This window comes from Loxodonta africana, chromosome 24, assembly GCF_030014295.1.
Source record: "Loxodonta africana isolate mLoxAfr1 chromosome 24, mLoxAfr1.hap2, whole genome shotgun sequence".
In the NCBI taxonomy this organism is placed as follows: Eukaryota; Metazoa; Chordata; class Mammalia; order Proboscidea; family Elephantidae; genus Loxodonta; species Loxodonta africana.
In genome coordinates, this window is record NC_087365.1 from 3,077,919 (window position 1) to 3,150,007 (window position 72,089).

The 72,089-nt window shown below is 44.1% G+C and overlaps 1 long non-coding RNA gene across 1 annotated transcript; it reads left to right on the plus strand.

Moving 5' to 3' along the window:
- The first annotated feature begins 8,897 nt into the window (after positions 1–8,897).
- LOC111751102 (uncharacterized) lies at positions 8,898–40,450 on the plus strand. Its single transcript, XR_002786148.2, has 3 exons — positions 8,898–10,511; positions 38,189–38,302; positions 39,840–40,450. It is a non-coding gene; the product is annotated as an uncharacterized LOC111751102 (long non-coding RNA).
- The last annotated feature ends 31,639 nt before the right edge of the window (positions 40,451–72,089 follow it).

Genomic DNA, 72,089 nt, shown 5'->3' on the forward strand with positions numbered 1-72,089 from the left:
CCTTACAGAGGGACCTGGAGCAGGTGGCGGGGTTTGAGCATTGCGACCAGCATGTAGCAGCTCTCTGTTAGAATCCAGAACAACCCCCAGCTCAGAGGTACCAGGTGTGGTCCTGTTTCCTCAGTGATTCAGGACATCAGACTTGGCATACAAGGACTTTCTCTCCCAAGACAAGTGAGTATAAGGAGGAAAATCAAAACGGCGTTTTCTAAGGACTAGATGCTTTAGCAAGGAGTCCTGGTTGCGCAATGATTAAGCATTTGTCTGCTAACTGAAAGGTTGGCGGTTTGAACCCACCAGCTGTTCTGTGGTAGAAAAAACCAGGTGATCTATCTGCTCCAGTAAAGATTACAGCCTAGGAAACCCTATGGGGACAGTTCTGCTTTGCCATATAGGGTTGCTATGAGTCAGAATCAACTTGACGGCCTACAACAACAGGTGATTTACCACCATCCCATCTGTCAATTTGTCATACTGTGGTGGCTTGCATGTTACTGGAAGCTGTTTCCTTGGTATTTCGAAGACCAGCAGGGTTACCCATGGTGGGCAGATTTCAGTGGTGCTTCCAGACTAAGACAGATTAGGAAGAAAGGCCTGGGGATCTACTTCCAAAAATCAGCCAATGAAAACCTTATGGATCACAACAGAATATTGTTTGACTCGTTTGCTTTGGACACATCATCAGGAGGGATCAGCTTCTGGAGGAGGACATCAAGTTTAGTGGAGTTGAGGGTCAGCGAGAACGTGAGAGGCCCTTAGCGAGATGGATCGGCTCAATAGCCATCCACAGTGTCCACAACAATGGACTTGAATATGTCAGTAATTATGAGAATGATGTAGGCCTGGGCAGTGCTTCGTTCTGTTGTATATGGGTTGCCATGGGCCACAGCTTGGAGAGTCTAATAGTTTAATGCAACCCTGACTCCAAGGCCTCATCTTTCCCTCCACGGTTTTTCCAAAGAGACCCTGATGCAGGGCTATGTGTAGGGGTCTGTCTGCAGCAAGAGAGCTGTGAGGCTGAGTCAGTTGGTAATATTGTCGAGGGGACCTTAACCTTTGGATGCTAGGCCAGGAGGCTTTTCCTTCCTGTGGTCCCCTGGTGGGGAGGTGGGTCTGAGCCTGGGGTTGCTGCTTTCTTTCTTTTCGTCTCCTTTTGAGCAGTGTCTTCAGTGCAGCGATAGGGAGGAGGCCCAGGTCACTTGTCTTTGACCTAACCGAAACTCCTTTTGGAACACGTGTGTATGCTAAGCTGGTGGATTCCTGTCATGAGCAGGGCTGGTGCTGCGCCCCTACGCCCTCCACCCTTTGATGATTCTGGGCTCCTGGCTCCAGCTCCTTTAGGCACCACGGCCTGTACCTGCGGCTCTTCTTCCATGGTGCCCTGAGTTCCTGGAGCAGCTCTGCCTGGCAGCCAGCGCCAGATGTTGTCAGGGTACATCTGTCCTGGGCCACCCCACCTGCGGCCTCAGGCATTGACTGATTATGGGGATAGGTGAGGCCAGCACCTTTGCCCTGAGGCAGGAAGCCCTTTGAGATTGAACTTACCTTCCAGAACCCCTGGGAACCAGGCAGGAGCCAAGGTCTGCCTGGCTTTCCCTGAACTTACTCCGTGCTTGGCACCTTCTTCCCTGCCCAGCTCCCTATTCCTGACGCGTTTTCCCTGAGAGTCCGCCCTTAATGAATCACTGCCCACCCATCCTGTCTTCTAGGGCTGCTCTGGAGAGCCCAACCAAAGAAAAGCATCTCTTGACTTGTGCCACACGGCCCCCTAAGTTTTAGTCTTGACTGCATTCTGATGGAAGAAACGAGGTGCGTGCGAGCCTGCGAGGGGGGGAGACTAATAATACGGCGTCCCTTTAAAATGACATTCTTCAGTTGCTCGTTTGGCATTTGTTTCTTGGGGTGCGGGGAAACCAATCTCTTAAGAGTAAAAGCTGACCCCTGAAACATTCACTGTCAACGCCTTGTTACACCCAGCGACGCGTTTCCCCTGATTCTGTATTTCCTGTTCTCTCTTCATTTTTCTTCACAGTTTCCCAAACCAAACAGCCTCCTGGGAGGCAGATTCAAGGAATTAAATTTAGCTGGTAAAATGAATCACTATTTTCTGATAAATAGCACTAGCCAGGCTTAATCCAAAGTTAGAATCTGGTGATGGTGACAACTGATTTTTTGTGTGACTGTGGCTCTAAAGGAAAATATGGGAAAAGGTGGTTTTCTTCTGAGTGAGGATGCTGTGTGTGAGAGGGGAGGGGCTGGCTGGCTGCCATTTGCTCCAATGGCGCTGGACACCCATCGACCAGTGGCTGCCCTGGAATGAAGCTTCATCAGACCTTTGGTGTCATGTTGTCCCTGGCCACTGGCCATCATCGCAGCACCATTCTACCACACTGGGTGGTCTCCTGTCTCTGTACACCCTGGGGACCACTGCATTTCACCTCACCTCGCCTCATTTCACCGCTTCCTGGGGACCACTTCACCTTACCTCAGTGCACCCTGGGGACCACCACACTTAGCCTCACCTCACCACTCCCTGGGAACCACCACATTTCACCTCAACTCACCACTCCCTGGGGACCACTTCACCTCACCTCAGTATACCCTGGGGGCTACCACACTTCACCTCACCTCACCTCACTTCACTGCTTCCTGGGGACCACTTCACCTTACCTCAGTGCACCCTGGGGACCACCACACTTAGCCTCACCTCACCACTCCCTGGGCACCACCACATTTCACCTCACCTCAACTCACCACTCCCTGGGGACCACTTCACCTCACCTCAGTATACCCGGGGGGCTACCACACTTCACCTCACCTCACTGCTTCCTGGGGACCCACTGCACTTCACCTTACCTCACTGCTCCTGGGAACCATTGCATTTTACCTCACCTCACTGCTCCCTGGGGACCACTTCACCTCACCTCACTGTTCCCTGGGGACCCACTGCACTTTGCTTGTTCATTCTAATATGATCAAACCCGGGAGAAGCTGCCTTTTTCCTGGATTACTTAGTTCCAGGACTGTTTTCCCACTTAGGGGATGCAGGGTGGACAGAAGCACATTTCGCCATTTCTGCTTTATCCCGCCTAGTGCTGTGTGCTTGTTAGCATTATTTGGGTGCTGGCTCATCCTCTCCAGATGAGCAGCTAACAGGCCCCTTGTTTAAAGAAGGGGGCCTTGTGTAGTCTTTCTTGCATTTTGTTGTCCATCAGATTGGCAATCTACTGACATCTCTTTGGACACCGATTATCTTAAAAACCTCTGAATTTGTTTTCCCTTTGTAAACATTTCAGAGTGATTTGAAGGCAGTGACCACGCTGAGTCACCCCTCATTCTGCCATTAGGGAAGTATTGGTGCCTGCTGAGACATAGACCCTTGGGTCAGGCTTGCACCAGGGTGGGCATTTGTTTATTTTTTCCCCCTCCCTACTCCAAATAGTGCTGTCAACCAAGGTAGCTTGCTCTTCCCCTACCAGAAGACTTGTGACCAGAGCTGGCCAATCAGAGAATCCTCCCTGACACTATGACTCTGCTGTAAGCATGTGACCCAGGCAGGGCCAACCAGGGTTCTGTTGAGAGGGTCCATTTGGAGACAGAGGGCATCTCATTGACGCCTGGATCCACATGGTCCTGCAGTCAACATGGTGAGCTTGTCATTGGAAGAGCCAGTACCTTTTCCCATTTTTCCTTAAATTTGCACTGAACATCTGTTATCTGTATCTGAAAGAATCCTAACTAATATCCATTTTTATAGAAGAAATAAAATTTTCTTGTACAATGATAAGGCATAACAATCTCCACATGGCTGACTTTTCATACATACTTAGGTCCCATTTCAGAGACAGACCTAGAGATAGCAAAGACAGATATACATAAATGTGGCTGGTTAAAAGTTAGTTGTTGTTAACAACTATTTAATCACTGATTTGCTTACTCATGTGATAATTAAATATAAGTAGTGTGGGTCTACATGTGCAGGAAACTGTGCTGAGTGTTGTGGGCCCTTTCACCAGCAGGGTGGTAGAGCCTTTTTAAAAATAATTTATTTTTGTTGTTGAGAATACACACAGTAGAATATACACTAATTCAACAATTTCTACATGTACAATTCAGTGACATTGATAACATTCTTCCAGTTCTGCAAATATTCTCACCCTCCTTTTCTGAGTTGTTCCTCCCCATTAACATAAAATCACTGCCCCCTAAGTTTCCTATATAATATTTTGAGTTTCTGTTGCCAATTTGATCCCATATAAGTAGATCTTAAACGAGCACAATGCTCAAGGTAGACGTTCTTTACTAATTAAGCTAACTATTGTTTGGTTTTAAGAAGACGTCAGGGGATATTTTTGGTTAAGTTTTTAAAGATTATCTAAGGGCAGTAGTTTTAGGGGTTCATCCAGCCTCCAGAGCTCCAGAAAGTAAGGATTCCATCAAAATTTGAAATTCTGGTCTGCATTTTCCCCCTTTTGATTGGGGGGAATCTTTGATCAAAATGTTCAGTAGTTGTACCCAGGACCAACCAGTTCTTCTGGTCTCCTGGCAAAGGAGGCCATTGTTCATAGAGGATATTAGCCACATATTTCATTTCTTCCTCCTATCCTGACTCTACTTCTTCCTCTGTTGGTCCAGCAAAGAGATACCAATTGTTGTACTTTGGATGACCATTTGCAAACTTTTAAGACTCCAGGCACTATGCAGTGAACTAGGAGGTAGAACAGAAGCACTAAACACAATATTAGACCAATTAACTGGGATGTCCCGTGAAACCATGACCATAAACCTCCAAACCAAAGAACCAAATCCTGTGAAATATTTGGTTGTACATAAGCCTCAGCACCCCTACGTGTCTGTCAGTTTGTCGTACTGTGGGGTTTGCGTGTTGCTGTGATGCTGGAAGCTATGCCACCGGTATTCAGATACCAGAAGGGTCACCCATGGAGGACAAGTTTCAGCTGAGCTTCCAGACTAAGACAGACTAGGGAGAAGGACCCAGCAGCCTACTTCTGAAAAGCATTAGCCAGTGAAAACCTTATGAATAGCAGTGGAACATTGTCTGATATAGTGCTGGAAGATGAGCCCCCCAGGTTGGAAGGCACTCAAAAGATGACTGGGGAAGAGTTGCCTCCTCAAAGTAGAGTCAACCTTAATGACGTGGATGGAGTAAAGCTTTTGGGACCTTCAGTTGCTGGTGTGCCATGACTCAAAATGAGAAGAAACAGCTGAAAACATCCATTAGTAATCGGAACCTGGAATGTACGAAGTATGAATCTAGGAAAATTGGAAATCATCAAAAATGAAATGGAACACATAAACATTGATATCCTAGGCATTAGTGAGCTGAAATAGACTGCTATTGGCCGTTTTGAATCAGACAATCATATAGTCTACTATGCTGGGAATGACGACTTGAAGAGGAATGGTGTTGCATTCATCATCAAAAAGAATGTTTCAAGATCTATCCTGAAGTGCAACGCTGTCAGTGGTAGGATAATATACATACGCCTTCAAGGAACACCAGTTAATACGACTATTATTCAAATTTACACACCAACCACTAGGGCCAAAGATGAAGAAATTGAAGATTTTTATCAGCTTCTGCAGTCTGAAATTGATCAAACATGCAATCAAGATGCATTGATAATTACTGGCAAAATGCAAAAGTTGGAAACAAAGAAGAAGGATCAGTAGTTGGAAAATATGGCCTTGGTGATAGAAACAATGCTGGAGATCGAATGATAGAATTTTGGAAGACCAACGACTTCTTCATTGCAAATACCTTCTTTCACCAACATAAATGGTGACTATACACGTATTATTTTGCCAGATGGAACACACAGAAATCAAATTGACTACATCTCTGGAAAGAGACGATGGAAAAGCTCAATATCATTAGTCAGAACAAGGCCAGGGGCTGACTGTGGAACAGACCATCAATGCTCGTATGCATGTTCAAGCTGAAACTGAAGAAAATCAGAGCAAGTCCACGAGAGCCAAAATATGACCTTGAGTGTATCCCACCTGAATTTAGAGACCATCTGAAGAATAGATTTGACGCATTGAACACTAGTAATCGAAGACCAGATGAGTTGTGGAATGATGTCAAGGACATACATGAAGAAAGCAAGAGGTCATTGAAAAGACAGGAAAGAAAGAAAAGACCAAGGTGGATGTCAGAGGAGCCTCTGAAACTTGCTCTCGAACATCGAGCAGCAAAACAAAAGGAAGAATTGTTGAAGTAAAAGAGCTGAACAGAAGATTTCAAAGGACGGCTCGAGAAGACAAAGTAAAGTATTATAATGACATGAAAAAAGCTGGAGATAGAAAACCAAAAAAGAACATGCTTGGCGTTTCTCAAGCTGAAAGAACTGAAGAAAAAATTCAGGCCTTGAGTTGCAATAGTGAAGGATTCTATGGGGAAAATATTAAATGGCGCAGGAAGCATCAAAAGAAGATGGAAGGAATACACAGAGTTATTATACCAAAAAGAATTAGTCAATGTTCAACCATTTCAAGAGGTGGCATATGATCAGGAAGTCCAAGCTGCTCTGAAGGCATTGGTGAAAAACAAGGCTCCAGGAATTGACGGAATACCAACTGAGATGTTTCAACAAACAGATGCAGTGCTGGAGGTGCTCACTCGTCTATGCCAAGAAATATGGAAGACAGTTTCCTGGCCAACAGACTGGAAGAGATCCATATTTATGCCTATTCCCAAGAAAGGCTATCCAACCGAATGTGGAAATGATAGAACAATATCATTAATAATACACTCAAGCAAAATTTTGCTTAAGATCATTCAAAAACGGCTGCAGCAGTATATTGGCAGGGAAATGCCAGAAATTCAGGCCAGTTTCAGAAGAGGATGTGGAACCAGGTATATCATTGCTGATGTCAGATGGATCCTGGCTGAAAGCAGAGAATACCAGAAGGATGTTTACCTGTGTTTTATTGACTGTGCAAAGGCGTTCGACTGTGTGAATCATAACAAATTATGGATAACATTGGGAAGAATGGGAATTCCAGAGCCCTTAACTGTGCTCATGAGGAACCTTTACATAGATCAAGAGGCAGTTGTTCAAACAGAACAAGGAGATACTGATTGGTTTCAAATCAGGAAAGGTATGTGCCAGGGTTGTATTCTTTCAGCATACCTATTCAATCTGTATGCTGAGCAAATTATACGAGAAGCTGAACTATATGAAGAAGGATGGGGCATCAGAATTGGAGGAAGACTCATTAACAACCTGCGTTATACAGATGACACAACCTTGCTTGCTGAAAGTGAAGAGGGCTTGAAGCACTTATTAATGAAGATCAAAGACCACAGCCTTTGGTATGGATTGCATCTCAACATAAATAAAAATCCTCACAAGTGGACCAATGAGCAACAATGTGACAAATGGAGAAAAGATTGAAGTTGTCAAGGGTTTCGTTTTACTTGGATCCACAATCAACAGCCATGGAAGCAGCAGTCAAGAAATCAAAAGACTAATTGCATTGGGTAAATCTGCTGCAAAGGACCTCTTTAAAGTGTTGAAGAGCAAATATGTCACCTTGAAGACTAAGGTGCGCCTGACCCAAGCCGTGGTATTTTCAGTTGCATCGTATGCATGTGAAAGCTGGACAGAGAATAAGGAAGACCAAAGAAGAATTGACGCCTTTGAATTGTGGTGTTGGCAAAGAATATTGAATATACCGTGGACTGCCAAAAGAACGAACAAATCTGTCTTGGAAGAAGTGCGGCCAGAATGCTCCTTAGAGGCAAGGATGGTGAGACTACATCTTACATACTTTGGACATGTTTTCAGGAGGGATCAGTCCCTGGAGAAGGACATCATGCTTTGCAGAATACAGGGTCAGTGGAAAAGAGGACGACACTCAATGAGGTGGATTGACACGATGTCTTCAACAATGAGCTGAAGCAGAACAAGGATTGTGAGGATGGCTCAGGACTGGGCAGTGTTTTTTTTTCTGTTGTGCATAGGGTCTCTATGAGTTGGAACCGATTTGATGGCACCTAACAAACAACAACAACAAGCCTCAGCAGCTACTCTTTTTTTTTTTGGTTATTGTTTTAGTTATGTAGTGCTACTATAACATATATACTACAGGTGGATGGCTTTAACAAAGAGAAATTTATTTCCTCACAGTGAAGTGGGCTGAAAGTCCAAATTCAGGGTGTCAGTTCCAAGAAAAGGTTTTCTCTCTCCGTGGGCCTTCTCATCGATCTTCCCCGATACTAGGAGCTTCTCCATGCAGGAATCCTGGGTCCAAAGGACAGGCTCTACTCTGCTCCCAGCACTACTTTCTTGTTATGAGGTCCCCCTGCCTCTGGTGCTCCCTCTTTCTTTTATATCCCAAAAGAAATGGACTGAAGACACAAACCAATCTTGTAGAATGAGTCCTGCCTTATCAACAGAACTGCCACCCATCCCCCCTCATTAACATCATAGAGGTAGGATTTACAACACACAGGAAAATCATGTCAATCATTAAATGGAGGATGACCACACAATACTGGGAATCATGGCCCAAACAGATTGATACACCCATTTTGGCGGGGACACAATTCAATCCATGACAATATCTATCACGTGCGTAACTTTTATCAATTCAGCTTTTTACAGATGTACGCCTTATTGACAGCAATTACATTGGCTGTGCAGACCTACCTCTAACCAATGTGCACACCTACCTCTAATCAATGTGATTTTTCTGTCGCTGTGAACCGAAAATCAGTATTCCTTAAGCAATAGCGCCCCCCACCCAGTCTTTATCACCCTTGGTAATAGTTAATATACTTTGGTCTGCATACATTTGTCTGTTCTTGTCTTTTTATATAAGTGATGTCATACGTTTGTCCTTTTGTGATTGCCTTATTTCATTCAGCATAATGTCTTCAAGCTCCATCCATACTGTAGCATGCATGAAAACTTAGGGTGGCATAGTCTAGGATGGGAGCTGAGGAGAACACTGGTTACAACAGAGTAAGGCCAGGCCAGGATCTCATTGCATTTGAGAAGTCTTCAAAGGGGACTAAAAAGTGAAAGCTCTCATCCTGACTCTACCTGCATGGTGACTTTTAGTAGGGGAGGAGTGGAAACCACTGATACTTGGGGAGTGAGGAGTGGCAGGGACGTGACTTGCTGGGAACATTGGTCCGTTGTGATAACTCTCTTGGCTCTTGCCCTATGCCAGGCATATGTGTTAACTCATTAAATCCTTACATCCACACTGTGAGGTAGGGACTACTCTTGTCCCCACATTACAGATGAGGGAATAGAGGCCTAGGAAACTTAAATATCTTGCCCATGTCCCACAGCTAATGAGTTGTAGACCTGGGATTTGAACCAGGCAGTCTGGCTCTTGAGGCTGTGCTCATAATAACAACCCTGTGTGTGTCATATGGCAAAGGGGAAGAGAAGCAGAGTTGCCCACAGGGATGGAGTTCACCAGCCCAGTCTGAGGATGTAATGAGGTTGATTGTTCTACTTTCTACGGTGACTCTGAACCATGCTGAACACACAGTGTCTTCAACTGATGCCGAAACCACAGACGCACCAGGTGCTGTCGGTATAAGGCAGGTCACCCTGATGAAGGAGCCATCGGGAGCCCTGGATCACCAGTGGGGAATGGATCTGGCAAACGCTGATTCCTGTGCAAGGAGGATGGCCTTCTGGGAGCAACACAGATGTCATTCTTGGAGTTCTTCAGAGATAATCCTGATAGGAAAAGGTTTGAGGGCCACAGACCAGGGTGCTTCATGGAGGCACCAGCATGGGATTCCAATAGATGTTGATAAGTGGAGAAGACGAGAAGGGGCTCCTTGGCTAAGGACACCCTGTGAGCAAAGTCACAAAGGATATATGTGAGCCCCTTTGGCTCAACCCAGCTTTGGTCCTGGCTGCCTTGGGGCCCCTTTCCTCCTGTCTGTGAGGCCCAGTGAGAGAAACTGATTTGTTTTTGTATGAGTGGGGTATTCTCTTCCATGTGCCCTACAGCACCAGACTGCTAGTTCCACAAAAATTCGGTGACGTTATGGAGGTGGCAAGGGTTGCCTGGTTGAGAAGCTGTTACATGTGAGCCAAGTTCCTGGCCACCTGCCACCCTAACTTTCTTAAATACCTCCTCTCTGGAAGACTTATCTCCTCAGATGGAGTTCAGGCAAGTCACTCAGCCTCTCTTGTTCCGGCGTCTGTGAAAGGCATTGGTGCCCTGCTGGTGTGGAAGGGCTGCACACAGACTCAGTGGGAAAGTCCTGCCAAGCCCGTTGGGAATGTGCAGATTTCCAGTTCCTTCTCCAGAGCCCGTCAACAGTCTTGTCTTTTTCTTTTCAGCTGAAACAGGCAAAGGCATTTAAATTGAACGCGAGGTGTTTTAAAAGCCATGGCTGGCTGAGGCTCAACATGTAAGCACAACAGTTCGAGTGTGGGGTTTGGACCTGCACTGCCGCTCGCCACCACCTGATGCTCAGGACTTCTCACCTTCTGTAAATTTGGAGGCTGGTGAGTACTGGCTCCTACGCCTGGGTTGCTGTCAGGGCTAGATGAGATCAAGCACTCATCTGGTGGTTGTACCCGACAACATCCCGTAAATGCTCAGTCTTTAAAGGAAATGAACCAGGGTATTACTCGTTCTGTTTCTGTCTTAGCTTCAGTTTAGGCCCCCAAAGTAGAGAATAGAGTTGTGGGTGCCAAGCACTGGAGGTGCCCAGGCCCTGGGCAAGACTAGTGATCGTGCCCTGGTGCTGCATCATTGGTACCCTCACCACAAGCTATGGGAGGCGAGCACTGCAGAGGCCAGGGGAGGGTGGGACCTGGGGGAGGGATGTGGGGTCTGGGTTCCTCACCACAGGGAGGGGGGCAATGTTTATCCCTCACCTCCAGCCAAGTAGAAAGGTGTCGGGGGGGTCCCTGTGAAAGTTCCTGCTGGAGTTTGGAGGAGTAGAAGGGGCTGGCATGTGACACTTTTATGGGGGTTTCAGGTGGGGCTGATGGTGGGACAGGAGGAAGAGACAGTGGTTGGAGGGACTGCACTATTGTCCCTGGGCCAGCACAGGGGTGTATGCTTTCCTGTGGGCCCCTGCCCAGAGGGGAGAGGAGGGCTGTCAGGTGTGAGCCCTGCCCAGAGAGCCTGGGGGTGGGTGAGTGGATCATCTGAGGTGGAGAGAGGGAGGGGAGAAAGGAGAGTGGGAGGGATGGGCAGGCCACCCAGAGGAGGGTGGGCACAGCTGAAGCCCTGGAGCTCTGGTCTTACACCTCAGCTCCATGCTATGCTGAGGGCTGCGACCCTCACCCCCTTCCCACCCCTGCAACTGACCAACATCCACTGGGGCTGAGCCAATCCATTAACCCCTCACTCCCACCTGACTGCCCAGAGACAGTGCTAAGTGCCCTCCTCATGCCACCCAGCAGTCCCTGGGCCACAATCAGCAGGGAGGAAGAGTCCTGAAAAATAAAGGCTGACTGCAGGTGTCAGAGGAGCAATGGGTGGGGCCTCTAATGACCTGGAAATGACCAGAAAAGCTCTGTTGGAGATTTCCTCCAGAGGCTGGAAGACACCCACTTACACAGAGCTTTTAGCAGGGCCTCTTACTTTTTAAACAATTGTGTCATGTCATTTGGTCAGGCTGTAAACCCTTTTCAGAATAATACTTGCAGGTACATAAAACAGAACACTGAGATGACAGAGGAAACCAATTGTATGAAAAACGATTATCAAAATATTTAAAAAATACGAATTTGTGACTAGGTTATATGTGTACTTAAATAACACATGGGGTAGAAGATCAGCAGCAGGTCTAACAACTACTACGCTGTCTACGTATTGATGTACTGATGAGTAAAGACGATATTTGCAGATACCTGAAACGACCGAATACAATATGCGCTATCCATGGTTTCTCCTGGTGCCAAGTCACAAGTCCTGCTAGTGCTGCTGTAGCTTGTTGCCTCCACTCACTCATTGTTCTCCCATACATTTGTGGGCCACCCGTGAATTCAGCCCACAGTCTCTTTGGAGGTCCCTGGAGGGCAGGCAAAGAGAGTCTAAAGAGGCAGAGAGAAAAAAACATGCAGTTCTGTTATCATCACACAGTAAGGAGCCTTGCTCATGCTAAAGGGTAAATTTCCCTAGGCTTTATAATCAATGCTTCGATCTTTCAGAAAAAAAAAAAATAGCTTTGAAACATTAAAAGATAACCCAGTTAGGTGGGTCACTTTTCCAGTTCTGCATAGCACTTAAGAATATTTCTATGCAAGTCAGCAGTTATGGGTAGGTGTATCCTAGCTTGAGCTGAAGCAAGAGTTTAAAAACTGTGTGTATGTATATGTATGTGTGTTTGTTGTGTGTGTGTTTTGGACAACCTAGCATAGGAAGAGGAGTACTTGGGGACCTGGATCCAGAGGGACAAAGCCATGCCTGTGATCTGGCTTCTTAGGCCTCATAGAAGGACCTGGACTGATGTGGATTCAAATAGGGCTTTGGGGTCGGTGTCTAGGGAAACCGGGCTGAAGGGTCACAGCAAGGAAGAATCCAATTTTATAGGCCAGGGTGGATGTTCAAGGCACAAAGCTGGCAGGATGTGCTGCCCAGGCAGGGAGTGAGAAATAGGGAGCAGAACTCCAGCCTCTGGTTCAGATCAGGGTCCACACAGGAGCCATTAGAACTGCCCCTACCTAGGAAAATAGTAAAGCAAAAGCAATACCGTATTCCTGGAGAGATTGCAGAAGTTACTGCCACCATCAAGGACTTGAAGGATGCAGGGGTGGTGATTCCCACCACATCCCATTCAACTCATCTGTTTGGCCTGTGAAAGAAGCAGGTGAATCTAGGAGAATGACAGTGGATTATTGAAAACTTAACCAGGTGGTGACTCCAGTTGCAGTTGCTGTTCCAGATGTGATTTCATTGCTTGAGCAAATTAATACATTTCCTGGTAGCTGGTATGCAGCTATTGATCTGGCCAGTGCCTTTTTCCCTGATTCTGGTTTCAAAGGACCATCATGAGCAGTTTGCCTTCAGCTGGTAAGTCCAGCAATACATTTTCAGTGTCCTTCTTCTGTGGTATATCAACTCTCCAGCCATATGTCATATATCAGTCCACAGAGAACTTGATCTTCTTTCCCTTCCACAAGACATCACACTGGTCCATTGGATTGATGACATTTTGCTGATTGGAGTTAGTAAGGAAGAAGTGTCCGCGACTGTGCACTTATTGGTAAAATACGTGTGTGCTGGAGGGTGGGAAATTAATCCAATAAAAATTCAGGCACCTTCCACCTCAGTGAAATTTCTAAGAGTCCAGTGATGTGGGGCATGTTGAGATATTTCTTCTGAAGTGAAGGATAAGTTGTTACACCTGTCGCCTTCTACAACTAAAAAGAGGCACAAAGCCTGGTGGGACTCTTTGGATTTGGGAGGCAACATGTCTCTCTTGGGATGTGCTACTCCAGCCTGTTTATCAAGTTAAATAATGGGATGATGTGTTCTTTGGAAACCAGTCATCCTCTTTCCTCAGCCACTCCTGTAAGTGCCTAATGGGCTCATGAACAAAGTGGCCATGGTGGCTGGGATGAGGTTATGCATGGGCTCATCAACGTGGTCTCCCACTCACCAAGGCTGACTTGCCTACAGCCACTGCTGAGTGCCCAGTCTGCTGGCAGTAGAGACCAACACAGAGACCCTGATAATGGCACCGTTCTTCAAAGTGATCAGCCAGCAACCTGGTGGCAAGTTAATTACATTGGACTGCATCTGTCATGTAAAGGACAGAATTTTGTTGTTAGTGGAATAGACACTTTGGATACGGATTTGTCTTCCCTGCACGCGATGGCTCTGCTAAAACTACCATCCATGGATTCATAGAATGCCTTATCCACCGTCATGGTATCCCATGCAGGGTTGGCTCGGATCAGGGGACTCACTTCACAGCAAATAAAGTGTGGCATGGGCCCGTACTCATGGATTTCACTGTTCTTATCATGTTCCCCATCATCCTGAAGGAGCTGTCTTGGTAGAATGATGGAATGGCTTTCTAAAGACACAATTATGGCACCAGCTATGTGGGAACACTTTGCAGAGTTGGTCAGTGTTCTCCAGGAGGCTTTATATGCTGGAAACCAGTGCTGTTTCTCCCATAGCCAGGATTCACAGTTCCAGGAATTGGGTGGAGATGGGAGAGGCACTACTCACTATTACCCCTAGTGACCCACTCAAAAATTTTTGCTTCCTGTCCTTGTGACCTTATGTTCTGCAGTTCCAGAGGTCTCAGTTTCAAAGGGAGGAATGCTCCCACCTAGAGACAAAGCAATGATTCCACTGAACTGGAAATTAAGAATGCCACCCTGCTGCTTTGGGTTCATCAGGCCTCTAGATCAACAGGCAAAGAAGGGAGTTACCATATTGGCTGGTGTGATTGACTCTGACTACCAAGGGGAAATCCAGCTGATGTTGCATAATGGAAGTAAGGAAGAGTGCGCCTGGAATCCCTTAGAACATCTGTTAGTACTACCATGCCCTGTGAATAAAGTCAGTGGAATACTACAGTGACCCAATTCTGACATGACTGCTAATGGCCCAGACCCTTCAGGAATGAGTGTTTGCGTCACCCCACAAGGCCAAGAACCACAAGCAGCGGAGATGCTTGCTGAAAGCAAATAGAATACGGAACGTGTTGTGGAAGAAGGTAGTTTTAAATACCAGTTACTACCATGTGACTGATTGCAGAAATAAGGACTGTAATTGTTATGAGTATTTCTTCCTCATGTGTGTGCATGAAATGTTTTTGCTTTCTTCACTTATAAAATATAAGATGTAAATAGGGCTAGTACATTTTTGGTTGTAAGCATGTTAGTCGTATCATGTTAGGCACAGGTATGACTTTGTAAGTTGTCTTTATTTAGAGATTGTACATGGTTTCCGCTGCTATTCATAAGGTTTTCACTGGCTAATGCTTTTCAGAAGTAGGCTGCCAGGTCCTTCTTCCTAGTCTATCTTAGTCTGGAAGCTCAGCTGAAACCTGTCCTCCATGGGTGACCCTGCTGGTATCTGAATACCATTGGCATAGCTTCCAGCATCATAGCAACATGTAAGCCCCCACAGTACGACAAACTGACAGACACGTGCTGAAAGTGAAGAGGACTTGAAGCACTTACTAATGAAGATCAAAGACCACAGCCTTCAGTATGGATTACACCTCAACATAAAGAAAACAAAAATCCTCACAACTGGACCAATGAGCAACATCATGATAAATGGAGAAAAGATTGAAGTTGTCAAGGATTTCATTTTACTTGGATCCACAATCAACACCAATGGAAGCAGCAGTCAAGAAATCAAAAGACGCATTGCATTGGGCAAATCTGCTGCAAAGGACCTCTTCAAAGTGCTAAAGAGCAAAGATGTCACCCTGAAGACTAAGGTGCCCCTGACCCAGACCATGGCATTTTCAAACACATCATATGCATGTGAAAGCAGGACAGTGAATGAAGAAGACTGAAGAAGAGTTGATGCCTTCAAATTGTGGTGTTGGCAAAGAATATTGAATATACCATGGACTGCCAAAAGAATGAACAAATCTGTCTTGAAAGAAGTGCGGCCAGAATGCTCCTTAGAGGCAAGGATAGCGAGACTGCGTCTTACATACTTTGGGCTTGTTATCAGGAGGGATCAGTCCCTGGAGAAGGACATCATGCTTAGCAGAGTACAGGGTCAGCAGAAAAGAGGAAGACCCTCAACGAGGTGGATTGACACAGTGGCTGCAACAATGAGCTCAAGCATAACAACGACTGTAAGGATGGAGCAGGACCAGGCAGCGTTTCGTTCTGTTGTGCGTAGGGTCGCTATGAGTCGGAACCGACTCGACGGCACCTAACAACAACAACACATGGTTTAAGGAGATGTATACAGGTGCCAAGTTGCCAAGGAGTGGACTGTGATGGTTAAGGTTGAGTGTCAGCTTGGCTGGGCCATGATTCTCAGCGGTGTGGGCATTACGTAATGATGAAGCTTGGCTGTTATGTAATGATGTCATTTGGCAGTTACATAATGATGTAGTCATCCTTCACGATGTGATCGGCAGATCAGTTGTAATAGGAATTTCCTTGGGGGTGTGGCCTGCATCCAAAACATACGTGGACATTTTGGCAAAGCTTCCTAGTTTGCTGTAAATCCCGCATCCGGCTTATCATTTTTTAACCTCTGGTTCTTAGGAATTGAGCCATCAGCCTACCATATTGCCTGCTCATCTTGGGATTCGTCAGTCTGCACAGACTGTGAGCCATTGACCTGCTGTCTGAGCTGCCAATTTTGAATTTGTCAGCTCCTGTAGCTACGGGAGTCAGGAGATGCCTCCAGCCTGATGCCTGACCCATGGACTTGGGACTTGCCAGACTCTACAACTGCCTTTGCCATTTCCTGAGATAGATCTCTCTATATACACGTCATTGGTTTTGCTTCTCTAGGGAACCCAGCCTAAGACATCCTTCCACTCCGTAATTCCTGAAGTCACCTCCTGATAATCTCCTTGCCCCCAAATGATTGCCTCAGCATCTGTTCTGGGAGAACCCAGCCTAAGGCATTTTTTCTTTAGAATTTCATAACACAAGTTTTGTGTTTTTGTTATGGTTTCCTTTTCATTGTATGATGTTGCCTCCATGAGAAAAGTAACAACTTGACCATAGTTCTCTGGGTGTCAAAAACCTGCACACTTAGGATGTCTAAATTTAAAAGCATCCACTAACGTTTTCTTATTTTTCCAGTATAAGTCCTCAGAGATAAAATCCAAAAGTGAAGATCCAAATCCATTCTTTCTTCCTCTCTTTTTCAAAGGCTATGGAGTTGTTTTCTACTGCTTTATTCAGATCTATTTTAGTGCAGAATGGGTGGGAAGATACTAGCATTTGAGTAGGGACTAAGAAGATGGGCCTGTTTCTTTCCTGAGGTTCCTTGAAGACCCATAAATCCTGATTTTTTTTTTACAGTTTAAGTAATTTCATGGGCCATCTGTTTACATGGGCCGTCCATTAGTTGAAGAAGCCAGGAAACCCGTTATTGATCCAAACACTCACCCCTTTGGAAAGAGACAAGTGTTTCTCCATTGAAGGTGCTACCCACTGGGCTGATGGTGGAGAGGGTCCTTTGCTGCTGTAGCCCCATTTTCTGATGAAATGAGAGTTCTCCAAGGTTCTTGTGATCAGTTCAAATAAAACGGGAATCTTTATTGAGAAAATGGAAAATGTCATTTTGGGAAAATTGCATTTTATTTCCATTTTAATCATATGCTTCTTTGTATATTCCTCCTACAAACAAAACCATTTTGCCATTTGCCAAAGGGTTAGACCTATTTCAACAACATGGCAAACATTGGGAGTTTCGTCTACAGTTTGAGTTTACTTGATTGCCAGTCAAGTTTTGAAAGATTCTCTTTTAGTTTGAGGGTAATTAGAGTAAAAGATAATGAAATCAGAATGGGAGGTGTGATGGTTAAGATTGTGTGGCAACTTGGCTGGGCTGTGATTCTCAGTGTTTTGGCAGTTGTATAATATTGTGATTTCTTTCCTGTTGAAATTTGATATGTGATCACTCCCACGATGTAATCTGCTCAGTGGCACTGGTGGGGGTGGGGCCTGTGGTGGCTCACTACCTCCTCAGCCTTAGTCTCTCTGCCCTCCACCACCTACTTCCTTCCTGCCTGCCTTGCCAAGGTTTTTGGTTTGTTGTGGGTCTAGCAGCTGCCTCTTGCCTGACCTCTGGTTCTTGGGACTTGAGCTAGCAGCTTACCTGTCAATACAGGGATTCATCGATCTTCACAGCCTTTGAGCAAGAGTCCTGCTCCCTGACCTGCCGATCTTGGGTTCACCAGCCCCTGCAGCTTCGTGAATCAGGAGAAACCTTGCAGTCTTGCCAGCTGACCTTGGGATTCCTTCACCTCCACAGCCTGTGAGTGGGAGCCCTGCTTTCTGATCTGGTGATCTTGGGTTCACCAGCTTCTGCAGCTCCACGAATTGGGAGAGGCCTCTATCCTGATCCACAGACTTGGGACGTTCCAACCTCTACAATTGCGTGAGCTGTTTGCTTGACATAAATCTCTCTCTATGTATGTTTATACGCTTTACTGGTTTTGTTTCTCTAGAGAACCCAGCTAAGACAGGTGGCATTAGTAAATTGCATTTGAATTGTCACAGCTCATTTTTGTTTTAAATTTATCTTTCAGATTACTTTTTGTTTGTGGAGTTTTGCCACCTGCTTTTGAGATTTTTCTCAACTCTGACAAAAACAAATTAAAACCAAACCAAACAAAATGTTGCACTGTTTAATTGTAAGCTGAATTTGGCAGAGAGATTGTTCATTTAATTAATTAATTAATTCAAGAACTTTTCTTAAGCTCAATAAAGTGCCGGGGCACTGGAGATTCAGAGAATATAGGCACCAAAGTTTCAAATGGAGAAATAAAATGTTTACTTTAATTTCTTTGGGGGGAGTTACGATTTAAATATATGTTACAGATCAAAAACACCAGCATCCTTTACCCAGCTTTGCATTTCATTTAATACAGTGTTGAGATTTTTGTTTTCTATCTAGAGACTAATATTACATTGGCTATCTGTTCTAAGCAAAAGTAGGAAAGGTGCATAAAGTGCCTGTTTGAATATCAGAACTATGCATTTATCCCCGAGTCACTTACTTGGGAACCTTTAATGCCCTGAACAAGACTAAAAGAATGAGCAAAAAAGGTCTCTGATTTACCAGAATAGGTGCCTCAATTTTGTTGAACTGATCTATTTTATTCTCGAAGAGCCCATCCAGTCCTACTGACTATTGCTTTACGTACAGTTGTTATAGACCTAATGCTGTGGTTCCCTGTTCTGCAGCAGTCCTTGTTGCAAGTAAACAGAAAAGAGAGGCTATTAGAGGAGGGTATACACACAGCAACCTGTCTTGCTGGATCTGGGGAAGGATGCACGTTTGCCTGTGGGTTCAGGCATATCTGAAGCTGGGGAGGGTTGGCCTGAGCTGGGAACTAGGAGGGCTTCTGTCAAGAGCAGAGGCTGAATTTGGAGACAAACCAGATATAGACCCACCTTGATAACAGGGATAACACCAGCAGTGAGAGCCCGGAAACCAAACATGGCCAAACTGAGATTCAGGATTCAGTCTAGCTAGAGCTGGGATGGAAATCTGGAGGAACCAAATGGATCTTAGCAGGGGAGCAACCCTACAAGCAACAGGTGCCATGACAGGCCTGCTGGAATCTGCTGGAAACACAAGAGCTTCCTCCATCAGCTTCCCTCCCTATTCATTCCAAGTGATGAACTTACATTCTCTAGTGCTGAGTCTTAAAGACACCAACATTTGGGTTTTGTAGGTTTTCCTAATAACCCCATAGAATAGATGGCCTTAAAAGCCACCTGTTACTGCTCTGCATGGCTGTGGTCAAGGTACTAAGGATATGTTGTCGTTAGCTGCTGTCGAGTTGGCCCCTGACTCATGGTAATCCCATGCACAGTGGAAATAAACGCTGCCAAGTCCTACACCATCCCCATGATCGGGTGCAGTCTGAACTGTTGTGATCCATAGGATTTTCATTGTCTGATTTTAGGAAGTAGATTTGCCAGGCCTTTTTTCCTAGTCCACCTTAGCCTGGAAGCTCCACGGAATCGTGTTCAGCATCATAGCAACCTGCAAGCCTCCACTGGCAGGTGGGTAGTGACTGTGAATGAGCTGCATGGTCTGGGAATCAAACCCGGGTCTCCGCCATGGAAGGTGAGAATTCTACCACTGAACCACCAGTGCCTCCACTGAGGATAAAGCAAGGAATAAAACATATATCCTCCGTCCTTCTGAAGCTTAATGAATGGATGGATGGAATAAATATACTGCTGATCACTACTTTAAATTTGTTATGGGACTCGATTATAAATACCTAATTAATCAACAAGTTATTATAGTGAGAACTAGAAAAAAACAGGCTGGCAGCATCGTTTGCCTGGTGAGTCCTCCCTCTCTCAGCTGTCCCCAAGTCCTCTGAAGGAGCAGTCGCTCTTGCATCCCACAGAACCCTCAATGCCAGGTCCACATGGGTCTCCTCTCCTTGAGACATTCCTCTGTGTTCTAGGGTTTTTCTTCCCTTATGTTTCTAGTGCTCTTCTTCTGCCTCAAAACTTGTGCCCTTCATCTCATTCCCTCAGGATTTTCTAGGGAATGACTGCTCTGGGTAGTCCCTGAGTGGTAAAAATGGTTTAGTGCTTGGCCACTAACTGAAAAGGTGGCAGTTCGAATCCACCCAGAGATGCCTTGGAAGAAAGGTCTGCTGATCTACTTCCCCAAAATCAGCCATTGAAAACCCTATGCAGCACAGTTCTACTCTGACATACACGGGGTCACCGTGAGCCTGAGTCAGCTCGATGGCAACTGGAACTTATCTGTTGAATCATCTAATCAACAGTTATGGTAGGCAATGGAGCAGTCACAATATGATAGAAAGAGCCAGAGTTGTAACTTCAGCCCTTCTGTTTACTGGTTATGTGACCCTGGTGAGACATGAAACCCACCTGAGCCTCAGCCTCCTAATTCGTAAAGGAAGGTTATAGTGGTTCTGTGGGGTGGGAGAGGGTTACTTCTGTGTGGTTGGAACTCAGAGTAAATTCCATTTTCCATTCTTTCTCTTCATTATTTTTGTTGCTTTGTTGACAGTGGTCATCTCCTACTTTAACCCATAGAAGAGACACTGATTGTGGGAATGTCTGAAGTGAGAGGCCAACGGTGGGAATGGGAGCCAATAGAACTGCTGGGTGCCCTGCACATTACAGCCCAAAGACAACTAGTTTTCTGGGTTACATGTAGGGACGACCTTCAATGCCAAAACATGTGGAGTGTCGGAGGCAAAATCAATAGAGCCATCTGGACCCTGGTGAAGACTCAACACCTTGTATCAGAGTAGGGTCATGGAGCTGTTGTGGGCTCTGTGATGGATCAGCCAAGGAGAGGATGTTCGAGTCTCTGGTGTATACTGGGTCTTCTAGTGCTGTGTTTCTCAGACTCAGATGTTATACAAATCTCTTTGAGAGGAAAAAATCATTGTTTCTGGTGTCTATTAAAATTATTTTATTATCATTTGTCTAAATTTGTACAAACCTCCAAGTAGATATAAAGTCCTGTTGCTTAGACAACTATGAAAACCATAATTTATAATTTCAGTGTACATATAAACCCAATACAATTACACTTCACAGCATTCAGTTTCTTGTGATGGGTATGATTTGACGCTACCGTACTGTCCCTCAGAACAAGAATCTGGCCACTGCTGTCACCAAAGGTCCTGTGAGTCTCGCAGTGGACTGTGGTGTCCTTGGGCTTCTCTTGGTGTCATCTAGTCATGTACAGATTAGTTCAGCTCCTCTGTTGTGTTGGCTGCCGGCCATGATGAAGGTCAGACTTGCACTGAGGTAACTAGAGGTAGAGAGCCATTCTCAAACCCCGGCCTGGGACAGCACAGGCCCTGAGGAGACCATCCAGAATATGTGCACATGTTCTAAAATGTTTAATGTAGTTGAAAACACAAACTACTCACTTCTCACAAGGAACTTACAACATCTCAGTTTGAGAAACACTGCTCGAGGCCAGGGATTCTCAAATTTTCTTCACGTTGAAATCATGTAGGGAGCTTTTAAAACTCCTCATGCCCAGGCCACACCTAGACCAATGAAGTCAGGCCCAGGCAGCAGTGTCTTTAAAACTTCTCAGGTGATTCTCATGTGCAGCCAGGTTGCCAACCGCTGATGGAGAGCCTCCCTCAGGTGTGTTCTGGGGACCAGCAGCCTCAGCATAGCCTGGGAGCCTGTTAGAAATGCAGAACCTCACACCTCCTATGCCAGGCCTGCTGAATCAGAATCTGCATTTTAACGGGATCTCCAGGTGATGTGTAAAAAAAAAAAACAAAAACCTGTTTCCGTTACGTTGATTCCAACTCATAGTGACCCTATAGGACAGAGTAGAACTGCCCTATAGAGTTTCCAAGTAGCACCTGGTGGATTTGAACTGCCGACCTTTTGGTTAGCAGCTGTAGCACTTGATCACTATGCCACCAGGGTTTCCAGGTGATGTGTAGGTACATTAAACTTTGAGGAACGCAGCTCTGCAGAATATAAGTGACAGAGGGTACTGAACTAGTGGTGTGCTGGAGACAGCTTCTGCCTTCTCATAGTCAATTATTAAATTCTCAAGAATTTTGCAAGCCAGTGGACTTCATATAGGTGGCTTGAATTGGCATGCTGGGAGTGTTTAAGCCACAGATACAGGCAAAATCAGGCCTTTTCTTTTCCCCTGTATAGCTGGTTGTTGAACATTTACCAGCACACTGTTGGCAATGACTTTTTTTTCCAGCCTCACTAAGGTGTTAGGAAACCCTGGTGGTGTAGTGGTTAAGTGCCACAGGTGCTAACCAAAGGGTCGGCAGTTCGAATCCGCCAGGCGCTCCTTGGAAACTCTACAGGGCAGTTCTACTCTGTCCTATAGGGTTGCTATGAGTCGGAATCGACTTGAAGGCACTGGGTTTGGTTTTTGGATTTAAGGTGTTATGACGCTCTCTGAATTTAAGAAGAGGAGGTAGAAAAGGAGGGGGTGGGGGAGAGGCCCCCATTGCATTTCTAGAATATTCTTCGCTCAAGGCAGTTTCTGTCATTATCCCATTTATTCTCTCCATTTCCTCAAGAGAAAGGAAAGGAAAATTGCTATAAATCAGGAGAAAATTGCAAAGTGAAATAGGCACTGTAGGAACGGCCTTCATTACCTTAGATTGGTTCTCCAGGAGCTTTTATCGCTGACCCAGACAGAATTAGTGGCTGCAAGAAAGATTACACGTGCTCTCCAGCCGTTAGGGTGTGTGAGAATCTTGTAGCTTCCCAGAGTGTGGGTTTCGTGAGGCTGGGGTCCAGGGAACCCTGACACAATCTTTAAAAGTATAATTTTAAAAGGGTTAATAAACATGCCTCACATTCAAACCTAAGGGGAGCACGTGTCAAGAATTTGTTGAACTCATTACTGAAGGAGCCAGCAGGGTGGTGACTGATTCGAGGAGCCTTTAAGGACAGAGGGTTTTTATATAGTTAGTTGGGCACAGTGTGTGGAAATAAGACAAAACTGGTTATTCTCCTACAGATCAATAAAACTGGTGCCTTCTCTGAGGGACGGCAACCATTTGCATCTCTTCTGGACAAAATCTGCAGGTTAACATGCAACTGCACAGGCTCTGTGCCCTGATCAATAGCAAAGAGCAACCCAAACAAGGGAGCACCTGCCTAGAGAGTTGGCCAACCCTAGTAGGGCCTGGCTGACCATGCTCCAGGATGACATTGACGAGATGTTTCTTTGCCACCTCGTTTCCAAGTCTGGGTAATTTTTCTTAGCATATGAGGCTCACACTTGTAAAGCCACTGCTGTGTGGAAAAATGTTAAAATCTCTCACTTTGCCTCGGTGTTTGGGAATTCATGTGGAATATTCATAAAGTCTTCTGTTTCTGAATCTAGGTCATATTTATCTTTCCTTTTTAGGTTTCCTTCCAAAATCTGTGTATTTTGGGGATAGAACTTCCTGTCTATGGGAACATGTACGGGAAAAAATTATGTCAGATGTATGATGAAGTTTTGCTCTTTCTCACAGATGTTCACTAATCATTATCTCATACTTTTTTTAGGAAGAGAACATTGTCTCTTCCTTTTTTTTTACCTAATAGCTGCTCCTAGAATTTTGACATCTGCAGTATAGGTGACAGAAAAATTATCTTTCTGATAGATTAAGAAAAGTCAAGGTTGGGTTAAGTAGATAAGAGCTGACACATTCTGTGAGATGCTCTTAGCTTGTACCCCCGTGTTTAGTTAACTCACTCCACAGCAGTGGTGTCCCCCCTGCAGCGTCTAAGAACCCCGCAGAGGGATCTAAACATTTATCTGCACAGCCCTTACCTCTCCCAGCACCAGCCCCAGTCTGAGGCAGTAGGTGGCTGGACCACACTTTGAGAAAAAAGCACTCTTATGAAGTTTGGATTACCCTGGGTCTTTTTTCATTACAAAGTTGTTGTTGTTAGATGCTGTCAAATCAGCTGCAATTCTTGGTGACTTTATGTATAACAGAGCCAAATGTTGCCTGGTCTTGTGCCATCTTCGTGATCCCTGGTATGTTGGAGTCCATTGTTACAGCTATTGTGTAAATCCATCTCATTGAGGGTTTCCTTCGTTTTTTTTGGCCCTCTTGATATTTATGCTGATATTTAAAAAAATTATCTTTTCACTTAAAAAAGGTGTAATTGATGGTAGTCCTCTCTGTTACCTCTGTCAGAGATGACAGCCTGTATCATGGGCATAGTACTGGTCTTCTTCTGAATAATTCACAAATGAATTTAGAGAATCCAAATACACCTTGAAATTAGAGGCACAATTTCCTGTGTGTGTGTGTGTGTGTGTGTGTGTGTGTGTGTATTTCTAGGGTGAGGGGCCTGATTGCCCCAATAAATGTTAAGAACCACAGGTTTACCCAGAGCTTCCAATGTAGTCATGTCAAGATACACAAAGAAAAGGATAATATGTGTGGGCAAACATTTGTAACAGCCTTTTTTTGGTGGGGGGGGTGGGCGGTAAACAAAAGGGGTTACTCTGGCTCCCTAGCTTGGGTGCCTGGCTACTCCAAGGATCAAGAGCCTCAATGTTCTTGCTCGTCTATGCGTCCCCCCACCAGCCTGTTGGGAATTGGCCCTCTGCGTCCTTGATCCTCAAAGTAGGGTTCGTGGACCGGAGTCATCACCTGGGAGCTTGTTAGAAACGCAAAATCTCAGGCCCCACTCCAGGCCCTCCGAATGAGAATTGGCATTTTAGAAGATCCTGGGGAATTCCTGAGTATGTGAAGGTGTGAGACCCACTGGGGCCTAGGGCTGTCCTGTACAGTTGGCCTCATAAAAAGTGACGCTAAGTCTCCCTGGCGGTAACCATGGGGCCTATTTGTACCTGGAACTACAGATCAGTATGAGCGCGTATTTATAATCTGAAGAATTTTTAGAGACTTTTGGGCTGTGTTTTTCAAACTTCATGGTAAGAATCACCTGAGGGTATTTTTTAAAAAGCCAAGATGCCTGGGCCATACCAAGGGTCATGTTATTACAGTCTCTAGAGAAGACAACCAGAGCGTGGCTGTGGCCCTGTTAGCAGGTGGGGTAGGGTGGAGCGGGCGTGGAGGCAGCTGCATTTGCTCTGCTCCGTTTCTCTCAGTCTTGCCTTTGATTCATTTCTCTCTGTTTAAAAGAGTCCTTCACGATACATGGAGGGGCCTCATGCTATCTCTGCGCCAGGAAAGAGCTTCCTTCAATCCCAGCACCATCAACCTATTAACCGAGTGACTTTGGGTAACTTCAGTTACCTCTCTGAGCCTCAGTTTCCACATCTTTAATAAAATTCAGTACTCACACCTCCTAAACTAGTTACCAAAATTAAATGGGGCTGTGAGTGGTCAGGTCCTGGAAAAGCTTCTCCAAGTTTCCTGGAAAAACTTCCTTTTCAAAGTTCCCTTTTTTGGTGTATCAGAATCCAACAGATTTATGTGTGTTGATCTTGTATCCTGCTACTCTGCTGAATCTATTAGTTCCAGTAGTTTTCTTGTGCAATCTTCAGGGTTCTCTACGTATAGTATCATATCATCAGGCATAAGGATAGTTTTACTTCTTTCTTTCTAATTTGGATGCCTTTTATTTAAAAAATACTTAGTTTGAGAAAGTTTGAGGACCAGAGTTTCTAAGAAAGCCCAGTCCTGCTCAGAGGATGCTTACTCCGCCTTGTTGGGAAACAAAGACCTGCTGGGAAACAAAGACCTGCTGGGACTGACAGTGCTGATGCAACCCCTTTCAACCAAACGTAGCCATTGAGATCAAGCCATCATTGCTAAGGAATAGTACTGAACAACACGGTAGGCACTTGCGAGGTAGCCACCTGGGCCTTGGCATCAGCATCAAGGGACAGTCAGCTTCCTGCTGGGCAGTCACCTTACAGGTGGGCCTGGTTACAGTGAATAGTTAGACCTTTTCTCTAAAAGCATTCTTGGTTTAATGTTAACAGAAGCCATGTGAGTGAGTGTCCTCTCCCAGCAGGGTCCTTAGCTCCAACGTGAGCCACTTTAATTTCTCTGATGAAGATACAGCCTTGTCCTGCCAGCTGACACCTGGGGAGGTGAGTAGAGAGGGAGGAGAAGGGAGGTGTCAGGGGCCCTGCTGCAGTGAAGGCCAACTCTGCTCAGGGAGATTTCTGCCGGCTGAGAGGGTGGTCTGGGTAGGATGCCTCCTGGCTGCCATGGGGAAGGAGCAAAGGCATCTGGAACCTCTGGTAAGAGTCAGTTCTCCAAACCTGGGAGACTGGATGCTTGGAGTGGGAGGAGGAATCGATGAAGAGGGAGTGGAGCTCCTCGCCTTGGGAAGTCAACTTGGAGCCTCGATTACTCAGTTTCAAAGTAGGTGCTATGATTCAGTTAACCAGGTATCAGGACACCTACCTTGATGCTGAGGGTCAGGTTCTGGCAGGCTGCCTGTGGCAGGAGTGCTTTCCAGAACTGTAGTCTAAACTGTGCTGTCACTCATGCCGTGTTAAGAGAGAAACCTTGTGTTAAGTGTGGACAGTTAATAAAGCAAAAGACAAAACAAACCGATGCAAACGACAGCCTAGGAGACTCATAGCTAAAAGGTAAAATTGCCTTCATATAAACAGAGCCAGAGGAAGATGCTGGACTTAAGAAAATAAGGTGTCTATGGTTTCTTGTTTTTTTCCAGTCCTGAAAACCTCACTAAGGTGAACAGATGGGATGGGGGTGGGGTACGTGGGATGGCTCAGAGAAAACTTCCAAGTGTAAGGTGTATGCCAAGCACGTGATATAGGAGTCAGAAAAACAGAATTTACCTCTTGGCTTTATCACTCCCCAGCTGGTGCCCTTGGTGAGCCCTTTACCATCTTAAAAACCAGGAATGGAACTCTGAGCTCAGCCGCCCTCAAAGTGAGGAATGGGGTGAGAATGAGATGGTGCTGTGGAACGCTTCGTTAAGCTTCTCTGACAACAAGGCACCAGGGGCCGCAGGATTGGAGCAGCTGCAGCAAAGTGGGCAGTTCTCACACTGGGGACAGGTAACCCCCACACCACTTGAGTCCTGATTTCTCACCCGAGTCTTCCCCACACCACACGCAAGAGCAACCCTTAGCCCTGAGGGCAGCACTGAGTGAATAAATACCTCACTTCCCAGTCTCAGGGGTGGATTCTGAGGCATATTCTACATGGTTCTTCAGGGGTAAGCCCCACCCACCCCAGGGGTAACCCTTTCATCAATGTACCCTTTATTGGCTTTTTTCCTTACTCTGTCATACTTCCCAAATCCCTCACTGTACTTCCTGGGATACCCTCCCAAATCAGCCTTGCACTTGTGTTTTTGTTTCAGGGTCTGCTGGGGAATCCAAATGGACGTAGCATGGGTGTACTGCTCCTCTGGGATTTCAGATTTGACTGGTGGGGTGTGGCCTCGGCACTGTACTGGGGCTTTCGGAGCCCCCAGGTGTTCGGAGCCCCCAGCAGCCAAGGCTGAGAACACAGCCTGCCAGGTCGACCGTCAGCAGTGGGGGCCTCCTGGGGGCCTGGCTGGAAATGCAGAACCTCAGGCCCACCCAGACCCACTGTCAGAAACCGTTCACAAGCTCTCTGGGGAGTGTGTGTGTTAGAGTTGGGGTGCTGGTCTGCATAGGGGAGTGGAGGCATGTGGGGTTTGGACTCATCCTCCAGGCTCAGGCCTCCCGGGGGGCCTCAGGCAAAGCCGTGTTACTGTCCCTCAGGTGCCTCCTCCGAGGAACAGGGATAATTGCGGTGGCTCTTCCTGTTACTGTTAGGAACAAATAAAATAACATCTTGCTGTGCCATTCCATTAAAACGGAGCCCTGGTGGCACAGTGGTTAAATCGCTCAGCTGCTGACCAATAGGTCGGCAGTTCACTCCATGGAAGAAAGATGTGGCAGTTTGCCACATCCTTGGAAACCCTATGAGGAAGTTCTACTCTATCCTTACAGAGTTGGAATTGACTCGATGGCAGTGGTTTTTTTGGGGCGTCATTAAACATCCCGCAAAGCTGGTTCTTGCTTTCTACCTGGCGTGTGTCTAGAGGTGAGGTGCCACCACACATGACAGCACCTACATCTCTTGTTGGTGAGTTGTGGTCTCTTGCTCCAGTCAAAGCCAGAAAGACGAGGAGGTTCAATTCCTTCAAGCTTCTTCCAGGAAAAGACCATCCTTCAAATTCTAGCTGTATCAGAATCCCCCCAGGGGCCTGTTAGATCACAAATGGCAGGTCCCACCCCAGATTTCCTGAATCAGTAATATGGCTAGGGTGGGTAATCTGTGTTTCTAACATGTTCCCGGGTATGTTTGCTGCTGGGCCAGGACCCCGCCCACCAGGCCACTCCTGCAGACCTCAGCATCTGGCTCAGATGCTGCTCTGGGGACACTTGCCAGCCACCCAGTTACAAGTGACAGAGCTCCAGGGGCCTCCTGAGGGCATGTGCCCTGGGACTCAGCCCTGGAATGGGGCCCCTGGGAAAGTTAGGATCAGGGGCTGGAGACTGGGAGGGATGAGTCTGAGAATTTTTATGCTCCCAACATGTAGGTGGGATTTCTGAATTTATCTAAGACCCCTCACCTAGCCTCCTGTTGTGGAAAAGAGACTATTAACCCTGGCTTTCCTCAGGGATGGGCAAAGCATTAAAACCCTTTGCATTCGTCATGGTGTCTGGATCAGTGCTGGCTTATGATTTGGCCTCAGTAAGCATGTAGGGACAGTATTGATGACAATGCTTTATTCGTAGCAAGTTTGATTAAATGTGTTGTTGTTGTTAGTTGCCATCAAGTTGGCTGCAAATCATGGCAACTTTATGTCCTGTACCGTCCTCACGATGATTGGTATGCTTTAGCGCATTGTTGTGGCTATCGTATCAGTTCATCTCATTTAGGGTTTCCCTTGTTTTCTTTGACTCCCTACTTTACCAAACATGTTGTCCTTTTCTAGTGGTTCATCTTTCCTGATGATGAGTCCAGAGTAAGTGAGTCAAAGTATCGCTGTCCTCCCTTCTAAGGAACATTCTGTGTTTGGTACTGCAATGATACAAATCAAAGGTAGGAGTGGGGAAGTCTGGCCTGGAGGCTGCTGCCCTTCCGGGTCTGTGTCCTGGCCACACAGCCATGCATGTGGCTCACCTCTGTGCACCGGGTATCTCATTGTAAAATGGGGATAATAAAGGCACTGTTCTCAGAAGGCTGTTGCTGAAATTTGCGTAAGACAATTTAAGTTAAGAGTTTTGCACAGGGCCTGACAGAACACGGACTCTGCATTGGCTATTATCTAGGTTTTTTCTAATAATAATTACAGTGATAATCATAAAGGAACAGGCTCCAGAATCAACGTGTTTCAAAAGACAAACCTACTTGCAAAGAGTCTTTGAATTGGCTTGGAATGTTTACCTGTAGAGGAAGGGTATTGGCCAAGGTCTACCTCCATCTTCTTGTCAGTCTTACAAACATTTATTTTGTTCCCCTTAAAAGCAAGGCCTGTTTATTAGGAATGTGAAGCAGCCACTGAAAACTGGAAAGAGGAAACAAGCCACCAGAAGCCTCATGAACCTAAGGCTGCAAAATTTTTGTATGTTCCTTCCTGACTTCAAAACATCTTTTGTTTATTTTTTATTGTGCTTTAGGTGAGGGTTTACAGAACAAACTAACTTCTCATTAAACGGTACACATATTGTTTTATAACATTGGTTAACAACCCCATGACATAGCAACACTTGCCCTTCTTGACCTTGGGTTCCTCATTACCAGCTTTCCTGTCCCTTCCTGACTTCTAGTCCTTGCCTCTGGGCTGGCGTGCCCCTTTAGTCTTGTCTTGTTTTATGGGCCTGCCCAATCTTTGGATGAAGGGTGAACCTCAGGAGTGACTTCATTACTGAGCTACTGGGGCCCATACTCTTGGGGTTAATCCTGTCTCAGGCCAATAAGTTTGGTCTTTTTTTGGTCAGGATTTTGTTCTACATTTTTCTCCAGCTCTGATTCCATTCATTGCTTGGTTAAGTTCTTTATCTCTTCCTTTGACACTTAGGATTCCAGGATTGACGTTTGTCTCTGTTGTACTTAGTTTTTCAGGTCTTTGCTGTGGAGGGATGGCATGATGCTTCTGTCTGTAGTGCTATGTTGGCTCTGCCTCTCAAAACATCTTTTTAAAGGTGCTATTTGTTTTTATCAAATACACACAGGCACATAGCTTATGAAGTCAAACCTCTCTACTCAACCTGGCCCCTGGATCCAGACACCCTCTCCATCCCATGCTCCCTTCTTGCTCCTGGAGGAGACACCCTCATCTCCTGTCCTGGATTCTCCTGGTCCGTGTCCACACATCTCTGACTCACAACCTTATATTGCTGTGTCTTGACTTTTCAGACCTGGACACTGTCTGTTGACTGTCGTGAAGCCAGGCATTAACTCCTATGGTGCTGTACCCCAGCAGCAGTGGTGACTGGTTCGTCAGACCCAGAAACTTTAATTGATGATGATGTTCACCCAGCTCAGTCAGGGTATAGCACAGGACATGCTGCAAGCCCAGTATCCTTAGGCCACCACGTGTCCAGCAGCTGTCCTGTCTTCTGCCTCCTCATCCATGTAGGATGTGTACGGCTGCCACAGAGAAGAGCCACAGAGAGGATGGCCCCACTTCACATGAAGGGGCCACAGCCTCGGTTTCCCCCAATCTTTTACACTGACCTGGTGAGGTAGGTTCAAGGCTGGCATGCCAGCTCATGGCCTTTCACTTCAGGGCATCTCTAGAGACCAGGGCTTCCTGAGAAAGCCAGGTTGGCACAGCATTCCTCATTTATGTAAGCTCTGATTTCCAAGGAAGCCTGAAAGAAGACAGACTCTGAGACCTTTTTCTCAGGCAGGTCTTTACAGCCCAAGCCTAATATTAACCTTTTAGACACACATACACACGTGCACACACAGATGCACACTCTTATATACTCACGTTCATACACAGGCACACATGCTCACATGTACAATATAGACACACGCTTACACATGCTTACACACAGGCACACTCATGCATACACACACACGTTTTCACACACGCTCACACATGCACACAGGCACCCCCCACACTCACATTCATATGCTCACACACACATGCTGACATTTACACACAGACACACAGGCATACAAACCACATGCATGTTCTTACACACAGCCACACATACATGTTCTCTCACACACACACACACACAGGCACCCCCCACACACTTACATTCATACGCTCACAGACACACATGCTGACATGTATACATAGACACACATGCATACTCACACATGCTGTCACACAGATACATTCATACACATACCACATGCACGTTCTCACATACACGCGTGGTCACACACACATATTCTCACCCACACATACACGCACACAAGACCACACTTCTGTCCTCCCTTCTATGCGCAACTATACTGCAGTTTTGGTGAGGCCCCTATTTGGTGTTTTTATTTTGTGGCAATATCTCTGTCATTGACAGCTTAGTCCTGTAGTATATGATTGCTTTTTTTTTTTCCCTACCTGACTTTTTGTTTTCCCTGGCATTAATAATTGTTTTTTGTTTGTACTTGTCAAATACAAATCACCAATTTATCCTCAAATTCTTCCCCAGTTATTTAAATTAAGGCATTCACATAATTTCATTTCCTTTCCCTTGACGAAGTCTCTCCTTGCACCCTCTGACTCCTGTGATCTGGACCGGCGTCTAGACCTGGCACACAGCTGCCACTGGGACCTCCACTTGGCACTCGTTCTGAGATCCCCTTCTGTCCTGTGTTGGACTCTCTGCTCCTTGGCATCCATGTCTCTGTGTTCTTTGATTCATTCCCTCAATTTGGTGGAGCCCAGGATCCAGTCGCTTTCTGAGAAAGAGAGAAGGGAAGTAAAGTTCCTGAGATTTTGCACATTGAAAATGTCTATATTCTACCCTCATACATAATTGATTAGCAGGTATAGAATACTCCCTGGGACATTAACTTACTCTCAGAGTTGAGGAGACATTTGCTCTGTCTTCTAGCTTCCAGCATGGCTTTGGAGATGGCTGAGGCCATGTAACCCTTAGTATTTTGTATAAAATCTTTATGGTTTCTTTCTAGAATGTATAGGCTTTTCCTGGTGTGGGTCTATTTTCATCTGATGTGCTAGACTCTTGGAAGGTTTACTCAAACTGAAAATTCTTGTCTTTCAGTCCTGGGTCCTTCTGAGCCAGATTAGGGGTAAGTATTGTGATTTTTTTTTTTTTTTATTGTGATTAGGGGTGTGAATTGTGGAGCAGCTGGTTAGTTTCTCTGATCTTGGCAGATAAAGTTGTTCCCTTCTCAGCAGTGACCACCTGGTTCCTGGAGGGAGTTGAGTCGTTTCCTGGTATGAGTCACAAAATGCCAAAAATGCTGTGTTTGCAAGTGAATTTTCCACATATCTAAAGAAAAAAAAAAAAAATTTTTTTTTTTTTTTTTTAAGCTATCACGGCCTCATGGAGCTAACAACAGCCAGGCTCCACTGACACCAGATTGTAGGGTTTAATGAGAAATGCCAAACCTCTTGTTGGCTGCTGAAAGATGAACAGGCTAGTGACAATTCTGCTCCTGGCTCTCCAGGATAGTCTCTCTTGCTCAGCTTAGGTGGCCCAGGAGCAAGCAGAGGGCCATAGAAATAGGAGGTTGACTGACCAGAATACTGTCAATGTGGCATTTTGAATTTATTAGTCAGTGGATACTGAGACTTCTAACAGAGCGTTTGCTTAAGTTCAGGCCAGTGCTCTGTCCAATTGATGTCGTTGTTCCTTTTCCCCTAAAGAATGCTTTTGAAGAGTTTGATGGGCTAATAATGGCTGTTGTTCATAGAGGCTCACTCCGTGAGGTACCGCACTGGGCTTTACCAATATCGCGTTTATACCCCTTCACCACCGTGCTGGGACTATTACTTATCCCCCGGCCGTGGTGGACGGCCGAGACTGTGAATGCTCATAGAGGCTCACTCCGTGAGGTACCGCACTGGGCTTTACCAACATCGCGTTTATACCCCTTCACCACCGTGCTGGGAGTATTACTTATCCCCCCGCCGTGGTGGACGGCCGAGACTGTGAATGCTCGCTGCAGGGCCACGATGCTCCTGTCCTCTGAAGCAAGCAACCGGTTGCTGTTGAGGTGATTCTGACTCATGGCTACCCCATGTGTGTGAGAGTAGAACTGTGCTTGTACGGTTTTTAGTAGCTGATTTTTAAGTAGATCACCAGGCTTTTCTTCCAAGGTGCTCGGGTGGAGTTGAACCTCCACCTTTTTGGTTAGCAGCTGAGTGCACCTGTTTGCACCACCCAAGGACATCCAGAGGCAAGTACATGTGCTGATATGAGAGGGAGGTTATGAGAACCTGGGGAGGAGACTCCTGTGAGGTGGGCATGGAAGCAAGGCCTTACGGAGGCGACAGCTACTGCATCTCTTCAGGCCACATAATGCAGAGAAAGCTCTGCCCCTTCAGGCAGCTCAGCAGGTCAGGGGGTCCTGAGCCTGGGTCAGAGGGCCTGATGGGAGTCTAGGTGCTGACCCTTGGCAAACCACTTCTCTGAGTCTTGGTGTTTTCATCTGCAGATTGGGGATGGAAATGCTGGCTTCTGAAAGGCCATGGGGTTGTGAGGATCAAGACGGCATGAGATGTCTGCTAAGCAGTTTTGGAAACTTTAAAGCCCTGCGTGAATCTTTTCACATGCAACTTCCAACTCCGTCAGCACTGCCCACTGTGGGCATGAGGACATAGCTGCCCAGTCCACAAGAGGCTGTTATTTAAGCAGCTGGTGGTGTTTGCTGCTTTCCTTTCTGCTCTCAGAGAAAAAGGTGATCAGCATCTCCCTGGACTGAGACTCGGGGAGGGCGGGGAGTGGTACAGTTGCCTCATGGTGGGAGGAGAAAAGGGGTCTCTCGGAAGCTGGTGCTGAAGCAGAACATCTTCCTCCTGGGGGTGCTCCTCATCCTCCAGCCAGGAGAGAGGACAGGGTCTAGAGGGAATGGGGGCCCGTCTTCTCCCAGACCTCTGTCTGGTGTCACTAGTGACACCATGAAGTCTGTGCTCCCAGGGCAAGTAGCGCCCTCCAGGGCCGGACCAGCTGAAAGTGACGTTGAAGGCGCGGTCGCGCGGTGGTGGCCAGGGCAAGCTCAGCAGTTTGGAGGAGTGGCATGGGAATGCTTGGCCTAAGCCCTCCAGGCCAGACTCCCAGATGCATTTTCCTACATTGTTCTTGTCATTAGTTGCAAATGTGGAGTGACAGGGCCTGGCCATCTCTGCTCCTGTGGCTCTTTATATGGATAGGGTCCTTCCTTTCCTCACCGTGAGTTGAGCACTCACAGTGCTTACCACTTCCTGTCTATTCTAGGTGAAAGCCTCTATTTTAAGATGAGGAAGCTGAGGTTTAGAGACATCAAGTAACTTGGACAAAGGTGACTAGTTAATAGCTGGCAGGGTTTAAACTGGCAGTCTAACTCTGAGACTTCGCTGTGTTGGTTGTTTCATTCTGTACTGGATGTCTGACTGCCTCCTGCTGCGAGTGTCTGCTTCTTGGTATGTGGACTCCTGCTTGGACATCAGAGGGCAGCCCTGCCCCGAACAGTGTGTGGAGACAACCACATTGAGTTCTGTGAGGTGTAAACGCTCCTCCTAAAGACCTTCTTTCTCATGGGGTCCGGAGCCCCTACAGCACATGTGTCTTGGCCTCTCCTGGAGTTGATGTCCCTAGTTGTTGCCGATTTCACTACTGGCCCTGCCTACCTGGCCATGGAAGTCCTAATGATTCCACTTACAGAGCTCCTTTCTCCCCTTCCACAGGAGGGAGGGGAGCTTCTATTTTCCAGAGATGAGCTGTCATGGAGTTTGAAGTTTGTAGACACCTCCCTTCCCTTTTATCAACAGCATATTCTGCTTGGCAGCCCATTAAATATATTTTTTGTCAAGAATTCAAATAAAACATTGGTGAATTGAAATTGATGAGTCTGGAATGTCCTAAAACCTGTCACAGGCTGTGGGGATTGACTGAAATGATACAGGTGGGTGCCATGAGCACTCTGCAGGTAGAGTTGTCATGCACTGACTAGGTGTGGCTAGAAAAAGCTAGATGCGATAACTTTATGTTTGTACCCCAGTTATCTTTTTACATTTCCTTGGTGTGCTAAAATGACATCTCTGGTTATAAAAAGAAGTTCTCTACACATGTTCTGCCACTTGTTTGTCAGTTTGTCATACTGTAGTGGCTTACGTGTAATGATGCTGGAAGCTATGCCACTGGTATTTCAAATGCCAGTAGGGTCATCCATGGTGGACGGGTTTCAGTGTATCTTCCAGACTAAGACAGACTAGGAAGAAAAGCCTGGAGATCTACTTCTGAAAATCAGCCAATAGAAACCCTATGGGTCATAATAGAACATTGCCTGATACAGTGCTGGAAGATGAGCCCCCTAGGTTGGAAGGTACTCAAAATGCACAGTGGTCACAACAGCGGATTCAGCATGCCAAGAATCTTGAAGATGGCACAGGACCAGACAGCATTTTGTTCTGTCATACAGGGCTCGCCAGGAGTCGGAGCCAGCTAACAACAAGTAATTACCCATGCTAAGTCAGAGAACAACATCTGGTTTAGTCCTTACTGTGTCTGGTCCACTGTAACAATCAAAAGCTTTGTACATTTTTCCTCTCTGGACCTGCTGCCGCTGGCTGCCTGGGATGTAGGGCATTGTCTTATCTCTCTTTCCTGCCTTTCACATTTCAGTCCTTACCCCTCCAGTACTGGGCAGTAGGTGGTGTGGGGCATCAGCAAAGTCTTTACTTGATTTATGTGTTTCGAGCAGGGCGTAGGCCCTCTCTGGTCTTGGAAGGAGCCACAGTTGATTCTTGGTGGTTCTTATGGATTCGTGGGTGGTCTCTCACTGGGGCCTTTCAGTTGTGTTCCCTGGTTGTGGTCATATACTGCAGGGCCCTTTCTCCAGAGCCACTCCACCCTGACATAGACTCACTCTCTGTGGGGTCCTGTTTCCCCAGAGCTCCCATAGTGTGTGTCGTATCCGTGTGCTAAGCTCATGTATGTCCGACCTAAGGGAATTGAGGAATCTTTCCTTTCTAAGGCCAGTAGGAAAGAATCTTTTTAACCTAACTTATTGGCTGAAAAGGCCTTGATTTACTAGGCAGTGAAAGGAGGGCACAGTCACAGTGGAAAGAGTAATGAAATTGCTGTTTGATTGAAAATGTGTGTGGATGCATGGTGCTTGTTGGAGTAGATACATACACACTTAATTTTTTGTGTTTATCATTTTGTTCCGCTTGTCTTTCTTCTTCCATTTGCAAGTTAACAGATACAACTGAGAAGCATCTGTTCATCTATTAAAAAATATCTGGAGCACCTACTGTACGCCAGGTATTGTTCTAGGCACTGTGGACTCATCACCAAACACACCAGTTAATAGTTGCTGACTTTGTAGCATGTACACTGGTTTTCCTCAGAGTGCCCCCAGAGGGATGTGGAATTCAGGTGTGAGGTTGTTTCTGACATCTTCATCAGAATTTATGGTCATGTGAGCAATCAGTGTTGAGGTTTGGGATCAAAGTGGGCTGCTGTTGGGACCTCTTTGGCAACCTACTTAGTGATTCAGGCTTTGCAGGTAGCTGAATTGGGTGTAAATCTTGTTTTTGCTACAGACAAGTTGTCTTAGGCTGGGTTCTCTAGAGAAGCAAAACCAGTAAAGCGTGTATGTATGTATATATATAGAGAGATTTATATTAAGGAAACAGCTCACGTGATTGTAGAGGCTGGAATGTCCCAAGTCTGTGGACCAGGATGAAGGCTTCTCCTAAATTCACACGGCCGCAGGGGATGGGGAACCCTGGATCGGCAGGTCGGAGAGCAGGGTTCTTGCTCAGAGGCTGTGAAGATCGATGCATCCTAAGATTGGCAGGAAGACTGCAAGGCCTCTCCCAGTTGATGAAGCTGCAGCGGCTGGTGAAGGTAGGTAAGATCTGCAGATAAGCTGCTAGCTGAAGTCCCAAGAACCAAGGTCAGATGAACAGGAGGCAGCTGCAGGAACCAGAGAGAACTTGGATTGCAGGCTATATGCACAAGGAAACTCCCTTTCGACTGACTGGCTACTCACAGCAGATCCCATCATGGGGGCGATCACGTGTAAACACTGAGAATCATGGCCCAGCCAAGTTGACACACAATCTTAACCATCACACAAGTCATGTAAGTTCTTGAATACATGATTTCCTCGCCCTCAGAGTGGTGATGCCAGTGCCTGCTTGATAGAATAGTTTGGACTTTAATAAACGAATGTAGATAAACAATTACAAAGGCATGACTTGTGAACACTGAACACACAATAGGCAATTCCTTGGGGGAATTTTTTTTATCATTCTAAATTACGTTATATTTCTCCCACTTTAATTCCCCTAACCCACCTGATTTGTATTTCTGAGCTACACTTTGCCATGCATCCTGGCAAAGGTAGAGTTACAATTTCATAGATATATTTAGAGAGAGACCGCTAGCTAGATGATCCCTCCTGGCTCCTGAGAGGTCAAGCTAGGAACGCAGCAGAGACCAGAGCAAGAGCATGGTCATGGGTGTTTCTGCACAGTGGTGTATTCAGAGACCATTTTACCACAGAACCCAGCGTTAGAAGGTTTCTCATATAAAGTCCATTGCAAAGCTGAGGGACAAATTCAGGATAAGAACTGAGAAATCCTTACTTAGATTTCGCAGTGAAACATACCAAGCAGAAGAAAAATCAAGTGACAGAGATTGTCTTAATTGGGTGGTGAAGGTGCGAGAAACGGATTCTTTGTATACAGGTAGGAATGTAAATGAATGTAACGATTCTGAGAGGTGAGTTGGCGATATCTATCAAAAGCCTCACAAATGGTCGTAGTGTTTGACCCAATAAATCTTCTAGGAATTTATTATATGAAATAACAAATGATCTGGAATGTGTGTATAATAATGTTCATTGTGATTATTTATAATACTAAAGATTAGAAGTGATGTATATCCAACCCTGTTTACTCTATTTTAGAAAAGATACACGTGGGATTCTCTGCAGTGATTGAGAATGATGATGATGGTTAGTGGTATTGTTCTGAAAGTGTGATGAGAAGATTGGATCACCCAGAACCCAGTAAAATGGCCGGTAAGAAACCCCTCAGTGTGGGAGAATGATAATTGGGTCAGGAATTCTGAGGAACTTCCTAGAGGGAGAGAACAGGGAGGATCAGATCTATGAACAGCAGAAGCAGAGGACCTGCAGGCCCAACCTCGGCTGGGGCAAGACTTCAGAGGTGGAAAAAGCTGGGGGTTCCAAGCCAGGAGGCCATGGGTATAAGAGGCGGGAAAGGTCCCAAACATTCTTCAGGGTGATTTATTTAGGAAGCTGGATCTAAGAGCCCAGCCTGGCCAGCCACTTCCTCCTCACTTGCCGGTGCCAAGACCCCGGATCAGTTTCAGCAGATGGGATAGCAGTGGAGCCAGCAGGGTGGGCAGAGCACCAGGGGTTTCTGACACCTGGGCGAAACGGGGAGAAAGGTAGTGTCTTCATCTCCACCACATCCAGCACCTCTGCCTTAATCCCCAGGGGTCGGCTAAGGTAAGAAAATAGATGAAAAGGATTTTCAAGTACGTAGATGAGCAAATCAGCACGTTGAGAGACAGCCGTTGAACTCAACAGATGGAAAGGACACTGGGAGGAGCTGAACATTTAGCATATGCACAGGCGGTATACCCGAGGAATGCAGGAGAGTATCGCATCCATAAAAGGATCAACGGGAGATTTTAAAGCCCCGTGTGAAAGGGAAAAATGCCCAAGAAGAGCCAGGGAGATTTTGAAAAAGAACAATGAGGAGGTACTTTCCTCCCAGATGTCAAAACAGGCTATAAAGCTACAGTGGCTAAAACAGCGAGGTATTAGTGTAGGGACAGAAAAATAGGCCAATGGAACACTGTTGAAAGTCCCAAAACTAACCATCTAAGTAGAAAAGTTTATCAAATGATAAAAATAGCCTTTTAAGTACGGGGGGGAATTTTGAGATACGCCATGAAGGGTTTTGTGATACTTGGATCTGCCTTTGGAAAAAAATTAGATCCCTCTCTCGTATGATTATTATTTTTTTTTTGGAATTTATTACTGAGAAAGAATTAAATATAAGCACCAAAACTATGGTATGGATCTAACATTAACGTAAATAAAACAAAACTCACAAAAGTTATTATGGAAAAGATTGAAAGCTTTGATTACATAAAAAAAAAACTATGATAAAAGGCATCATAATCAAAGTTAAAAGACATTTAACAAATACAGAGAAAAATGTTTGCAATACATGTAACATATAAGGGCTTAATACCAGAATAGAGAAAGAAGTTCTAAAAGACACTTTAAAAGGCAAACAACACAAAGTGCAGAGGGTATAACCAGGTTATTCACAGTAGAGGAAACATAGCAGCCAATGTAAACATTGCCAGTATTCTGGGAAGTCCAAACTAAAACAACCATTAGACTTTTCACCTGTTAGGTCGGCAAGCGTTAAAATGCTTGATGATGTTAGTAGGTGTGGGACAATGGCTGTTCCAATTGTGGGAAAAGAAATCAGTATGCCTATTTTCAGAACAATTTGGCAGTATTTATTAAAATTAAAAATATGTCTGTACCTTGACCCAGCAATCCCAATTCTCAGTATTCACTCTAGAGGAACAAGTGCGCGCTGCAGGCTTGTATGAAGATGTCCACCGCAGCATTGCTTACCAGAGCACACACATGGAAACCACAGTCAGTAGGGGAATGGACAAGAGCGGGGGTCATGAAGAAGGGGACTTCATTTATTTTTGTATTGTTTGATTCTTTTGCAATGAATTCAGGTATTGATTAAAAAATGAATTGCTGAGTAAGAAAAACAGATTACAGAATTTTTGTAAAAAAAATCATTTGTGTACATACATGCAATTCAACTGGAAATAAACACTGGAAGGAAACACATTAAAACTTTCATGGTAAGTGAAGTGGGATCATAGATTTTTTTTTTAATTAATTATTATTAAGCTTCAAGTGAACGTTTACCATTCCAATCAGTCTGTCACATGTACGTTTACATACATCTTACTCCCTTCTCCCACTTGCTCTCCCCCTATTGAGTCAGCCCTTACAGTCTCTCGTTTCGTGCCAATTTTGCCATCTTCCCTCTCTCTCTATCTTCCCATCCCCCCTCCAGTCAAGAGTTGCCAACACACTCTCCAGTGTCCACCTGATTTAATTAGCTCTCTCTTCATCGGCATCTCTCTCCCCCTCACTGACCAGTCCTTTTCATCATGCCTGATGATTTGTCTTCGGGGATGGTTCCTGTCCTGTGTCATCAGAGGTTCTGGGGAGCATTATCTCTGGGATTCCTCTAGTCTCAATCATACCATTAGGTATGTTCTTTTCATGAGAATTTGGGGTCTGTATCCCATTGGTCTCCTGCTCCCTCAGGAGTTGTCTGTTGTGTTCCCTGACAGGGCAGACATCGATTGTTGCCGGGCACCAACGAGTTCTTCTGGTCTCAGGATAATGTAGGTCTCTGGTTCATGTGGCCCTTTCTGTCTCTTGGGTTCTTAGTTGTCGTGTGACCTTGGTGTTCTTCCTTTGCCTTTGCTCCAGGTGGATTGAGACCAATTAATGTATCTTAGATGGCCGCTTGTTGGCATTTAGGACCCCAGGTGCCTCAATTCAAAGTGGGATGCAGAATGTTTTCATAATAGAATTATTTTGCCCATTGACTTAGAAGTCCCCTCAAACCAAGTTCCCCAGACCCCAGCCCCTGCTCCGCTGACCTTTGAAGCTTTCATTTTATCCCGGAAACCTCTTTGCTTTTAGTCCAGTCCAATTAGGCTGACCTTCGTTGTATTGAGTGTTGTCTTTCCCTTCACCCAAAGCAGTTCTTATCTACAGATTGATCAATAAAAAGCCCTCTCCCTTCCTCCCTCCCCCCTTTGTAACCACAAAAGTATGTATTCTTCTCCGTTTTTTCTATTTCTCAAGATCTTATAATAGTGGTCTTATACAATATTTGTCCTTTTGCAACTGACTCATTTCGCTCAGCATAATGCCTTCCAGATTCCTCCATGTTATGAAATGTTTCAGAGATTTGTCACTGTTCTTTATTGATGTGTAGTATTCCATTGTGTGAATATACCACAATTTATTTAACCATTCATCCGTTGACGGACATCTTGGTTGCTTCCAGCTTTTTGCTATTGTCAACAGAGCTGCAATAAACATGGGTGTGCATATATCTGTTTGTGTGAAGGCTCTCGTATCTCTAGGGTATATTCCGAGGAGTGGGATTTCTGGGTTGTATGGTAGTTCTATTTCTAACTGTTTAAGATAACGCCAGATGGATTTCCAAAGTGGTTGTACCATTTTACAATCCCACCAGCAGTGTATGAGAGTTCCAATCTCTCCGCAGCCTCTCCAACATTTATTATTTTGTGTTTTTTGGATTAATGCCAGTCTAGTTGGTGTGAGATGGAATCTCATTGTAGTTTTAATTTGCATTTCTCTAATGGCTAATGATCGGGAGCATTTTCTCATGTATCTGTTGGCTGCCTGAATATCTTCTTTAGTGAAATGTGTGTTCATATCCTTTGCCCACTTCTTGATTGGGTTGTTTGTCTTTTTGTGGTTGAGTTTTGACAGAATCATGTAGATTTTAGAGATCAGGCGCTGGTCTGAGATGTCATAGCTGAATATTCTTTCCCAGTCTGTAGGTGGTCTTTTTACTCTTTTGGTGAAGTCTTTAGATGAGCATAGGTGTTTGATTTTTAGGAGCTCCCAGTTATCTGGTTTCTCTTCGTCATTTTTGGTAATGTTTTGTATTCTGTTTATGCCTTGTATTAGGGCTCCTAGGGTTGATCCTGTTTTTTCTTCCATGCTCTTTATCGTTTTAGCCTTTATGTTTAGGTCTTTGATCCACTTGGAGTTAGTTTTTGTGCATGGTGTGAGGTGTGGGTCTTGTTCCATTCTTTTGCAAATGGATATCCAGGTATGCCAGCACCATTTGTTAAAAAGGCTATCATTTCCCCAATTGACTGACACTGGTCCTTTGTCAAATATCAGCTGCTCATACGTGGATGGATTTATATCTGGGTTCTCAATTCTGTTCCATTGGTCTATGTGCCTGTTGTTGTACCAGTACCAGGCTGTTTTGACTACTGTAGCTGTATAATAGGTTCTGAAATTAGGTAGAGTGAGGCCTCCCACTTTCTTCTTCTTTTTCAGTAATGTTTTGCTTATCCGGGGGTTCTTTCCCTTCCATATGAAATTAGTGATTTGTTTCTCTATCCCCTTAAAGTATGACATTGGTATTTGGATTGGAAGTGCGTTATATGTATAGATGGCTTTTGGTAGAATAGACATTTTTACTATGTTAAGTCTTCCTATCCATGAGCAGGGTATGTTCTTCCACTCAAGTATGTCCTTTTGAATTTCTTGTAGCAGAGTTTTATAGTTTTCTTTGTATAGGTCTTTTACATCCTTGGTAAGATTTATTCCTAAGTATTTTATCTTCTTGGGGGCTACTGTGAATGGTATTGATTTGGTTATTTCCTCTTCGGTATTCTTTTTGTTGATGTAGAGGAATCCAAGTGATTTTTGTATGTTTATTTTATATCCTGAGACTCTGCCAAACTCTTCTATTAGTTTCAGTAGTTTTCTGGAGGATTTCTTAGGGTTTTCCATGTATACGATCATGTCATCTGCAAATAGTGATAGCTTTACTTCCTCCTTACCAATCTGGATACGCTTTATTTCTTTGTCTAGCCTAATTGCCCTGGCTAGGACTTCAAGTACGATGTTGAATAAGAGCGGTGATAAAGGGCATCCTTGTCTGGTTCCAGTTCTCAAGGGAAATGCTTTCAGGTTCTCTCCACTTAGAGTGATATTGGCTGTTGGCTTTGCATAAAAAAAAAAAATTATGTTGAGGAATTTTCCTTCTATTCCTATTTTGGTAAGAGTTTTTATCATAAATGGGTGTTGAACTTTGTCAAATGCCTTTTCTGCATCTATTGATAAGATCATGTGGTTTTAATCTTTTGTTTTATTTATGTGATGGATTACATTAATGGTTTTTCTGATATTAAACCAGCCTTGCATACCTGGTATAAATCCCACTTGATTAGGGTGAATTATTTTTTTGATGTGTTGTTGGATTCTATTGGCTAGAATTTTGTTGAGGATTTTTGCATCTATGTTCATGAGGGATATAGGTCTAAAATTTTCTTTTTTTGTAATGTCTTTACCTGGTTTTGGTATCAGGGAGATGGTAGCTTCATAGAATGAGTTGGGTAGTATTCTGTCTTTTTCTATGCTTTGAAATACCTTCAATAGTAATGGTGTTAAGTCTTCTCTGAAGGTTTGGTAGAACTCTGCAGTGTAGCTGTCTGGGCCAGGACTTTTTTTGTTGGGAGTTTTTGGATTACCGTTTCAATCTCTTTTTTTGTTATGGGTCTATTTAGTTGTTCTACTTCTGAATGTGTTAGTTTATGTAGGTAGTATTGTTCCAAGAATTTATCCATTTCTTCTAGGTTTTCAAATTTGTTAGAGTACAATTTTACGTAGTAATCTGAAATGATTCTTTTAATTTCATTTGGTTCTGTTGTGATGTGGTCCTTCTCGTTTCTTATTCGGGTTATTTGTTTCCTTTCCTGTTTTTCTTTAGTCAGTCTAGCCAATGGTTTATCAATTTTGTTAATTTTTTCAAAGAACCAGCTTTTGGCTTTGTTAATTCTTTCGATTGTTTTTCTGTTCTCTAATTCATTTAGTTCAGCTCTAATTTTTATTATTTGTTTTCTTCTGGTGCCTGATGGATTCTTTTGTTGCTCACTTTCTATTTGTTCAAGTTGTCGGGACAGTTCTCTGCTTTTGGCTCTTTCTTCTTTTTGTATGTGTGCATTTATCGATATAAATTGGCCTCTGAGCACTGCTTTTGCTGTGTCCCAGAGGTTTTGATAGGAAGTATTTTCATTCTCGTTGCTTTCTAAGAATTTCCTTATTCCCTCCTTGATGTCTTCTATAACCCAGTCTTTTTTCAGGAGGGTATTGTTCATTTTCCAAGTATTTGATTTCTTTTCCCTAGTTTTTCTGTTATTGATTTCTAGCTTCATTGCCTTGTGGTCTGAGAAGATGCTTTGTAATATTTCGATGTTTTGGATTCTGCAAAGATTTGTTTTATGACCTAATATGTGGTCTATTCTAGAGAATGTTCCATGTGCGCTAGAAAAAAAAGTATACTTTGCAGCAGTTGGGTGGAGAGTTCTGTATAAGTCAATGAGATCAAGTTGGTTGATTGTTGTAAGTAGGTCTTCTGTGTCTCTATTGAGCTTCTTACTGGATGTCCTATCCTTCTCCGAAAGTGGTGTGTTAAAATCTCCTACTATAAATGTGGAGGTGTCTATCTCACTTTTCAGTTCTGTTAAAATTTGATTTATGTATCTTGCAGCCCTGTCATTGGGTGCGTAAATATTTAATATGGTTATGTCTTCCTGATCAATTGTCCCTTTTATCATTATATAGTGTCCTTCTTTATCTTTTGTGGCGGATTTAAGTCTAAAGTCTATTTTGTCAGAAATTAATATTGCTACTCCTCTTCTTTTTTGCTTATTGTTTGCTTGATATATTTTTTTCCATCCTTTGAGTTTTAGTTTGTTTGTGTCTCTAAGTCTAAGGTGTGTCTCTTGTAGGCAGCATATAGATGGATCGTGTTTCTTTATCCAGTCCGTGACTCTCTGTCTCTTTATTGGTGCATTTAGTCCATTTACATTCAGCGTAATTATAGATAAATAAGTTTTTAGTGCTGTCATTTTGATGCCTTTTCATGTGTGTTGTTGGCCATTTCATTTTTCCACATGCTTTTTTGTGCAGAGACGTTTTTCTTAGTAGCTTGTGAGATCCTCATTTTCATAATGTTTAACTTTGTGTTTGTTGAGTCGTTACGTTTTTCTTGAGTTATGGAATTGATATTCCTTTTTTTGGTTACCTTATTATTTACCCCTATTTTTCTAATTAAAAACCTAACTTGTATCCTTCTATATCGCCTTGTATCCCTCTCCATCTGGCAGTTCAATGCCTCCTATATTTAGTCCCTCTTTTTGATTATTGTGATCGTTTATCTATTGATTTCCATGATTTCCTGTTATGTGTATTGTTTATTTATTTTTTAGAATTAGTCTTAATTTGTTTGTTTTTGTGCTTTCCCTATTTGAGTTGCGTTGATATCAGGACGTTCTGTTTTGTGACCTTGTATTGTGCTGGTACCTGATATTATTGGTCATCAGGCCAAACAATCTCCTTTAGCACTTCTTGCAGTCTTGGTTTAGTTTTTGCCAATTCTATAAACTTGTGTTTATCTGTAAATATCTTAATTTCGCCTTCATATTTCATAGAGAGTTTTGCTGGATATATGATCCTTGGTTGGCAGTTTTTCTCCTTCAGTGCTCTATATACGTCGTCCCATTCCCTTCTTGCCTGCATGGTTTCTGCTGAGTAGTCTGAACTTATTCTTATTGATTCTCCCTTGAAGGATACCTTTCTTTTCTCCCTGGCTGCTTTTAAAATTTTCTGTTTGTCTTTGGTTTTGGCAAGTGTGATGATAATATGTCTTGGTGTTTTTCTTTTTGGATCAATCTTAAATGGGGTTCGATGAGCATCTTGGATAGATATCCTTTCGTCTTTCATGATGTCAGGGAAGTTTTGTGTCAGGAGTTCTTCAACTATTTTCTCTGTGTTTTCTGTCCCCCCTCCCCGTTCTGGGACTCCAATCACTCGCAAGTTATCCTTCTTGATAGAGTCCCACATGATTCTTAGGGTTTCTTCATTTTTTTTAATTCTTTTATCTGATTTTTTTTCAGCTATGTTGGTGTTCATTCCCTGGTCCTCCAGTAGTCCCAGTCTACATTCTAATTGCTCGAGTCTGCTCCTCTGACTTTCTATTGCGTTGTCAAATTCTGTAATTTTATTGTTAATCTTTTGGATTTCTACATGCTGTCTCTCTATGGATTCTTGCAACTTATTAATTTTTCCACTATGTTCTTGAATAATCTTTTTGAGTTCTTCAACAGTTTTATCAGTATGTTCCTTGGCTTTTTCTGCATTTATCCTAATTTCATTTGTGACATCATTAAGCATTTAAGCATTCTGTAAATTAGTTTTTTATATTCTGTATCTGATAATTCCAGGATTGTATCTTCATTTGGGAAGGATTTTGATTCTTTTGTTTGGGGGGTTGGAGAAGCTGTCATGGTCTGTTTCTTTATGTGGTTTGATACGGACTGCTGTCTCCGAGCCATCACTGGGAAACTAGATTTTCCAGGTAATCAGCTAAAAAAAAAATGCCGTCAGATCCCTATCTGAATTCTCCCTCTGGCTCCGGGTATTCGGATGTTAATGGAGCTGCCTGGGGAGGGTGGGGGAGGGATCAGAGAGCTGGGAGTGTAGAACCACAGGATATAGAGCTGAACACCCCGTTCACACTCCGCCCCCATCCGCCAAAATCCGGGCGGAACGGCTTCCAGGCTAGGACACTGCTTTCCCTGCTCGGAGACCAGTCACTTCCTCCCGGGGACTTCTCCCTCTGGTGCGCGGCACCGCTCGCGCGCACTGGGCGGGCGTGTCCCGCACGAACGGGTGGGCCCACCCCCAGGGTCTATTCAGGAGAATATAATTGGACCCCGCGCTCGCGCCCCGCCCGTGCGCGTGCGCCCAAAGCCCAGCGGGACGGCTCGCGGGCTGGGACGCTGCTTTCCCTGGTCCAAGACCAGTCACTTCCGGGGGTTTTTCCCTCTGGTGCGCCGTGCCACACGCGCGATCTGGGTAGGCGTCACCCGCACGACCAGGTGGGCCCACCCCCTGGGTCAATTCAGGGGAATATAATTGGACCCCGCGCTCACGCCCCGCCCGCGCGCGCGCCCAAATCCCAGCGGAATGGCTCCCCGTCTGGGACGCTGTTTTCCCCGCTCTGAGACCAGTCACTTCCGGGGATTTCTTCCTCTGGTTCGCCGCGCAGAACGCGCGGACTGGGTGGGCGTCCTCCCGCACGAATGTGTGGGCTCCGCCCTGGGGTCGCTTTAGGGAAATATAGCTGACCTCCCCCCCGCTCACCTCCGCCCGCTTCCTGCCAAACTCCCGGCGGGACGAGTCCCCAGCTGGGATGCTGTTCTCCCCGCTCCAATATCAGTCACTACCTCCCGGGTGCTTCTCCCTCTGGCTGCGCCACTACGCCGCCTGCGCCAACCAGCTAGACTTCCTCCCGGGGTGGGTTCGGGGGGGAAGGGCTGGGCCCCCCGTCTGTGCTGTCTGCCCCCCTGGGCTCTGTCCCAGATCGGGCTCCGAAGGTCACCTGCCTGGTACCCTGGCTCCTAGTTCTGAAAACGGTCGCTGTCTGCCCGTATTTGTTTGTTTTCCATCTCTAAGTCTGTGCTTGTTGTTCAGAGTTCATAGATTGTTATGTATGTGATCGATTCCCTTGTTTCTCCGAGTCTTTGTTGCAAGAGGGATCCATGGCAGCGTCCACCTAGTCCGCCATCTTGGCCCCTATCTCTGGATCATAGATTTTTTAAACACTTTTTGGTTTTGCTTCTCTGCATTTTCTAATTTTTCTACAGAGATGTGGGTTACTTATGCAATAATTTTTTTAAGGACCTCTTTCTCCAGAAGCCCAGGTGGTACCGTGGTTAAGTGCTCAGTTGCTAACCAGAAGGTTGGCAGTTTGAACCCGCAAGTCACTCCATGGGAGAAAGATGTGGCAGTCTGTTTCCGTAAAGATTTACAGCCTTGGAAACCTATGGGCAGTTCTACTCTGTCCTATGGGGTCATTATGAGTCAGAATTGACTTGATGGCAGTGGATTTGGTTTTGTTTTCCCCCAGGTACTGCACTAACAACCTGGGGTTGATGGTCAGAGACCCTAGAGTCTTGAGTGTGAGGAATTTCTGGGCAGAACTCATGGCCTGTTCTGTAAGGGAAAGACAGGGCAGGCATGAGAGAAGGAGGCTCATGGGATCCCGGGGGGCCTGGAGTCCTGTGTGTGTATCTGGACCTGCTTCCCTGCCTGGTGGCTCCTGTTTCTTCAGAGCTTGGTGTCCACTCATTCCTTCACCACTGAGCTAGGTCTTGGATGGGTGCCTTACACCTGGCTTCCTCCAGGTTCCATCCAAGTCCACATGCAGGGGCTTTCCGGTGGCTCTGCAGATTCTTTTAAATACAACAAAGCCAAAACCATTACCCTGGAGTGGATGTTCCTGTGGATGACACCACACAGTGAGCAGGAAGAGAGTGCTAGACCTGGCATCAGAACCACCACCCCTGGCTGCCCCCTGCTGGGCACGTTTAGGCGAGCTTCCTCATTCTCTCCTACCTCATGTCATTCACTTCTGGGTGACGACATCACTCCTGCCACCTCCTGGAGCTGTTGTGAGGAGGCTCTGAGGTTCTGTGTCCAAGAGCCACTCAGACAGTATGCCAAAAAAGAGAACTGAAGAAATATGTTTAAAAGTCACTCCTTGACTCATAAACTGTGGTAAGAAGGAAAACGTTTCCCAAGATGAATATGTCACTTGATGAAAGTCTGGTCACAGGTTTACCAAAAGTTGCAGCAACCCAGAGGGACCTCGAGGTCTGGATCCAGCACAAGGTGCACTTTTTCACTGCATGGCCCTCTGGCTCTGGCTTGGGGAGGCACCGTGTCAGTTGCTGTGGACACAAAGCAGCCTCTACTCCTTTTAGGTGTGACTCTTTCCTGAGTATCGAAGCATCATGCCAGACAGGTATCCCACCCACCCTCCCTGGAAGGCAGGAAAATTGATTTAGAAGGGAAACTGAGGCTTGGAAGCCCCTGCTCCTGAACCCCCCAGGTGAGGTGGATGAGGCACAGACCCCCCCTCCCCTGACTCCGGTTTTCCTGGAATTCAGAAACCACAGCTACAGAATTCATGAAAGGATTCGTTCTTTTTTGGGTCTTGAAATTACAAGAAGTATTATGACTTCAAAAAACAGCTTGAGGTCCCTGAGTCCTCTAGGGGTTTTACACAGACAAGTGTGTTAGAAATATTGGTGCTAAGACATTTTATGTTCAGTCTTTTTTTTTTTTTTCAAAGTTTATTTTACTTTTGTTGTTGAGAATATACACAGCAGAATATACACCAGTGCAACAATTTGTACATGGACAATTCAGTGACATTGGTTACATCCTTCAATTTGTGGAACTATTTTCATCCTCTTTATCTGAATTGTGCCTTCTATTAGCATAAACTCTCCATTAACATAAACTCACTTCGCCTAAGTTTTCCATCTAATCTTTCAAGCTGCTGCTGTCAGTCTAATCTCATATAGCTAGATCTTAAAAGAACAAAATGTTCAAGGCAGACATTCCTTACTAGTTAAGCTAAATGTTTTGTTTATAGACGACTTGAGGGGATATTTTTGGTTTAATGTTTAAGGTTTAAAGATTATCTCAGGGCAATAGTTTCAGGGGTTCATCCACCCTTCATGGCTCCAGAAAGTCTAGAGTCCATGGGAATTTGAAATTCTGGTCTGCATTTTACACCTTTCGATCAGGATTCTTCTGTGGAATCTTTGGTCAAAACGTTCAGTAATGGTAGCTAGACGCCATTCCGGTTTGGTCTCATGGCGATAGCGGCAATTAGCCACGCATTCCGTACCCTCCTCCTGTTTCTGACTCTCCTTCTTCCTCTGTTGTTCCAGGTAAATACAGGCAAATTTTTTGGCCTTGCATTGCCGTTTGCAAGCTTTTAAGTCCCCAGGCACTATGCAGCAAACTAGGACATAGAACAGAAGCACTAAACACATTTTTAGGCCAATTAACTAGGATGCTCCGTGAAACCATGACTGTAAACTTCAAACCTACGAACAAAATCCCATGAGGTATTTGGTTGTACATAAGCAGCCTCAGTAGCTACTCTTTTTTTGTTTTTAAATCGTTGTTGTGTATGTATCTATCACACAACTTTTGCCAGTTCAACTCACAGTCAGTCTCTCACACAAAAACCCATATACACCGTGCTACACACTCCCAATTACTCTCCCCCTAATGAGACAGCCTGCTCTCTCCCTCCACTCTCTTTTCGTGTCCTTTTCGCCAGTGTCTAACCCCCTCCACCCTCTCATCTCCCCTCCAGGCAGGAGATGCCAACATAGCCTCAAGTGTCCACCTGATCCAAGAAGCCCACTCCCCACCAGCATCCCTCTCCAACCCATTGCCCAGTCTAATCCATGTCTGAAGAGTTGGCTTCGGGAATGGTTTCTGTCCTGGGCCAACAGAAGGTCTGGGGGCCATGACCACTGGGGTCCTTCCAGTCTCAGTCAGACCATTAAGTCTGGTCTTATGAGAATATGGCATCTGCATCCCACTGCTCTCCTGCTCTCTCAGGGGTTCTCTGTTGTGCTCCCTGTCAGGGCAGTCATGGGTTGTGGCCGGGCACCATCTAGCTCTTCTGGTCTCAGGATGATGTAGTCGCTGGTTCATGTGGTCCTTTCTGTCTCTTGGGCTCGTAATCGCCTTGTGTCCTTGGTGTTCTTCATTCTCCTTTGATGCAGGTGGGTTGAGACCAATTGATGCATCTTAGATGGCTGCTTGCTAGCATTTAAGACCCCAGACACCATTCTTCAAAGTGGGATGCAGAATGTTTTCTTAATAGATTTTATTATGCCAATTGACTTAGATGTCCCCTGAAACCATGGCCCTCAGACCCCTGGCCCTGCTACGCTGGCCTTCGAAGCATTCGGTTTATTCAGGAAACTTCTTTGCTTTTGGTTTAGTCGAATTGTGCTGACCTCCCCTGTATTGTGTGCTGTCTTTCCCTTCACCTAAAGTAGTTCTTACCTACTATCTAATTAGCGAATGCACCTCTCCTACCCTCCCTCCCTCCCCCCTCTCGTAACCACAAAAGAATGTTTTCTTCTCAGTTTAAACTATTTCTCAAGTTCTTATAATAGTGGTCTTATACAATATTTGTCCTTTTGCAACTGACTAATTTCACTCAGCATAATGCCTTCCAGATTCCTCAATGTTATGAAATGTTTCACAGATTCCTCACTGTTCTTTATCGATGCGTACTATTCCATTGTGTGAATATACCATAATTTATCCATTCATCCGTTGATGGGCACCTTGGTTGCTTCCACGTTTTTGCAGTTGTAAACAGTGCTGCAATAAACATGGGTGTGCCAGTTCAACTTTTTACAGGTCTATGACTTATTAAAAACAGTTACAATAATTGGCTGTACAACCCAACCTTAAACAATGCAGTTTTTACCTCACTGTTAGCCCCCTTTCCCCCCTCCCTCCCATCCCTAGTAACTTAGTCTCTGCACATTTGCCTTTCTTGTCTTTTTATATAAGTGAGGTGAACAATCTTTGTCCTTTTATGATTGGGTTATTTCCCTCAGCATAATGTGTTCAAGCTCCATCCTTACTGTAGCATGTATCAAGACTTCAATTTTCTTACTGGCTGAGTAGTATTCCATTGTACGTATATACCACGTTTTGTTATTCATTCATCTGTTGATGGGCATTTAGGTTGTTGCCACTTTTTGTTTATTGTGAACAGTGCTGCAGTGAATATTGGTGTACGAGTCTCTTTTTGAGTCTCTCTTTTCAAATCTTTTGGATATATGCCTAGGAGTAGAATTGCAGAGTCATATGGAAGTTCTATTTTTAGTTTTTTGAGGAACCACCACACTGTTTTCTATAACAGCTGTAAAAAGTCTTATTTTTGATGGCAGTGAACAGTGAAACATTATCTAGTCAATGCCAAGTTTAGCAAATAAAAACTCAACAAGACTAGAATTCCAACGTCCATGGAAATGCATTCTAAGAGAAAAACAATCATGTTGTTTCTGGTCATTCTTTTCAATCTTCAAGAGAGAGCCTCATGTCATTGTTGGTTTTCACTATTGACACAGATCTGCCTCCTTCTATTTAAATTTGACATAAAGTTTCCTGGGTAGTGTGGTTCCAGCCCCTACTTGTACCTTTGCTGGTGGGAACATTGGGCTTCATTTACCCAATGGTATCACAGTGCCTCAGGGGAAAAAGTGGGGACCAGATAGCTTCTAGGAGTGGTCCTTGGCCATTTTGAGGAAGGACTTTGTGTTCCTCTACATAGGATTAGAAGCTTAAGGTAGTGATATGTGAATAGAGGAAGAGGATGAGAAGGAGGGAGCCACGTGGAATCTGGGGGCAGATCATTCCAGGCAGCTGTATGGGCAGTGCAAAGGCCCTGGGGCAGGGAGGATACCTGGCCTATTGATGGAGCAGAAATGGTCGGTGTGATTGGAACGATGAGAATGAGTGGTGGAGGTAGTAGGTAGTGAGGCAAGAGCGGTCATGAGGGAAAGATTGTTTGAACATTGTAGGCCCTTATAAGAGTTTTGACTCGTATTCTGCATGGAAAAGGACATCTTTGGAGATCTTTGGATGATGACTGAACACCCCCTCCAAAAAATTTTTTTTTGTGACACATGAAAAACTGTCTTAGGCTGCATTCTCTAGAGAAGCAAAACCAGTGAAGCATGTGTATATACAGGGAGAGAGAGAGATTCATCTCAAGGAAATGGCTCACGTGGTTGTAGAGGCTGGCAAGTCCCAAGTCCATGGGTCAAGTGTCAGGCTGGAGGCTTCTCCTGACTCACATAGCTGCAAGGGCTGACAAACCCAAGACTGGCTGGTTAGACAGCAGGCGGCTGGCTCACAGGCTGCAGAAGCTGTAAGTCCCAAGATCAACAGGCAATATGGCAAGCCACTGACTCAGGTCCCAACAACCAAAGGCCAGATGATGACCAGCCAGATGCAAGATCCAGAGCAAGCAAGCTACCTTTGCCCGAATGTCCATACATATATTGGATGCAGGCCACATCCCTGAGGAAACTCTCCTTACAACTGATTGGCTGATGACATCAAATCATATCATGGAGGATGATTACATCATTACATAACTGCCAAACCACTGAGATTCATGGTCAGCCAAGTTGACCCACAATCTTAACCATCACAAATACAAAGTTCAGTGTTCATAAATAAAGTTTTATTGGAGCACAGCCTGTGGTGTGATTAATTACCTTTGTCTGTGGCCTTTCTAGCCATGGCCTTATAACTCCCACCCAGGTAATTGGCCAGGACTGTGTGCTAGTGTAATTGTGGCCCACCAAGGGCATTGGTCCGTTTTGCCTAAAAAGAGAGTCAGTTTCAGAGCAGAGAGGAGGAGCCTACCACCATCAAGGAAGGAGAGACCAGCAGGAGCCATCTGGCAGCTGAGACTTGACAGCAGTAGATGGTGCCGTGGGCTTCCTGGCCCTTGGAGAGAGAAAGCTGAGTGCCTCTGGGCAGAGGCCGGGGACCAGAGGACCAGGGAGAGGTATGCCTGTGAACACAGCTGGGGGGAGTGTGTCCTGTTGAAAGAACTGTATCCTGAGTGTTCCTGAGGCTGAATTGTAACTGTTACTTCCCTTATAATAAACCTCATAATCGTGAGTATGGTCTTTGTGTTCAGTGTGGCCATCACAATGAATTATCGAACCCAGCAGAGAAGTAGAGTGCTGTGGAAGGGCTAGTTTGTATCAGAGTTGGTAAAGATGGCAGAGAGGAGGCTTGTCTGGACTCCAACTCCTGGGAGTCAGCCTTGGGCTGTTGACCTTGGTTCTCCTTCCCAGTCGTGAAGTTAGAAGAGGTCAGACACTGCCCCCATGCTGTTCTTACACAGCCATGCCATTTGTTTCTATATTATATATGACTGCTTTCAAGCTAAAATGGCAGAGTGGAGTATTTGTGATTGAGACTGAATGACCTACAAAGCCTACAATATTTGCTATCTGGCCCTTTACAGAAAGTTTGCTAACCCCTGGCTTAGACTGTGAGCTGCGCAGTAAGGACCTCAGGTCCACCCCGCAAGGGTCAGGCAGGGTGCAGGTGGCCCATGTGCTTGTTCACAAGTGGAGTGCTGCTTCTGATTTTGCCCTCATTGAGCCATTTCCTTTCCACAATCAAGTGCGAGAGTCTCAAAGCTGAGTGGGGAGGGTGCTAAAGAGAAGCCCCAGAAAGGAATGAGTGTGATCAGGCACCGACCTCCACAGCCCAGTGAGATTGCCCACCTGGTAGCATCTAAGGAATTGTTTGGGCAAAGATTAGGCCATGGAGATCTTTCTGACCAGCGGAATGGGTGCAGAAATGTTGAATTCGTTGTTAGACATTTTCCTGATTATTTCATGAAAGCCTCAGAGCAAGAAAAATCATGTAGGCCTTTTGGTGGTCAGTAAATTGAGGGGGTGTTTCTCTAATGGCATTTGGTCTCCAAGTAATGAAAGCCCAGGCAGTGAAGGACCACACATATGACTCACACAGCACTGTCAACGACAAACCCAACAGGCAGGCCCAGATTAAGGCATGTGAGGGCCCTTTGCAGTGATAATCTGTGGTGCCCCCTCCTCTGCGTACTCACGCATTCAATTGGGCTATGTCGGTTATATATGTATATATTTATATTTACATATCGATGGCCCTCCTGGCTGGAGTTGCTGGATCAGCAGATGTGGATGTACAAGACAGTTCTCTCAAAATGGATCAGAGGCCTGTTATCTATTAATATAATCTGTCCTTGCCCAGTAACCACTTGTGTTGAATCCAGTTGCATATTGGGTGAATGTAGCAAGAGTTAGACTTGACAGCCCATCCCCACCTCTTGTTTATTAGAAAGAAATGGTATTCTCCTAAGAGACCCGCTGAGATAAGGAGTTTCAATTACATGGGAGGGGATCATAGAAGACAGATGTTAGTGAAGGTGCTGAAGTGGTAGGGGCCTCATAGCTTAAGCAACTTTGTGTGTGGGTGCCCTCATGATATAGCATGAACTGTATTTCTGGCTGGCACATTCTCACGCCCTGGAGCTGGTATCAGTCTCATTTGGTGCTCTGCCAGTTCCATTCCACTGCGGCACTCGCTTTTCCTTGTGTCCTGTCTGCTTCAGATCTATGGGTCTTTGCTTTGGACAGTTGGTGCCCCTGTTTTGTTGATGCCCTAAACACTTGCTTACCTTGCTTACTGGGTGTTCCACCTCTGCCACCAGGACTGTGTGCCAGATAAGTGAGAGTTGGGCCTAGTGCGGCTTATCCTTCCCCTTCTACTACTGCACTTGGCGCTCCCCTCAGACACCTGTCAATCCCACCATTCCTGCCCATCCTCTGAAAGGCACACCAGACCCAACTTCTACCACTCATTTTCCTGCCCTTGACAACGCCATTCCTGTGGGGAAGGTGTGCAAGCTGGTTGGTGAGAAGGACCAGTGATGGGGAGCTCATTACATGTGAGAGTTAAGGCTGCCAGCTCTCCGGTAACTGTCTTAAAAGATGCTTGCCTACCTCAAGAATTTTCTACAGGTGAGGTGGGGTTGGAAGTGCTACTTTAAGGCACTCTTTTTATCTATCACCTATCTATCTGCTCATCCATTCACTCATTCGCCCATTTATATTATGAAGTATTTCAAATATGCAGATAAGTACATTAAATAATTTAACAACCAACCATTAGTCTCTTAAGAATTATCCCTGTTGATGATGCATACCTAGCAATATCATGTTCCACTGTATGGATATGTCACTATTTATAGGGGCTAGTGGTGGTTCAGTAGCACAGTTCTCACCTTCTATGTGGGAGACTCGGGTTCGATTCTCAGCCAGCATACCTCATGTGCAGCCACCACCTGTCTGCAAGTGGAGGCTTGTGTATCGCTGTGATGCTGAACAGGTTCCAGTGGCGTTTCCACACTAAGACAGACTAAGAAGAAAGGCCTAGCAATCTACTTCCAAAAATCAGCCTGTGCAAATCACCATGGTCTGATCTACAGCCAGTTATGTGGATGGTGCAGGACTGGACAGCATTTCATTCGGTTGTGCATGGGGTCGCTATGAGTCAGGGGCCGACCTGATGACAGCTAGCAACAAAAACTGGTAGGTATGTAGCCATTTCCAGTTTTGTTGCAAACAGCGGTTTAATAAATGTCCACTGTGCATATCTTTCATGGATGCATTTCAGAAGTCTGTATCAGTTATCTAGACTGAATTTCTAAGTCACGGGGTATGGGGTAAATCCAATTTTCAACTTTACTAAACATTGTTGGTTTACTCTTCAAGGTTATCATTCACTACTCCCAACAGTAGTGTGTGGGAGTACACAATTCCCCACCGGACACGTGGTTTTTGTTAGACTTAATTTTTGCCTACTTACTAGGAGTGAAATTGTAATTTGTCGTTTTAATTTCTGATTTCTAGTGAGGCACGTCATCTTTTCTTATGTTTGTTGGTCGTTCACATTTTCTCTTCTTCCAAGTGCCTACTTATTTCCTTTGTCCTCATATCTGCTGGGTAATTAGTACTTTGAATACCAGTCCTTTGTTGTTTATGTGCATTGGAAGTGTTTCTTTTCATTATTCTGTTATTTCTTTTTCAATTGTGCTTATAAAACTTTTATTGTGCAGTTTAAAAAGTTTTAATGTAGTCGAGTTTATTGGTATCTTCTTTTATGTTCTGTACCGCTTGTAGCTTTTTTAAAGAAATCTTTTTGTATCTCACTGTTATAATGATATTCTCCTACACTATATCTTAATAAATGTAGTATTATTTTCCATATTTAAATCTCTAATTCATTTGAAATTTGCCTTTGCATATGGTGTGAGGGAGGGATCTTATTTTTATTTTTATGGCAAGTCAGTTGCCTCAACACTGGTTACTGGAGCATCCATTGCTTCCACCAGATATATAATACCCTATCTATCAAATGCCGAGTTACCATATTTTCTGTATTTATTAAGTCTGTCAAAAACCTAAATACTCAGAGAAGTACCAGAAATTAGTGTAACTGAATACATTTATTGTGAGTAGATACGATTCAAATTGGGTAGCGTCAAACCGAAAATGTAGGAGATAGTGAAAGCAGGTTATATAGGTAACAGATTTTCATTGGGTGATCTTTGAATATAGCATTACAGCATTCGTTTGTCAAGAATCATATACGTTGATCCTCAAGGTGGTCAGTTCTTAAGAATTTAAAATATCAAAGTTTGGGCTGGGTAATCGGAAGGTCATTGTAAATTCTTTCGTGTTGGTTTCTCAGGAGGTAGAATCAGAACACTTGCAGGGTCTCAGGGTCAGTTGGTTGTAAACGTAGTCATTAAGGACATGCCATATATCAAAAGACATCTGGAAATTTAACATTCAAGGTATTTTGCTCTAAGGGAAGTTTCTTGTTCCTGACCTCAAGCTGACCTCTTTCAGCTAGCCCAGCACAGCCTGTTTAGGAAGTCTAAGATTCCATTGATCATCAGTCATGTCAGATAAATTAGTTTTGCGCCCCAATAGCTCTGGCTGTCTGGGTGTACTGTTAAGACTCTGCTGAACTTTACTAATCTGTGTATTGGATACCATAATACCTTCTTCTTAGATTTATTTTAAGAAACAATGCATACTCAGTAAATGCTGGTAATTATTAGAAAATTTTTATGAACAATACACACACACACATATGTATAACCAAACTCATTGCTGTTGAGTTGATTCCAACTCATAGTGACCCTATAGAACAGTGTAGGATTTCCAAAGAGTGGCTGGTGAATTCAAACTGCCAACCTTTTGGTTAGCAATTGAGCTCTTAACCACTGTGCCATCAGTATGTGTATACACACACACATACACACACAAACTTAGTCTTGACTTATCGGCCATCTCGTTATCCAACATTTTGCAGCCTTATATAAATGATGATAGTAAAGAGCCTACTATCTTACTGTTTTGTGTATTAACGTACATCTGGCAGTAAAAAATGCTGAGGTGTGAGGCAAGAGTAACACTGGCTGTGATGGTGAAGGTTATGTGTCAATTTGGCGTGTGTCAAATTATGTGTCAACATGATTTTCAGTGGTTTGGCGGTTATGATGTAATTTGGCAGTTATATAATGATGTAGTCATCCTCTATTTTTTGATCCGATGTGATCATCCTCCATTTTCTCATAATACCAAATTTTGCATAATGACCTGGTCTTTGGAACTTAACCATGTCAATTATCTCATTATCTGATATTTTGCATTTACAACTCACATCGATTATCTTGTTCTCTGACATTTTACATATATGATTGTAAGGTCACTTTTAACTGAGGTGCCTGGCATGACTAAATGACTGACACAAGTATAAAACTCTCCCTTTTGCCCTAAATCCCTGCTTCTGCTTTCAAAATATGTGTACCCCCCAACTGAACAGTTTTGCTTACTTATGATTCATAAAAATGTTCTGTTCTCAAAAAGAATATATGATAAAGTTATAGTTTTTTAAACAAATGGTAAGAATGCTTTGGAAAGAGAATGATGAATGTTCCCTAAAAAGATGTTTATGTACGATTGTTCTCAGGAAATTGCTTACACAAAATCTGTGTAACTGATATTGTGATAGGTTTACATGTGATTCATGTGTAACCTCTAGCCCTCCCTTTAAAAATCTCTCTCCCTTTCAGACTTGGGAGTACTTCCTTGTGTTACCCCAACTGCAGTTGTTTTATGCTACTGCAACTGAAGTTGCTTTGTTCTTCGATAAAACTCTTTACTTTTAAAAGGGTTGAAATTTGGTTTTCTGCTCCTACGACATGACAATAGTAAAAATTTACTATCTGACTACTTTGTGCACTAATGATGTACATCTGGTAGTAATGAACACCAAGCTGCAAGGCAAAAGTAACACTAGCTGTGGTGGTTAAGGTTGTGTGTCAACTTGGCTGGGCCATGATTCTCAGTGCTTGGCAATTATATAATTATGTAATTTGGCAGTTATGTAATGATGTAGTCACCCTCCATTTTGTGATCTGATGTCATTACCCTCCATTTTTTCATAATGCTGATTTTTCCATAACAACCTGGTCTTTGAAACCTAACCATAAGTAAGGAGTAGGTGTGAGAGTGTGTGTGTGTGTGTGTGTATAAAATCATGGAATTATTATTCACATTTTCCAGGGATGTTTTCCATTATTGAAGGAATCATCACAAGATTTCTTTTGCTCCTACATTTTTAAATATTATGTTAACTAATAGAGCAGTTAAGAGTTCTCCATGACTGCTGTAACTGTGTTTTCATTTTCCACTGTTTGATTCTATCTCTTTTTGCTCAAGGGTGCTGATTTTATTTCTGAATATTTTACCATTTTGATAGGTGCATTTTTTAATGCAAACTATTGAAATCCTGTGAGGGCTGAGGTTGAAGCCCTGGTGGTGGTGTAGTGGTTAAGAGCACTGCTACTAACCAAAAGGTTAGCAGTTTGAATCCACCAGCTGCTCTTTGTAAACCCTATGGGGCAGTTCTACCCTGTCCCATAGGGTCAATATGAGTCATAATCAACTCAGCAGCAATGTGTTTGGTGTTTTGGTTTATTGAAACCCTTTGAGGGATGAGGTGGGGCATAAAGAATAAGTATGAGACTTCCTGATTTCAAAACATACTACAAAGCTACAGTAATTAAAATAGTCTAGTACTGAATGGAAAAGAGTCAAAAGTCTAGAAATGAACACACACATCTATGGTCAACTGATTTTTGACAAAGTTGCTAAGTCTATTCAATGGGGAAGAAGAGTGTCTTCAAAAATGGTGCTGGGAAAATTGGATTTCCACATGTAGAAGAATGAATGAGGATCTATGCCTCACACTATACAAAAAAAAAAAAAAAACACTCAAAATGGATCAAGGACTAAAAGTAAAAATTAAAATTATAAAATTCATAGAAGAAATGTAGGGCCGAGGCTGTGGAACCTAATGTTTAACAATACATTATCAGAAATGATAACAACAGCTTCAGCAGCAAAAGACAAAATGATAGATGGGACCTCAAAAAAATGAAGTGCTTTTGTGAGACAGAAGAAGGGAATACCGTGTGATTTAAAATCAGGAAGGGTGTGCGTCAGGGTTATATCCTTTCACCATATTTGTTCAATATGTATGCTGAACAAATAACCTGAGAAGCTGGACTGTATGAAGAAGAATGTGGCTTCAGGATTGTGGAAGGCTCATCAACAACCTAGGATAAACAGATGACACAACCTTGCTTGTAAAACTGAAGAAGACTTGAAGCATTTACTGAGGAAGATGATGAAAGACCACAACCTTCAGTATGGATTACACCTCAGCATAAGGAAAACAAAAATCCTCACAACTGGACCAATAAGCAACATCATAATAAATGGAGAAAAGATTGATGTTGTCAAGGATTTCATTTTACTTGGATCCACAATCAACACCCATGGAAGCAGCAGTCAAGACATCAAACAATGTATTGCACTGGGCACATCTGCCACAAAAGTCCTCTTTAAAGTGTTAAAAAGCAAAGATGTCACTTTGAGGGCTAAGGTACGCCTGACCCAAGCCGTGATATTTTCAGTTGCCTCATATGCATGCGAAAGCTGGACAATAAATAAGAATTGATTAAGACTGAAGAAGACTTGAATGCCTTTAAATTGTGGTGTTGGGGAAGAATACTGAATATACTGTGGGCTGCCAGAAGAATGAACAAGTCTGTCTTGGAAGAAATATAGCCAGAGTGCTCCTTGGAAGTGAGGATGGCGAAACTCTGTCTTACATATTTTGGGCACGTTATCAGGAGGGACCAGTCCCTGGAGAAGGATGTCGTGCTTGGTAAAATAGAGGGCCTGTGAAAAGGAAGAAGAGCCTCAACAAGTGGCTGCAGCAGTGGGCTCAAGCGTAACAACAATTGGGAGGATGGTGCAGGACCGGGCAGTGTTTTGTTCTATTGTACATAGGGTTGCTATGAGTCGGAACCAATTCAACAGCACCTAACAACATAACAACAGCAACATTACGTTGTACATATGTACCACATTAGGTTTAGCCATTTATCTGTTGATGGCTACTTGGGTTGCTACATTTTCTTGGAGGTTGTGTGTGAGGTGCCCCCACCATGCTGCAAAGATCCTGCACACCCTGTGGTTATCTGTTGCCCAGTGTGCTGCATATCCTCCTGAGGTGGTGACCCTGCAGGCCTTTGCCTCCAGTTTATGTGGGCTGGTCCTGCTTTGTGAGAACATCTAGAGGGTGCTCTGAGGGAAGCAGCGTGACCCACAAACTCAGAAACACTGTGCTCTACACTTGCACATACATTGACCCATTTCCACAGAGGCTGGCTTCTCTGGCATTCTATGTAATGGAAATCAACATTAATTGGCACATGAGACCCTGGGGGCCTAACCAGGTTAATAAAGAACACGTGCATCCTCCTGAGATGATAAAAAATTTTAGTCATTTCAAATTTCCTCCAAACACTAGTTTAAAATTTCCCTAATGACTGTGGTCCATATTGCTTTTTCACTTACCTTTTTATATCTTTTTTTTTTTGACTGATTGCACCACTAGCAGCTTACCGTATGTGACACTGTATTGTGATACCTGTGTATAGTGTGTCTACATTGGACAAAATATGGTGTTTAAATGTTACTGTAGCAGACTCTGTTGTTGCTCTGTCTGTATCCCCTCACCATTTACACTTCAGTGCACAGCAGTCTTCCAATCGACTGTGTTGGCATTTCTCTGACCGCCTGACACCGCTTTGTTGCCTCAGGCAGAGTGGAAGTGCCAGGGAATTAATATGTCCAGAAGCAGTCCTTAACCAATGCCTGAAGGGAGTGGTGTACTACTACCCCAGCTCCATCACTCCTTTAATGGGATAATTGAGATGTGTGTCCTACACTGTCTGCTTCCTGTCCTTTTTTGAATCAATTTACCACTCCCTTACCCATGCTTCTTGGACTCGTCTTCCAAATAAACTTGTACTTGAATCCTTAATCCAGATCTGGCTCCTGGAGGAACTGAACTAAGATGCCCTCTCGATTTCTTCCAAAGATCAGTTTAAGTTCTACCTCTTACAAGGGGTCTTGAGAGTTGGGACCAAGATGGCACAATAGTCAGATGCTTTGTGTTGTCCCTCTCACAACAAAGACCCCCCAAAAACAAGTGAATCATATATATATGACAATCTAGGAACCCTAATCATCAAAGACAAAGCTGAAGAATTAGACTGAACAGCAGATGGAAGGAGAGACAATTCGAAAACAGTGGAAATGAGGAATTACAAATTGCAGGATCACTGGCTTCCTCCTAGCTGAATCTGCACAGCACACACAGGCTGAGGCAAGTGGCAACATCCCAAGCCGAAACCCACCCCATCTGTTGCAGCCAAGCAGCAGCGAATCTGCACGCACCTCTAGAACCAAACAGGAGTGACATCATCAGACCTGCAACACTTAAGTGCAAGCTCCTGACCCACGTGTGCACAACATAACCCTTCCCCCAACCAGAGCTCCATGGCCAAGCATCACTCCCTTTCCCTGACCCATCCCCCTTCCCTCTCTGACACCAGTCCTGTGGCATTCAACAATGTGATGCCCCCTAAGTCAGGAACTCATGACCAGGTCCAGAGGCACCCACTCCTTCACCTAGCCACTGGCATGGGGGTCCACAGACTTACAGCACCCTTCACCTTCATCCTTCACCCCTGCCCCAGTGCCTTTTGGGCCAATCCAACACCACATGCCCTCATTAGGACAAAATGGTCAGGGCGTCCACCTGAAGCCATTTTCACCTGCAGCAGCCAAGTGACATTCAACACTGTCCCAACCCCCAAGAAGGGACCTTACCCACCCACACCGGGGCCTGAAGGCTGGTGGTACCACTCATGCCATCTAGCCACCCATGACGGGCCTGAGAATTAGTGGTATCTTCCAATCCCTCCAGCCAGTGACACCGGCTACCCAAGGACCAGCTGCACTACTCCCCCCTGCCCTACATGCCATAGCAGACAGGCGTATGCCCTCCATCTGGGCACCTGGGGGCAGCCAACGACTCCTGCATTTTCCCCCTCATAGCACTCCACAGCAACCAGAGACCTGCTCCTGCTCTAAACAGCCCCACACAGCCCGCCCACCTAGGACTGTAGTGAGAGTCTGCACCACATACCTGGTGACCAATGACCCAGTTACTTGCGACTTGAATAGCCATGCCTCAACAAGAACAGTGAACAGACTCCCGGGCTCACACGCATAGTAGATCCTCTGATCACCTAGAGACAGGAGGTTAGTGCTTCACTGATGCCAATGACCAGAGTAGCACACACTGGGCCATATCATACAAAACAAAACAAAAATATGAGAGGCAGTAAACAAAAATACAAAAAGCTAATATAACTTATTGATGTCTCAGAGACAATGGTCAATATCAAATCATATAAAGAAGCAGGACAAGATGGCTCCAGCAGGCAACCAAAATAAAGAACCAGAAAACCTTCCTGAGGTTGATAAGGTAATGGAACTACCTGATAAAGAATTCAAAAGACTAATATACAGAGATCTCTAAGAGATCAAGAAAGAGATCAGGGAAAACACAGACCTAACCAAGGAACACACAGGCAAAGCCATAGAAAAATTCAGGAAAACAATACAAGAACAAAAGGACTGAATAAACAGGCTGCTAGAAACCATACAGAAATCACAACTAGAAATCCGAAAGATTAACAATAAAATTTCAGAATTAGGCAACGCAATAGACAGTCATAGGAGGAGAATTGAGACAATGGAAGCCAGAATTAGTGAGACTGAAGATAAATTCCTTGACACCAATTTGTCTGAGGAAAAATCAGAAAAAAGAATAAAAAAAGAAAAAAATGAAGAAAGCCTAAGAATTATGTTGTTTACTATCAAGAGGAAAAACCTAGGCGTGATTAGAGTACAAGAATAGGAAAGGGGAGTGGGGGGGGGGGGTGGGGAAAAGATAACGGAAACACAGAATTGTTGAAGATTCGCTGGAACAAAACTTCCCTAATATCGTGAAAGATGAAAAGATATCTACCCAAGAAGCTCAATGAACCCCATACAGGATAGACCCTAAAAGAAAGTCACCAAGCTATATCATAATCAAACTTGCCAAATCTAAAGAATCCTGAAAGCAGTTAGGGATAAACAAAAAGCCACCTACAAAGGAGCACCAATAAGACCAAGCTCAGGTTCCTCAGCAGAAATCATGCAGGCAAGAGGGCAATGGAATGACGTATATAAAGCCTTGAAGGAAAAAAAAATGCCAGCCAAGAATTATATATCCAGGAAAATTGTCTCTCAAATATGATGAAAAAATTAGGTCATTTCCAGATAAACACAAGTTAAGGGGATTTATAAAAGGCAGAACAAAATTACAAGAAACATTAAAGGGAGTCTTTCGGTTAGAGAACCAACAACATTGGACAAGAATCCAAAACTAGGACACAGGACAGATCAATCAGATACCAACCCAGACAGGGAATTCACAAAAACAAATCAAAGCTAAAACCGAAAATAGGAAACCAGAGACATCAATATGTAAACAATGACAATATCAAAACAAAAAAGAGGGAATAAATGGTATAGTCATAGAACTTCCACATGGAGAAGAAGTCAAGACAATATCAAGAAATAAAAGACTAGTTTAAATTTAGAAAAATAAAGGTAAATTTCAAAGGAAGTTAACAAACCTACCTATCGAAATAAAGAAGAAAAACATAAAGACTCAGTAAACACAAAACCAGCAATAATGAAAGAGAAGAAAATAAAAAGAACTCAGCACAGAAAGTTAAGTGGAACAAAGAAACTGTTAACACCACACACACACACACAAAAATGACAGCAGTAAAAAAAAAAAAAACTCATACCTATCAATAATTACACTGAATGTAAATGGCTTAAATGTACTAGTAAAGAGACAGAAAGTGACAGAATGGATAAAAAATATGTTCCATCTGTATGCTGTGTACAAGAGACACACCTTAGACACAAAGACATAAAGGAAAACTCAAAGCGTGGAAAACAATATATCAAGCAAACAATAACCAAAAAGAGAAGGAGTGGCAATATTAATCTCCAGTAAAATACACTTTAAAGCAAAATCCACCATAAGGAAGGGCACTATATAATAATTAAAGGGTTAGTACACCAGGAGGACATAACCGTGATATACACGCACCCAATGACAGGACTCCAAAATACATTAACAGCATTGAAAAGAGAAATATACTGTGCCACAATAATAGTAGGAGACTTCAACACACCAGTTTCGGTGAAGGACAGAATATCTAGAAAGAAAGCCGATAAAGATACCAAACCCACTATCATTGAGTCGATTCCGACTCATAGCGACCCTATAGGACGGAGTAGGATTGCCCCATAGAGTTTCCAAGGAGCACCTGGTGAATTCAAACTGCCGACCTTTCCGTTTGCAGCCATAGCTCTTAACCACTATGCCACCAGGGTTTCCAATAAAGATACATAAGATCTAAATGCCACAATTAACCAACGCCAACCCTTAGACGTATACAGAATGCTGCACCCAACAGCAACAAAGTGTACATTCTTTTCCAATGCACATGGAACATTCCCCAGAGCAGACTACATTTTAGGCCACAAAACAAACATTGACAAAATCCAAAACATCAAAAGAATACAAAGCATCTTCTCTGATCATAATGCCATGAAAGTAGAAATGAGTAACAGAATAGCAAGGAAAAAATCAAATACACAGAAACTGAACAACACCTTGCTTAAAAACTACTAGGTAATAGAAGAAATCAAGGATGGAATAAAAAAAATCATAGGATCAAACAAGAATGAAAACACATCTTACCAGAACCTTTGGGACACAGCAAAAGCAGTACTTAGAGGTCAATATAGTAATAAACGTACACAAAAAAGAAGAAAGGGCCAAAATCAAAACATTAACCCCACAACTCTAACAAATAGAGAACAGCAAAAGAATCCCACAGACACCAGAAGAAAGGAAATAATAAAGATTAGAGCAGAAATAAAGGAAATAGAGAATAGAAATATAATTGAAAGAATTAAGACCAAAAGTTGGTTCTTTGAAAAGATCAACGAAATCAACAAACCATTGGCCAAACTGACAAAAGAAAAACAGGAGAGGAAGCAAATAACCCAAATAAGAAATGAGATGGGCGATATTACAACAGACCCAACTGAAATCAAAAGAATCATATCAGATTACTATGAAAAATTGTACTCCAACAAATTTGCAAACATACAAGAAAAGGGCAAGTTTCTAGAAACGCACTACCTACCTAAACTAACACAAACTGAGGCAGAAAAATTAAACAGACCCGTAATAAAAGAAGAGATTGAAGAGGTAATTAAAAAAACTCCCAACAAAAAAATAAAAAGCCCTGGCCCAGATGGATTCACTGGAGAATTCGACCAAACTATCAGAGAAAAGCTAGCACCAATACTACTTAAGCTATTTCAGAGCGTAGAAAAGGAAGGAAACTTCTGAACTCAATTTATGAAGCCAGCATAAGTCTGATACCAAAGGCTGGCAAATATAACACAAAAAAAGACTACAGACCAGCATCCCTTATGAACATAGTCACAAAAATTCTCAACAAATTCTAGCCAATAGAATTCAACAGCATATAAAAAGTAATAACAATAAAAAAATAATGCACCATGACCAAGTGAGATTCATACCAGGTGTGCAGGGATGATTCAACATTAGAAAATCAATCAACATAATCCTGTGCGTAAATAAAACAAAAGAATCACATGATCTTATCAATTGACACAGAAAAGACATATGCCAAAGTCCAACCCCCATTCATGTTAAAACTCTCAGCAAAATAGGAATAGAAGGGGAATTCCTCAACCTAATAAAGGGCATTTATACAAAGACAACAGCCAACATCATTCTAAATGGAGAGAGACTGAAAGCATTCCCCTCGCGAACAGGAACCAGACAAGGATGCCCTTTATCACCACTCTTACTCAACACTGTGCTGGCGGTCCTAGCTAGGGCAATAAGGGAAGAAAAAGAAAGGGCATCCAAGATGGTAAGGAAGAAGTAAAATTAACCTGTTCGTAGATGGTATGATCTTATACACAGAAAACCCCAAAGTATCCACAAGAAAGCTACAGAAACTAATAGATTTCAGCAAAGTAGCAGGATGCAAGATTAACATACAAAAATTTGTTGGATTCCTCTACACCAACAAAGAGAACTTCAAAAAGGAAATCACCAAAGCAGTACCATTTCCAATACTCCCCAAGAAGATAAAATACTTAGGAATAAATTTAACCAGGCATGTAAAAGACCTATACAAAGAAAGGCACAAAACACTAATGCAGGGAACCAAACAAGATCCACATAAGTAGAAAAACATATCATGCTCATGGATAGGAAGACTCAACATTGTGAAAATGTCAGTTCTCCCCAAAGTGATCTACAGATACAATGCAATCCAAATCCAAATCCCAATAGCATTCTGTAATGAGATGGAGAAAAAAATCATCAACTTTATGTAGAAAGGGAAGAGGCTCCTGCTAAGCAAAGCATTACTGAAGAAGAACGAAGTGGGGAGGCCTCACACTACCTGATTTTAGAAACTAATAATATGATATGCTATAGGTGCAAATCCAGAGAGAGAAAACATATTTCCTGGACTACGTGGGAAACACCCTGTCACCCCTGAGGCATCCTGGAAACCGGGCCCAGCTGCCTCTGCTGGCTTTCTCCTGACTTAGCAGAATGGTGCTGGAAACTTATTTTTGCATTAAAGCAAACACTGGTGATGGCAGATGAGGGAGATGTTCTTGGTGTGGTTTGCCCTGGTCTCTGTATGTGCCCTGTAGTTGCCATGGCCAGGTATAAGTTTTCTGGAACTGTGTGTCTCTTGTGAGTTTACCTGGATCTTCCCCTGTTGCCTGGGAGACACTCAGGAGGGGGACTTCAAGCTGGCAAGAAAAGGCTTAGCACTGAAAAAAATGGTTCATCACTTTTGTCTGTTTGACTTACTACCAGGTCAATAAGCTGGCATTCTCACTTGAACACCCGTACCTCCTTCAGCTGACTATACAACTTACTAAAGTCTGTGCTGCTTGTACTGCTCTATACAAAACGTGGAAGGATTCAACTTGTTAGTCAATTGCTGTCAACTGAATTTATTCGTTTAGTTACTAAGGATTTAAAAAGGTATGTTACTGGAAAAAATATTGCTGTAAGTGACACTGTAGGGACAAATGATGGGATTTAAATATGGGTGATAGATTAGATAATATTATTGTATCAGTATAAATTTTTCTGATTTTGATAATTGTACTCTGGTTATATAAGAAAAATTATTCTTAGGAACTACGTTTTAAAGTAATTAGGGGAAAATTAGGAGATAGTATCTCCACCTTACTCTCAATAGTACAGGAAAAAATCCACACACATGTAAATATTCAGAGGGAGTGATAAAGAAAATAGGAAATTACTTGCTGAGTCTGGGATAAGAATTCCTTGTACTACTTTTTTGGGGGCTTATTTAATAAAATTTTATTAATTAATATTTGTTTATATTTTTTACTTCATTGTGACAAAATATATATAACAAATTTTCCATTTTATCCCTTAAGTGCGCAGTTCAGTGACTTTAATCACATTCACAATGTCGTGCAACCACCACTGCTGTCCATTTTCAAATGTTTTGGATTACCCTTCATGGAAACCCAGAATCCTGTCAGCAGTAACTCCCCATTCTTCCCTCTCCTCGGCCCCTGTAACCACTAATACCCTTTGGTCTCGATGCATTTGTCTATTCTAGATATATATGTGGCATCATACAATAGTTGCCTTTGGTGTCCGACATTTCACTCAGCCTGTTTTTCAAGGTTTATCTATGTTGTAGCATGTATCAGAACTTCATTTCTCTTTATTTATGGCAGAATATTTGTACTATTTCTGAAATGTTCCTTTAAGTTTGAAATGATATCAAAGTAAAAAGTTACCCAAAAAAAGGTGTGTCATGGAGAAAGCAAATATAAGGCATACGTGGAGCCCTGGTGGCGCAGTGGTTGAGAGCTCGGCTGCTAACCAAAAGGTCAGCAGTTTGAGTCCACCAGCGGCTCCTCGGAAACCTTATGGTGCAGTTCTGCTTTGTGCTATAGGGTCGCTATGAATTGGAATCAACATGGCAACAGGTTTGGGCTTTTTTTGGTTTATACCCAGGATGACCTGTTTCAACAAAATAGGGAACAAATATTTTCTTGCCATTTATTTTCAGCCAAAACCACCAAACCAAACCTGTTGCGGTAAAGTCCACTACATATTTATTGTCTGTATTCGCCATAGTGCCTTAAAGGCAGCTTGGCCAGCATCTCCTTCTGAGCCACCATGGGGCTTAAAGACAAAGAGGGAGGGAGGTCAGTCTTACTCCACATCCAAATGGGGAAGAAGGCACCTCCTTAGACAGCACCACCGTTCTTTCTTCCTGCCACACGGTGTCACTGTTGAGGATGGAGCTTACATATTCTGATCTGTTATACTCGGGGGCTGTGCTGGTCCAGGCTGCTGCAGACCCCTGTAGGGCTGCCTTTGATTTAGAGGGAAAGTGGACATGTACATGCAAGCTGACACAGAGAGGAGGGCAGATGGATGTCCTGGGGAGATGTGACAAGGCTTTGTGATGTCAGGGTAATTCTGGCCTGGATGGATGGGCAGGGTTTGCTGGGGGGAGAGTGGGACAGACACGCAGGCAGAGTCCCTGCTGTGTGGGGATCAGTGGGTATTGAAGAGCCTGGAACACGTGATGGTCAGGAGCAGACAGTTCTCACAGGGGCTGCTTATTTGTGGTCTTTGGTAATTTGGGTTCCAGGGTCTGTTGGCCTGTGTGAGCTGAACTCATAGCAAGTGCACAGTAAGGCCACAATCCTTCACCCCTTCCTGTACTCAGAAGCTCTGCAAGATGACTTTGCAACTCCATATTTCCTTCCCTTGAACCTGAGCTGACCCTGTGACTTGCTCTGACAAATAGAATGAGGCAGAAGTGATATTGTACCAGCTCGGAGCCGAGGTCTTGCATACTTCCGTTCTACCCCAGGGCCCTGCCCAGTTCCTACGCAAACAGGCCCATGCTACCCGTAGGAGGGTGGGGGGCCATTGACAGCAGAAGTGAACTGTCTAAGCTGAGGCCATCCTAGACCAGTCAGCCCCTGCCTGACCCCACAGCTGACTGCAGACACATGAGTAAGCCTAGCTGAGATCAGAAGAAATGCCCAGCTGAACTCAGCCCAAAGTGAGAAGTAAATACATGGTGGTGGTTCTAAGATACTGTAGTTGGCTGAATAATGCCACCCGTCCTCCCCCCCAAAAAGTCCACATATTGATTACTAGAACCTGTGAATATGTTACCTTACATGGTAAAAGGGACTTTGCAGATGTGATTGTCAGGGATCTTGAGATGGGGAGATTATCCTGGATTATCCAGATGGGCCCAGTGAAATCACAAGGGTCCTCGTGGAGGTACATAGGAAGATGGGACAGAAGAGAAGGTGATGTGATGATGGAAGAAGAGATTGGAGCAATATGCCCATGAGCCCGGGAATGTCAAAGCCTCTAGGAGCTAGAAGAGGCAAGGAACAGATTCTCTCCTGGAGCCTCCAGAAGGAACCAGAATGAATCAGCATTGTGGACACCTTGATTTTAGTCCTATGAGATTAATTTCATATTTCTGACCCCCAGCACTATAAGAAAATAAACTTTTGTTGTTTCAAGCTGCTAATTTGTGGTAATTTATTACAGCACCCATAGAAAATGAATACAGTCACTACGTCTGAGGTGGTTTGGTACATAACGAAAGCCACCTGATACAGGTTTGTAGCCTTGTAGAAGCTTTAGGAGAAGAAAGAGAGAAAGGGGATGGTACTGATAGGGATTGGGAGGGTACAGGTATATGGGCACCAAAAACTAATATTTTATTAGACATTTTGGTGAAGATGAAAATATTTTACAACACACCTGTTTTTTAAAAATTTATCTGCATGACCTTCTTAAGGATCAGTAATGATTAGCTATAAATTTACTGGTGAACTTACTGATTAACAAGCATTTATGTGTCTTGTGAGAGGAGTGAGGAGTGTATTCAAATAAATAAAGATAATTCAGATAAATCAAGTATTTTCTGCTCCCTCAGGAAAGTCACAGCTGCCCCACCGGAGCTGTTCCTTAAGATGCTGCCTTGACTTGGCTACCAGCCACGTCTTCTTCCCTGGTTGAATGTCCATCTCTCCTCTTTGGCCTGGAACATGCATAGACAACTCCTGGGAAAATGAACCATCTTGTTATAAAAAACCTCTAAGATCACCCACGCTTCTTCTGAGGATGAGCCTTACTCAACCTGCCCTCATTTTCCTAAGCAAAGTTCTCGAGGGCAGCCTGATGTTGGAAATGACTCATATTGTCTGACAAATCCTCTCTCAAAACAGGAGCAACGTGCTGTGGAACATGGGGGAGGGAGAGACGCTTCCTCCTCAGAGGTCAGGAGAGGCCCCCTGTGAGGGGACCCCAGAAGCTGGTCTTGCAGGACAAGTACCATTTGAACAGGGAGGGGTGTTCCTACCTGCGGACACAACACGAGCGAAGTGCAGAGGCACCAAAGTACCTGGTGGCAAAGGATAACTTTTAAAAAGTTAAAAACATGATCTCACAAATATTTTGCTAATATTTATCCTGAAGGAGGGAAGCAACAGGATGATAAAGCTGGTTCAAAAGGGGGACCTGAAGAACTGATATATAGTCAGTAAATAAAGGAACGTTGGCATGTGATTATCAAGTTAGACACCAAACTGGTTCATGCTCCACTGGGCAATTAAGCCATTAGCTTTGAGTTATCTACTCTGCCAGCAGAAATAACGCGCAACTTATATTCAGCAAGTTAACATCTGCCTTTATAGAGTCTGGTCCTTAATCAATTGTAAATGTAAGTCAAACAAACTAGCTATCTATCAATCACCCCAAAATTTAGCAGCCTAAAGCAATAAACGTTTATTATCGCAGACAGTTTCTG